The sequence below is a fragment of the Mustelus asterias genome, chromosome 25 (genome assembly GCF_964213995.1).
Source record: "Mustelus asterias chromosome 25, sMusAst1.hap1.1, whole genome shotgun sequence".
NCBI classification, from domain to species: Eukaryota; Metazoa; Chordata; class Chondrichthyes; order Carcharhiniformes; family Triakidae; genus Mustelus; species Mustelus asterias.
In genome coordinates this window covers 21,877,880-21,940,823 of record NC_135825.1, presented here as the reverse complement: position 1 = coordinate 21,940,823, position 62,944 = coordinate 21,877,880, and the positions used below count along the sequence as shown (strand labels likewise).

Here is a 62,944-nt window from a genome sequence, read left to right as displayed (position 1 = left end):
GCATTGAATCTTGTTTTTGCCACCTGCTCACTACATTCTCTGTTGAGAATCAGTGAGGTAAATAGTTAACAATAATTGCTGACCTTTTGTTATTCCATTAAAAACTACATCATAGTCCAATTCTGTGTCTGAGGCCGAAACCAGACTTTTCACATCAACTGTGTTTTCTCTAACCATGAGCTGTGCTTCCGATGCCTTCTCTATCACCTATACTGCCTATCTCAACTTCCTTCATTTAAGATAGCTATCTGCACCTTTTCTGTTCCTACTACCTCGCACACCCCATGATTCATTAGCTCTCTAAGGCCGCTGCTCAACTTTGGTTAGCACTGCTGCCTCACACCACCAGGGATCCGGGTTCAATTCCCAGCTTGACTGTGCGGAGTCTGCATGTTCTCCCCGTGTTTGCGTGGGTTTCCTCTGGGTGCTCCGGTTTCCTCCCACAGTCCAAAGATGTGCTGGTTAGGTGCATCAGCCACGCTAAATTCTCCCTCAGTGTACAGGCTCTGGAGTGTGGCAACTAGGGGATTTTCACAGTAACTTCATTGCAGTGTTAATGTAAGCCTACTTGTGACACTAATAAATAAACTTTAAACTTAGACCTCCTAAGGCCCAACTATCATTTCCTGACAACTGAAACTACAAAAAATTTGCAACTTTGCATCATCCACTAACACGACCATTTGCACCCGGGCAGAAGATCGATATCTTCTGAAAGGGGCAGGAATAAGTTATGGTTTGGTCATTTCTCCTTTTATACATTATAAACCCTTGATCTGCAAATGTATATCAAAACATTGACCTCTGTTTCCTTCACATTCCACAAAGTCAGGACTCCAAGCTGAGGATGCCAAAATTCTGTCAGGATGAAAACTTGGGTGTGAACAAATTCTAAATGACAACACATTCAAAGCGGCTCAATCATTTGGCATCGATAAGCAAGTAAATCACATTTAAAAAAAGTTCAGTGTGGATGAGGAAGACATGACTTACATTCACAGGATGGAACCTCACCATCCCATCCCTCAGTAGTACATTGCCGATAATCTCTACCCACCATTTTGTATCTAGAAAAAGAGAAGTAAACCACCTGTTATCAGAGTCATGAAGGTTAATTAGTAAAGCTTTACAGTTTGCTGACCAGGTAAGAAATAGGACATCCATTGAGGCAAGATCTATTACTCAACAAACTGTGTTAAAATCAAATCAAACATAAGACTAGCTTAGTAGAACAATAAAATAGGAATCAAATATTGTTCTATCACAGCAAGAAACAAGGCTTTGTTCAGACCCCCCAGAAAGTACAGTGCTTGGGAGGAACAATGATGCATCATCCAGTCAGCTTGGAGCCGATTTACAATAATAAGTATTTTGAGATTCCAGCAGACACAGACGTCCAGTGTTAATCAAAGTTTACGGATCTAGTTATTGATAACACATTGCATTAATATTCAGAACATCCCTCATCTTGAAGACTTGTTTTAAAAAATGCCAGTTTAACCCCAAAACTGAAAGCTTCACTCAGAGTTCACATGGGGAGCTGTCATCAGAAGTAAGAAGCATGAGAGATGATCATCTGAGATTGTCTTAACCACACCATGAAAAAAGCTGCGGAGATGAAGTATGGTGGTGAGTAGTTCCGGCGGTGCCTTTCCCGCTGGCCAGAACAGCAGGATCCTGCACCAGATCCTGCATTTGGAACCTCAGTAATTATGCACAGGCGAGTTCCACTCCGAGTCGCTTAGCAGGTTGACAACTGATTCAAGCACCCACCGTCAACTGCAGGTTCGAAGATCCTGGCACCGTATTTAAATACCAGTCCAACACAATGCTATAACTCTCTCCATCTGACCTTTCTTCACCAGACCATGCGAGATGTCAGCAGCCCAGAGGGAAAAGGCTAGTAGCCTTAAGAAGTCTGTTCCTCCCGAGTCCAACAACTGTGAGGCACCCATATCTCACTTGGACTTCTACCCACCACCTCGAGCCTTTGTGCATCCCCTTCCAGTGAACAATATATCCATCCCTTTCACCCTTGACTGTGAATTTTGCTGGAGTCAAGCTTCCCCTTGGTCTTCCCTCTCCTTTCCATGGTTCATCTTCTTCATCCCCCTCCTTGCTCCTCTGCCTGCCTTCCTGAGCCCTCGCCCTTCTCCCCATTCCTTGCACAGCCCCCCTTCCACATTGTCCCCTTGCCTTCATCAGTCCATCCTCCCCCAGTGGCCTCACCTCACCCCGCTTGAAATTTGGACCTATGTTGCAGTGGCTGCATGAGTCCAACATCATAGTCCTGTCCAGATAAACACAGGTGTGTGGTACCGGAGGAAAGGAAATCCATACACTCCCCAGCCCCGGGTGCTGTACTGGACTGAGATGGTGACATAGAGGGTCCATGGGTCCAGCAGCAGGGTGCTGACCATGAATACCAGCCTGGCACTGAAATGCAGGGCAGGAACAAGTCTGCCCTGGCAGAGTGGTGTACAGCGCAATAAGTGCAGATCAGCGGTATAACAATGTTGCACTCACCCCAAAGTCTTATGTGAACTGAGGGCCGCCTTGTGCACGCCATTCATTAGCAATCGGGGTTTAGACAAATGTAATGACTCGCTGGCGTAATGCATGATTGGAAAGCCTGATGGGACGCCAGTGGGCAGCTGTTTTAATGAGTATTCTTAAGATACAAATGAATGCAAATGAGGTGAGGCGATGGCCTTGTGGTATTATCGCTGGATTATTAATCCAGAAACTCAACTAACGTTCTGGGGACCCAGGTTCGAATCCCAGCAAATGGTGGCATTTGAATTCAACAAAAAAAATCTGGAAACAAGAATCTACTGATGATCATGAAACCATTGCCGATTGTCAGAAAAACCCATCTGGTTCACTAATGTCCCTTAGGGAAGGAAATCTGCTGTCCTTACCTGGTCTGGACCACATGTGACTGCAGAGCCACAACAAAGTGGTTGACTCGGAACAAGGGCAACTAGGGATGGGCAATAAATGCTGGCCAACTAGCGACGCCCATGTCCCACAGATGAATAAAAGAAAAGGAATGGAAGAATTCACGCCACCAGCCAGCGGAAACACCGACCCACCATCGGGAGAATTGATAAGCGATTTTACGCTGGCGGGTTTCCAACTTTTTGCTACAACTTCTCTGCTCCCCCCCAACACAAAACCCGCCACAGGGGAATGGGAGAATTCCGCAAACAGTCTTTCAGTGATGTTTGTACTGGATACTCACCCACTTTCACAATAAAAAACAACTTTATTTGCAATTGCTGGATCATGTGCCTTATAATGTCCATTCAGAATCTCCCCAGGGTGACCACAGTTCAATGCTAAACAGAAAATAAAATGAGAAAAGTTAAGAGATTTTACAAAACTTCAACAGCATTTTCATTATCCTTCACAAATATTTAACATGAAGACATTTAATAAGCTCCTACCCGATTGCCCAGAATATCAAGTTACCAAGTTAATTTCAAAATTATGGAATCACAAATGCAATACTTTTTTGGGCAGAATTTTCTGGCCTTTCACATCAGCAGGATTTTCTGGTTCCTTTGTGATGAACAAAGATTTGGCTTAGTGCCAAATTCTTCATCCTCGCTTGCAGCGGCAGCAGGAAGTGAACAGCCGGAAATATCCGGCCATTGTCTCAATCCACATACCTCACAGCAACAGATCCTTGTCTTCACAGCACTGTGCACTGACTCGCTTCACTGGCAAAATCATAATGTCAGGTATCCATCTACTAACTAAGTGGTGCAAGACCTGAAGCCGTGAAGAATCAAAGTAATTAGGTTTTGATGTATCCTAAGTTATTCATAGAATCGTAGAATCCCTACAGTGCAGAAGGAGGCCCTATTCCTGTAACCCCACATATTTACCCTGCTAATCTCCTGACACTAGGGTCAAATTAGCATGTCCAATCAACCTAACCTGCACAGCTTTGAACTCTGGGAGGAAACCAGAGCACCCGCAGGAAACCTACGCAAACACAGGGAGAATGTGCAAACTCCACGCAGACAGTGACCCGAGGCTGGGATGGACCCAGATCCCTGGAGCTGTGAGGCAGCAGTGCTGGCCACCGTGCCGCCACGAGTGCGCAGGTATTAAATATAAATTAGCACCTTTAATGAAACGTTGTGCTTTATTACAAGTGCTCAACCTCAAAAGTGGAGAACTGTCTTTGAAGTCTCTTTTCCATCTCACTACTGCCATAGGATCAGCTGCTCCACCTCAGCACCATCTCCACTGAAGCTTTTTCCATGGTTTTGTCACTTCCTCAATGTTTATTACATTCACTCAGCAAATTAATGCAAGAGTTTCATATGTGCTGCACTAACACAACCAATCGAGTTAGTTAGCAGATATGGGAATGGGGGTTCAGCTCTGAGGCAGGAATGTGAACCATTCGGTGATAATTCATTAAAAGTGGTTCAATCACTTGGCATAGACAAACAAATCACTTCATAAAACAGGGAAAAATAACTTACGTTCACAGGATGGAACATCACCATCCCATCCCTCAGCTGTACATCCCAGATCATCTCTACCCACAATTTTGTATCTAAAAAGAAAACTGTGATCAGTGACTTGAAGATTAATTGAAAAACTGTTACAGTTTGTTGATAAGTTACATATCCTAAAGTCAATGGAGAAAAAATCTTTTAAACTCTCAAAAAACTGTGTTAACAAAAAATCAAACAACCAATAAAATAAAATCAAACATTTACCCAAATTATACTCCATCTGTCAAATGTTTGTCCACACATTTAACCTATCTTGACCACTTTGCAAAACACATTAGCAGAATCACATAGGAACCAAATACCATGGGTAGAATGTTAACAGTAGTGCACTGTACTCAGCAGTAATGTGGAGATGCCGGCGTTGGACTAAGGTGGGCACAGTAAGAAATCTCACAACATCAGGTTAAAGTCCATCAGGGACTTTACAAAAGAAGCACTGCTCCTTCATCAGGACTCACCTGATGGAGGAGCAGCGCTCTGAAAGCTCGTGATACCAAATAAACCGGTTGGACTTTAATCTGTACTCAGCAGTGTAATTGGCCCTGTGCACCACTTCCGCCCTCGAACACTTTTCTATTTCCCATTTATTCCCTGAAGAAAAATGGAAGTAACGGTGGTGTGATTGCGATTCTGAAGTGGGGGAAATTGGTAAAACCAGCCATCAGCTGACAATGCTGCAACTGATGGTGGGCTATGAAAATGCCTCCCGGACAAAAAGGTCAGACCCCAGGTAAAACACAGAACGCAGACAGAGAATTGGTGTATAAAGTTCAGTTTGGAGCAGACTTTTAAAATAACCAAAGCATGTTAAAGAACCAACTGACTTGGACATCCAGTGTTGAGACGGAAAATGGATCTCGTTGTCAACAACATATTTAACATTTCTATCTTTGCATTAATATTCCTATTTCAGCACAATGTCCCTCACCTTAATCAGTATAAAGACTTTGCCTTAAATTTCCAATTGAAAATTAAACTGGAAGCCTTACTCAGAGCTCGCTTAAGAACTTCCATCAGAAATGCAGGGTGGTTACTTCCGCTCACGCCTGAGTTCTGCGGTAGGAGCAGGAAGTCAGAGTGGCTTCCGTTGGTGAATGGGGCAGTAATTATGCACCAAAATGTGCATGGTTTACATCGAGTATTGTGGTGGGGTCAGATTTGGCTACCCTGGCATCTTCTCCGCCTTATTCACCCAGACAACTCTTTATTAATGAGGCCAGAGTGATGTCCAACAGAAGGCGAGATTCTCCATTCACATGATTCAATGATACCTCCCTGGAGAATCACCTCCAGGCTGTCGGGGAAAAGTGAGACATACATTTTTTTAAGGGAAAGCAACAGACGATCCTCTTGTTTGACCATGATGGACTGGGAGGAAGACAGCAGGGTGGTCAGCACCCATGGGGTCCAAAGGAGGACATTCCTGTAGTAAAGGAAATGAGTCAATGATCTAATCTGCCCTGCTGGTAAGTAAACGTCTACTCATTCCAAATGCGCATCACCACAAATTTTGTGATTGTGTCATGGGATGTGGGCTGGCGAGGCCAGCAGTTTTGTTGCCCGTCCCTTAATGCCTTTGAGAAGGTTGTGGAGTGCTGCCCACAGTTCACGTTTATTATGTCCAGCAACTGATTTGCATAGATTTGTTTTAACAGGGTGGAAGATTAGATGAGGCCACAAGATTTGGGTCTATTGGTCTGGTAACGAACATTCATGACATACAAAATGAATTCCCGACGATCTTCAGCGGATAAGTCGACCCACCATTAACCCAACATAAAGGAGGATAACACAATTCCGATCTGATTTCCCGATATTGGGAAACTGTTTTTTGGACTCCCGCCACATGTTCCGGTAGTGCCCACCACAATTCCCACCAATAGCAGGAGGGATGATACCACCCGTGATGACCAAGTGTGGTCATCTGGAATTGTCTTAATCACAACATTACAATAAAATGGTTCCACACCAACATTTTCCAGTGATTTATATACTGACTACTCACCCAATGTCACAATAAAAAGTAACTTTATTTCCAACTGTCCAATTGGGTGCCTTATAATATCCATTTGTGATTGCCCCAGGATTTCCACAAGTTATTGCTACACAGAAAAGAAAATGAGAAAAGGTAGAAATTGGACAAAACTCAAAGACCCCAACAGATTGCCAACCACAGATATTTAACATGACTATGAAATGTTGCTGCACGATTGTCCAGAATATCAGGTCAACTGAAACTTGGAATTTATTTTTCAGAATGATGGCATCATAAATGTAGGATTTTCTCAAAATCCGCAATACTGCACAGTAACTGGTCCCTGTATTCAACAGCACTAATCTTCACAAGCAATCCAAAACATTGGGATTTAGTGCCTCCAATGGTGGTTCCCCCTTGTACCAGTTGCAGAATTGATGGGAACTCAGTGTCACTCACTTGGGTAGGTCTGGTGTAATTTAAGTGCCCTCAGCCACGTCACTGGCCAGCTTGGGGCCTTCCATACATCAAGCCTCCAGGTGGCTGAAAATAACAACCTTGACAGCTTCTGACAAGAGGCCAGCTGTTCTCCATTCCAGAAACGCCACCAAGAGCAGTGGCTGTTGCTGGTAATACTCCGAGACCCAGCCCAAGAATCCCAGCTGGATTCCTGGACACAGCTGAGGGGTGAACAAAGAACAAAACAGCACAGGAACAGGCCCTTCGGCCCTCCAAGCCTGCGCCGCTCATGTGCCCACTAGGTGGTGGTTGCCAGAAGGGGTACATGACAGTGGCCGGAGGGTTAGTGGCAAGAGAGGGGCGTTGGGTTTCAGCTACCCCTTCTCAATGCAGGGCACTTGATCAGACACTGAGTGGGTGACAGGAACAGATGCCCCAAGGTGAGACAACAAGAAAACCTGACAGTGTGTGCTGGTGGCCTTTGGGAGGCACATGAAGGCTATGTGACTCCTCTTAAGCCTGTGAGCCACCTCTAAATCCAGCTGTGTTCACGAATAATTGTTCTCAGGTGGCTTATTAATGAGCCTAAAAGGCATTCTACCACTAGCAGGTGGCATTCCAATGAAAGGCCCATTCTGCGAGCCTCTTCTCCCCGCCCCCCGCCCCACCCCAACCCAACCCCTTCCCCTACTTAATTGGGGATAGCTTTCCCGATGCTGGTCTTCCTGTTCCATTCTTCTGTCACCTACACCGCCCAGATGACTTCATTAAACAGAGGCCAATGTCAAGTATCCATCTACTTTCTTTATGATGGAAGAGTAGGAGTAGTGCAGAAGCATAGGCATTTAGATATCCATGTACATAACATACTAAAAGGAGGAGTGTACAAGGTCCAAAACATAGTCAAAATGCTCCTTATGTTTATGGTGTGGGAATTGAAAAGTGAAGAAATGACCATTTCCAATTGCACAGCATTATCTGCCCCACTTCAGCATTATTCCTATTAGAATCTTCCAGCCTACTTTGTCAGTTCATGAATATCTATAACGTTCATTCAAGTTTGAGCAACAAATTAATGCAATGGTTTCCTGTGGGCTGCATTCACACAATTAAGTCAGTGGGGCACAGACTAGTCTAGTTGCGACTTGGAACAAAAATGGAAGAGGTACAGAGGGGACATGAGCCTGATCGAATTATCAATCATGAACATTGATTGCTTTTTTTCCTTTATTTCCCACATCTACCTCATCGACCTCCCATGGCCCATGGTGCAACTTTCCCTCAGCTACAACTCCACCAAAAGTAGCACCTTCCAGACATCCATCAAAACGCAGCTTTTTACTCCAACATTACCATTTGCATGAGGACAGGTAACTAAATTTGTCTGGAAGGCGCAGGTTCGATTTGATGAATGGTCACTTTTTCATCTCACAATAGGTTCCTTAAATATAAGGCCGGAATTCTCCGACCTCGCCCGTGACTGGGGTTCTCCAGTTCTCCAGTCCCGCTGCAATGAATGGCCAATGAGCACCAAATTTCTCCAATCTCGCTTGCAGTGGTGGCGGGCGAATGAGATCAGAGAATCCCGGCCATAGTGTCAAATAAAAGCAAGAGGAATTTTTTGGGCCCATTCTAAATGAAAACAACAGAACTCTGTGCTCGAGAATGTCAAAATACTGTTGGGGAGGAAAGTTGGTGTGAACCAACATGACATGACAATTGATTGAAAGTGGCTCAGTCATTTGGTACAGACAAGCAAGGCTGTCAGATTGCAAAGCAGGGAAATATAACTTACATTCACAAGATGGAGCCTCACCATCCCATCCCTCAGCTGTACATTGCAGGTAATTTCGACCCACCATTTTGTATCTAAATAAAGAAAATTAAACCACATTAATTGGGAAGTTGGTATAGTTTGCTAAGAAATTACAATATAAATTGAGTATTTTGAAGAAGCAGCAGGTACAGCTGATCGTTATACATGGGTCAAGGCATCAGTGACACATTTAACATTTCCATCTTTCCATTAATATTCCAAACCCACTAACATTCCTGACCACGATCAATATAAAGACTTTTTTTAAAATTGTCAGTTCGATACTGAATTGGAAACCTTACCCAGAGTTCACACTGAGAGCTGCTAACAGAAATATTAAGAGATCCACTTGTATCAATTCTCTTGTGAATAAATATTAAAATAGCACAGTTTTTCACCAACACTGCTCAGTAATTTACATAGTGAAGACTCACCCATCGTCACAATAAAAGATAACTTTATTTCCAACTGTCTTATTTGGCGCGATATAATATCCATTCGGGATCTCCCCTGGATCACCACAGTTTAATGCTGTGCAGAAAATAAAACGGTAGAAACTACAAAATTAAAAATTCCAACATCTCCAACAGTTCTCTCATTGCAATTCAGGTCTTTAACATGAAGATAATAAGCTACAACGTAATTGTAGAGAATCTCAAGTTAGCTTAACTTTGGAAGACAAGTTTCCAAATGGTTAATAGGACGTTGCCCTCTAGTGCGAGGGAGTTAGAACTTGCTCAATATCGAGGTGCTAATCACACAAATCCAACTCTGCTGGACCCGACATGTGATTTGTATGCCTGATACCAGACTCTTGAAGAAACTATTCTCCTCGGAACGCGGTCATAGTAGGATGCTCCCAGGAGGAATACAAACACACTTTAGGGGTTGCCTCAAAACATCCCTGGAGAAGAAGTCAAACATACCCATAGACTTATGGAAGTCTCTGGTCTGTGACCAATCAAAATGAGGAAGGTTCATTTGGGGATACACTGGAGACATTGAGGGACATCATTTGGAGCACAGAGAGGCCAAATCGAGGCTTCATGGAGAATGCACAAACCTCTCAGCAACTCATATTGTTGACCCTCTCTCCCACATGTGGCAGAATCTGCAGATTGTACATTGGATTTATCAGACATCGCACAGCCCATCCAGCCAGTTCCTGATGGACTGCTAAGGAGGAGAAGCCAGAACACAGAAGTGAGGGAGTGATTCCAAGTCTCTCATACATCACAAAGACCACGTATTTCTGCTTCCAAAGCATTATCTCATGAATGATCATTTCTCATTTCATAAATTGTTTTCCTTTACTATGCAATGTTAAATCAAAGCATTGAATGGCTGTTTGCTCGCCCATTCCATGAAGACGAATTCCAAATTAGAAAATGTTGAAATGCAGGGAAGAAGACTTGGATGTGAATTAGAACTCCAAGACAGTACAGTGATAGGGGCATTATCATTTGGCAAGGAAGGCAAGTTGGTCACTTTACAAAAGAGGGAAACCAAACTTACGTTCACAGGATGGAACCTCACCATCCCAACCCTCAGCTGTACATTGGCGATAGTCTCTGCCCAGTATTTTATATCTAGAGAAAGAAAAACAAGACACCATCAGTCATTTTGAAGATTCATTAGAGAACTCAACGTACTGACCCAGTAGGGATGCTAAGACGCACTGAGGAAGAAACATCAAACTACCAAAAAAATAACCAAGGAATCAAAAAATCAAACATTTTCCCAAATTGTACTCCATCTGCAAAATCTCTGTCCAGTCAGTTAAACTAACTAATATCCCTTTGCAAAGTTAAAGTAAGCAGAACAATGAAGGAACCAGGTTCAATTAGATGTTGAAAGATGAGAGCGGGGTAGTCATATCAAATTATCCCAATCACAACATTAAAATAACATACTCCTTCACCAAAATAATTCATTAATTTCCATACTAAATACTCACCCAATGTCACAGTAAAAAATAACTTTGTTCCCAATTTGTTTATTTGGTGCCTTATAATATCCATTCAGAATCTTTCCAGGGTCACCACACATTATTGCTAAACAGAAATAAAATATAAGAGTTAGAATTGTGACCAAATCCTAAATTTTCCAAGAATTTTCCAGTGTTTAGCATGAAAATGAACAGCCACAGCATATTTGAAATTCATTTATCAAAGCTTTATTAACAAAATACAAGACCTTTCTGCATTCCCAAATAAAACAAGTTCCCTCTCTCTCTTCAATTGCACTCTGTATTGATCTGCATCAACCTTCACCTACTTAGTAAATGATGAGAGACTGGGAGCCAGTGAAGGAGTAGAGATAGTTAGCTTTGAATGCAAGTAAGTTACTGAAAACTAATGCAAAGAAACAAAATATAATCAAATTTCTGAATTCAATATTGACCATATTTTCAAGGATGTTGAAACTCAACGTGAACAAGTGTCTTTAAAGTTTCTTAATCCTTCCAGGGCATTATCTGCTATATCTTAGCACTCCACCACTAAAATCTTCCACCATGTTTTTGTCATCTTATCAATATCTATCACTTTCACTGAAGTCTATATTATTGCAACCGTTTTGTATTAGCTGCGCGGACAGAGTTAACTCAGTGGGGCACAGACAAAGTAGGATATTTAGAGGAGAAGGGAAGAGGAAGAGAAGTGAGTATGATCATTAACATCTATTGCACTGTTCCTTTACTTTCCATTTCCTCCTGAATCTCCTGTGGACCAAACTAAAAATGCCTGCAAACTCAAGCTCACTGAAACACCCCATTACCCACCAAAACTCAGCTCCATCTTCCAACACTATTATTGGTGCTAAGGTAGAAGATTAAAATCTTCTGGAGGAGCAAGGCCGATTTGACGATTCCCATTCCAAGAAATTGGAATTCCAAGCTAGAAGATGTCAAAATACCAAAGGGAAGGAAATTTGGATCTCAACCAACACTACAAAACAAATCATTGCTGGTAGCTCAATCATTTGATAAAGAAAAGCAGGTCAGTCACATTGTAAAACAAGGAAATATAACTTACGTTCACAAGATGGAACCTCGCCATCCCATCCCTCAGTTGTACATTGCCGATAATCCCTACCCACCATTTTGTATCTAGAAAAAGAAAAGCAAACCACCTGTATTAGTAACCTGCAAGTTCATTGGGAAAGTGTTAGTGTGCTGACCAGGTTAGAATTCTAAAGGTTCATAGAGAAATAAATCTATCCAAATAGGAATAAACTTAAAAAAATAGAAAGGGTGGGACAAGGTTAGCAGCATCATGAAGGAATCAAATACAGTTGTGTTGTTGTGAAACAAATTAGTGCTGCTGAGACCCTGTATAAAATACATTATACAGTATACATTATACAGTATAAAATACTGGAGAAATATTGCTGCATCCAACTCACCTTCAAACTGATTCTCAATACAGTTTAATCATTCTGAGGAACCAGCAGACACATGGCCAGTGTTGATCTCAGATTATGGGTCTATGGATCATTAACACATTCAGCATTTTCAGCTCTGCATTAATTTTCCAATCCAAGGACTAACAATTCTCACCTTGACCAGTACAAAGATTTTTTTAAAATTGTCAATTCAACACCAAATGGGAATTCTCATTCAGAGCTCACATGTAGTGCTGCTATCAGAAATTAGAAACACGAGAGATGGTCATCTGAAATTATCTTAATCATAACATTAAAATAATCCAATCCTTCACCAGAATTATTTAGTCATTTATATAGTGAATACTCACCCAAGTTCACAATAAAAAGTAACTCTATTTCCAACTGTTTGATTTGGTGCAGTATAATATCCATTCGGAATCTCCCCCGGATGGCCACAGTTTATCGCTACACAGAAAAGATAAGATTATTACAAAATTCCAAAAACACCAACAGGTTTTACATTGCAATATTTAACATGAAGATAAATAGCCACAGCTAAATTCTTCACAATATCAAGTTATCGTGGGAAGAATTTGACGACCTAATTACGGTTGGGGCAGGGCTGGAAAATGTACCGAGCCAATAAAAAGTCGGTGAGCTTCGGTGAGATCACAACATTCCACAGCAGGGCTGCTGGAAATTTCCACCCCAGATATCTGGAATCCATTATTTTTTAAAATGGCAACACAAATGCAAGACTTTTTCTCAATCAGCAACACCTCACACAACACTCTTCACCAGCACTCTGCATTAACCAACATCAAACTTCACCAGCAAACCAAAATCATCGCGACAGATATCCATCTACTTACCAAGTGGCGAGAGACTAGAAGACATGAAGGAGAAAACTATATACGAACATACAAACATACAAATTAGGGCCACTTGGCTCCACAAGTCTGTCCATTATTCAAGTAGAATAGAAACCGTAGAGTCATAGAATCACTATACCGCAGAAGGAGGCCATTTGGCTCATCCAGCCTGCACCGACTTTCTGAAAGAGCATCTTACCCATCCATCCCTGTAACCCCACACATTTACCTCGCTAGTCCTCCTAACCTACACAGCTTTGGATGCTAAGGGGAAATTTATCATGGCCAATTCACCTAACCTGCACATCTTTGGACTGTGGGAGGAAACCAGAGCACCCGGAGGAAACGCATGCAGATACAGGGAGAGCGTGCAAACTCCACACAGTCAGTTGCCCAAGGTCAGAATCGAACTCCGGTCCCTTGCCCTGTGAGGCAAGTGGCATGGTGGATTAGTGCTAACCACCGTACCACCATGCCACCCAAGTAGTGCCACTGTGCCATCTAAGTAGGGCCACTGCTGCCTCGCAGTACCAGGGACCCGGGTTCAATTCCGGTCTTGGCTGACTGTCTGTGTGGTATCTGCATGTTCTCCCTGTGTCTGTATGAGTTCCCTCTGGGTGCTCTGGTTTCCTCCCACAGTCCAAAGCTGTGCCAGTTAGGTTGATTGGCCATGCTAAATTACCCTTTAGTGTCCCAAGATGTGTGGGTTAGATGGATTAGCCATGGTTAATGTGTGGGATTATGGGGATAGGGCAGAGGAGAGGGCCTGGGTAATATACTTGTCAGAGAGTCAGTGCAGACTCAATGTGCTGAATGGCCTCCATCTGCACTGTAGGGATTCTTCTTGTTCTATACCTTCAGCCCAGGTCATTTATATCAATTCTGAGACCCCAGAACTTATCTCTGTGACACACCACTCATCACACCCTGCCAATCAGAAAAAGACCCATTTATGCCAAATCTGTTTTCTGTTAGCTAGCCAATCTTCTATCCATGCCAATATGTTAGCCCCTACCCCATGAGCCTTTATTTTCCACAATAACCTTTGATGTGGTAGCTTATCAAATACCTTCTGAAAAACTAAGTACAGGACATCAGTTTATTCACAGCACATGACTCCTTCAAAGTACTCCAATAAATGTGCCAGAAATGACTTTCCTTGCTCAACGTCATGTCAACTCTGGTTGAATTTTTCTTAGTGCCTTACAATAACATCTTTAATAATGGCTTCTAGCAATTTCCCTACAACAATTGTTAGGCTAGCTGTCCTGTAATTTCCTGCTTTCTGTCTCCCCAGCATTGTGAATAAAAGGGTTACATTTGCTATCTAGCAATCTAATAGAATCTTCCCTGGCCACCCCAACAATTTGCTCAATGACACTTCCCTGGTGATTGTAATTTTCCTCAGTTCCTCATTCTCTTCCATTTCCTGATTTACAGCTCTTTCCGGGGCGTCATGTTTCTCCTCTATATAACAGGTCAATGCAAAATATCTGTTTAATTCACCTGTCAGCTCCTTACTTTCCATTATCAGTTCCTTAATGCACTTTGGTAACGATTTCCTTCTTTAACTCTCTATAAAAACTCTAACTAACCATTTTAATGTTACAGGCTGGCTTTCTTTCCTACTCTAATCCTCCCCCCCTTATTAATCATTTTGGCATTCTTTGATGTTCTTTATATACATTCCAATCGTCTAACCAACTTTGCACAATTAAATGTTTATTCTTGAAGTTTAATAATGTTTTTAACTTTTTTAGTTAACAATGGATGGCGGATCCTTCTTTGGAATTTTTCTTTTTCATTGGAATGTGCCCATTCTGAGTATTCTGAATATCCCTTTAAATGCCTGCTACGGAACTTCTATTGACCTATCCCTTAACAAAATGCCCTTTCATCCCTTCATAACTGCCCTTACGTATGTTTAAAATGCTAGTCTTAGACACACTCACCTCACCCTCAGACAGAATGTAAAATTCAATCATATGATCACTGCTACCTAGGATAGCTTCACGATGAGGATGTTAATTAATCCAATCTCAATGCACAATATCAGCTCAAATGTAGCCTGCACTGTGGTTGGCTCCAGAACATGCTATTCTAAGAAACTATTCCAAAAACATTCTACAAACTCCTGATTTAGACCAACTTTTCCCATCTGACTGTTCAATTCTATATGTAGATTAAAATGCCTCATGATTATTACCATACCTTTCTGACCAGCTCCAATTATTTTTTATACCATGCGGTTACAATTAGGGAATCGATACTCCACTCCCAGCAGTAACTTTGAGACAAAAGGCTATAATTCAAATGGTTAATTAAATATAGTCCATCATTTTAAATTTGTTGGAAATTAAAACTGAGGAAGAGACCTAAAAGTTTCTTATCCATCAAGAAGATCACTTATTTCTGCTTCCATGACATTATCTGCTCTACATCAGCAATCCTGTCACTAAAATCCTCCACAATGTTCTTGTCACCTCATCAACATCTATTACCTTCACTCAAGCGCAAAGTAATACAATAGTTTCCTATTGGCTGCGCTGAAACAACCAATTCAGTGAGGCACGGACATTGTAGGATCTTTAAACAAGAGTGCAAGAGGAAGAAAAGGTAGTATGAGCATGATTTAAGTATGGATCATTCATATCGATTGCATGTTAACTTTACTCGCAACAGCGCTCACACCTCCTCAATCTCCCATGGCCCAAAATGCTTCCTATCAACTAAAACTACGTTAAAATTCGAACCTCCTTTACTTCCCCTTACACATCAAATCTCAGCTCCTTGTTAGTGCTAGTGTAGAAGATCCAAATCTTCTGGTGAAGCAGGATTGATTTGATGAATGACAATCTCTTATTTCACACATTCTAAATCTTTAACATGCAATGTTGAATCAAACCAACAAATTACTGCTTCCTCCCATTTCAAGAAGTTGGAACTCAAAGCTAGAAAATGTCAAAATACCGTTTTGACACTGTTAGGGAGTAATATTGGATGTGAATCAACAATATTAACAATTCATTAATACTGTATCAATCATTTATCAATAAAAATCAAGTTAGTCACTTTACAAAACAGGGAAACAGAAACCTACGTTCACAGGATGGAACCTCGCCATCCCAACCCTCAGCTGTACATTCCCGATAATCCCTGCCCACAATGTTGTATCTAGAAAAAGAAACACAAACCACCTGTTATCAGAGTCAGGAAGGTTTATTAAAAAAGTGTTAGAGTTGCTGACCAGGGAGGAATTCTAAGACTCATAGAGGGAAAATCTATTGAACTATCAACAAACTGTGACAAAAATAACAAACATGGAACTAGGTCAGCAGAACAATGAAATAGGAATCAAATATTGTTGTATTGCTGCTTAAAAATAAACCCAGTAAGAAGTCTCACAACACCATGTTACAGTCCAACAGGTTTATTTGGTAGCAAATACCATAAGCTTTCGGAGCGCTGCCCCTTCGTCAGATGGCGATCCCCAGATCTTCATCTGACGAAGGGGCAGCGCTCCGAAAGCTTATGGTATTTGCTACCAAATAAACCTGTTGGACTTTAACCGGGTGTTGTGAGACTTCTTACTGTGCTTACCCCAGCCGGCATCTCCACATCATAAAAATAAACCTACAGGTCAGACCCCAGATAAAGTACAGAGCATAAAGTTCACTTTCCAAATGACTTTTAATATAATTTTAAAAACCAGCAGACATGGACATCCAACGTCGATCCAGCAAATGGACTTTGTTACTGAAGAGACATTGAATATTTCATTAATATTCCTATTTCAGCACTAACATCCCTCACCTTGATCAGCAAAAAGATTTCGTTCTGAATCACCAGCTGATATTGAAGCCTCACTCAGAGGGTGGAATTTTTCCGTCTTGCCCGGCACGGGAATCGTAGCGAACGGAGGGGGACCATGCAGCGGTCCGCTGACCTTGGATGGGATTTTCTGATTTGGGGCAAGCACGGCCGGAAAATCCCACCCAGCGCGTAACCACCTGGGATTATCTTAATTACAACAATAATATAATCCCTCACCAAAACGATTTAGTGATTTATATACTGACTACTCACCCAATGTCACAATAAAAGGTAACCTTATTTCCAACTGTCCAATTTCGTGCCTTATAATATCCATTCACGATTGCCCCAGGATTTCCACAGGTTATTGCTATACAGAAAATGAAATGAGCAAAAGTAGAAATGGGACAAGTACCTAAAAATTCCTAGCAGAATTTTCATTGCCAATCACAGATATTTATCAAGAATATGAAATGCTAATGCACTATCTGGTTATCTCAAATTTGGAATTCATTTTTCAGAATTATGCTATTATAAACTTCAGGGGCAGAATTTTTCTGTCCCTCCCGCCACAGGAATTGTAGCGGGTGGAACACGGACCATGTAAAGGTCTGTTGACCTCGGTGGGATTTTCCTGTCTTGGGCCATGCGTGGCCAGAAATCCCACCCCAGGTGTCTGAAAATTCTGCCCCTGACAGATGTTGTCTAATCAGAGGTCGACAGCTCTCAATTGCCAGGAACACCACCAAGAACAGTGACTGCTACTGGTAATGCACTAACTGAAGGAGTTCTGTGGGATCTTTGGGTGATTGGGAATCACAGAAATGTTCCCAGGGGATCAGTGGCAAGAGCAGGGCATTATATTTCTCCAGTCCCCCAATCTCACTCCCCCCACCAATCTCCCCTCTTCATCTTGCCAGCACTAAGTGCTTGACAATAATAGAACCCCCATTCCCAGACAGTAGGAAGCAGTGTTTACTGAATGGTCTTTGGGAGGCACAGAAGAACCACGTGACTGACTTTGAATCACTGATTCTTCAAATTCTGGTGAGTTCAGGGATAATCGCTCTTAGGTGACTCATGAATGAGCTAAATAGATGTCACTTCACCGCCAGGCAGGATTCCCGGCTCAGACCATTCCACCACCCACCTCTGAATTGGGGATAGTTTTCCCGATTTTGGTCCTCCTGCCTCATCCTTTTGTCCCGCACTGCACTCACCATCATGTCCATCAATTAGTCCACAAGTTCCAAAACATAATCAAAATGGTTAACGGAATGCTGCCCATTATTTTCAAGGTGTTTGAACTCAAAATTATAGAATCATAGAATCCCTACAGTACAGAAGGAGGCCATTCGGCCCATCGAGTCTATGCCAACCACCAATCTCACCCAGGCCTATTCCTGTAACCCCAAACATTTACCCATCTAATCACCCTGACACTAGGGTCAATTTAGCATGGCCAATCAACCTACCCTGCACATCTTTGGACTGGAGGAAACCGGAGCACCCGGAGGAAATCCACGCAGACACGGGGAGAGCGTGCAGACTCCACACAGACAGTGACAAAGGCTGGAATTGAACCTGGGTCTCTGGCGCTGTGAGGCAGCAGTGCTAACCACTGTGCCACCGTGCCACCCAAAAAGTGAAGAAATTATAATTTCCCCTTCCACAGCATTATCTGCTCTACCTTAGCACCAACCCCAATAAAATCTTCAATCTTGTTTTATTACCTCATGAATATCTAGTACTATCACTCAATTTGAACAGCAAATTAGAGCAGCAGTTTCCTATATACTGTATTAACATAATGATGTTAGTATGAGACAGAGACAGATCTAGTTGGAATTTATGACAAAATGGAAGAGGAACAGGTGGGTGAATGAACCTGATTTAAGTGTGGATCATTAACATTGATTGCGTTTTTCTATTTTCTTCCAATTCCACATGCTTGATCTCCTGTGGCCCAAACTGCTACCTCCTGTCAGCTAAAACTCCACTAAACTTAGCACCTCCTAATCTATCCACCATCCACCAAAACTCCCATTTGCACCAGGACAGAAGATTAAAGTCTTCTGCAAGGAGCAGGATTGATTTGATGCATGGTCATTTCTCACCTCACACATTAGATTCTTTAAATATGTCAGGTTAAATCAAAGCAATGAATTTGTTTGGCCCATTCCAAAAAAAAACCAAAATGCTTGAAGATGTCAAAATTCTGTAGGGAAGAAAACTAGGATGTGAACCAACATTACACGACAATTCATTGAACGTGGCTCAATCATTTGATACTGATAAACAAGACAGTTACTTTGCAAAACAGCAAAACCTAACTTACGTTCACAGGATGGAACCTCACCATCCCAACCCTCAGTTGTACATTGCAGATAATCTTGACCCACCATTTTGTATCTAGAAAAAGAGAAGCAAACCACCGGGATCAATAACCTGAACGTTCATTGGGATTGGTGTAGTTTCAGACCAGGTAAGAAATTATGGTCAATTTCTCAATTAGCAACAAACATTGTTAAATAAAGTCAAGGGTGGGACGAGGTGAATGAAAAAATGAATTGGAACCAAATAGAACTGTAGATCTAATAGAATTGTACTGTTGCTACGAAGATCAATACTGGCCAGACTCCATATAAGGTACAGAAGGAACATTGCTGTGTCCAGCTGACTTTGGAGCTAAATTGCAATGTGCTATTTGGAAGCAGCAGCAGGCGCAGTTATCCAATGTTGGTCTTTGTACATGGGTCAAGGCATCAGTGACACATTTAACATTTCCATCTTTCCATTAATATTCCAAACCCAGCACTAACATCCCTGACCATGATCAGTATAAAGACTTTTTAATAATTGCCAGTTCTACAATGTATTGGAAGCCTCACCCAGAACTCACACTGAGAGCTGTTATCAGAAATATGAAGAACAAGAGAGGCCATCTCAAATAACCTTGTGATTATACATTAAAATAGCACACTCCATCATCAAAATTATTCAATAACTTACATAATGAATACTCACCCAATGTCACAATAAAAGGTAACTTTATTTCCAAATGTCTGATTTAGTGCAATGTAATATCCATTCAGAATCTCTCCAGGATCATTACAGTTTATTGCTACACAGAAAATAGAAACAGGAAAAGTAGAAATATTATGAAATTCCATAATCTCCAACAGCTCTCTCAATGGAATTCAGATTTTAACATGAAGATAATAAGCTATTACACAATTACAGAGAGTATCAATATACGTTAACATTTTCAAAACGGTTAATAAAATGTTGTCCTCTATTGTGAGGGAATTAGAATTTGCCCAGAATCGAGATGCTAATCACACAAATCCAACTCTGCTGGACAGGACATGTGATTTGTATGCTTTATGCCAGACTCTTGAAGAAAGTACTGTACTCGGAACGCAGTCATGACAGGAGACTCCCAGGTGGAGTACAGAAACAATTTAGGGATGGCCTCAGAACATCCCTGAAGAAGTCAAACACAGCCGTCAATTTATGGGACTCTGATTTATGAGCAGCAAAATGAGGAAGCTTCATTGGGGAACCACCAAAGGCTTTGAGAGACCTTGTCTGCAATGTGCAGATGCCAATTCAAGGCGTCAGGAGGAGTGCACAAACCTCCAACCTGTCCCATATGTGGCAGAGTCTGCAGCCTGTACATGGGACTCATCAGCCACCTCCGAACCCATTCACCCAGAGTGGAATTAAGTCATCCTCAATCCTAAAGGACTGTTAAGAAGGAGGAACTGGAACACAGAAGTGAGGGAGTGATTCCAAGTCTCATATACATCACAAAGACCGCTTATTTCTTTTTCCAAAGCATTATCTGCTCTACCCCAGAACACGAACAATAAAATCTTTCTCCATGTTTTTCCATCACCTCTGAAACTATTAATTTCACTGCAGCTTGATCAGCAAATTAAAGCAACGTGTGCTGCACTAACACAGCTCATTCAGTCGGGTACAAATACAGTCCTTGTTGGAGCATAAAATGGGAATGGAAAGGAAGTGAAAGGAATATGAGCAAGATTTAATTCGGGGACATTAAGGTCATTTGCACTTTTCCTGTCACTTTCACTTCCTAGATTTCCCATGGCCAATATTACAATTTCATGTCAGCTTGAACTACACTAAAGTTAGCACCTCCTTAAATGTCAGTTACCCCATCAAAACTCAGCTCCTTGCTTCAACACTTCCTCCCCCATTCCCTGAATACAGAGCTCCAAGCGAGAGGATGTCAAAATGCAGCAGAGCAGAAAACTTGGATGTGAATAAGAACTCCAAGACAATACAATATAACTTAGCAAGGAAGACAAGTTGGTTACTTTAACAAAAAAGAGAAACCTAACTTACATTCACAGGATGGAACCTCACCATTCCAACCCTCAGCTGTACATTCCCGATAGCCTCTACCCAGCATTTTATACCTAGAGAAAGAAAAACAAGACACCATCAGTCATCGGAAGGTTAATCTGGGGAGTGAGTTTACTGACACAATAGGGATTCTAAAATGCAGAGCGGAAAAATCTATCAATCAATCAAAAACATACAGTTGAAAAAAATCAAACAATCAAGTATCAAACATTTTGCGAAATTATACTGCATCTGCCAAATCTTTGCCCAGTAATTTAGGTTATCCATATCTCTTTGCAAAACTGTTAGCAGGACAATGAAGAAATTAGGCTGAATGAGAGCTCAGATGGACAATTGTCATTAGGAATGTGAAGAGTAAGAGTTGAACAGTCATCATAAATTGTCCCAATCACAACACTGAACTAATATGGTATAATATAAAATAATTCAGTCATTTATATACTGAATACTCACCCAGTGTCACAATAAAAAGTAACTTTATTTCCAACTGTTTTATTTGGTGCCCTATAATATCCATTCAGAATCTCTCCAGGGTTACCACAGGTTATCACTACATAGAAAATAAAATGAGAAGAGATAGTAAGATGACAAAATCCCAAATTCTCCAATTTTTTTTTCCACTACAATTCCCAGTGTTTCACACAAAGGTGAATAGCCGCAATGTCATTATCCAAAATGTCAGATTAGCACAACATTGAAATTCATTTATCAAATTCTGCCAACATAAATGCAAGACTTTTGCACATTCCCCAATTCTTCCCAACAACAGTTCCTCCTCTGTCTCCAACTGCACTCTGTATTGGTCTGCATCAATCTTCACCTACTTACTAAAAGGTGAGAGACTACAAGCCATGGAGCAGCAGAGATAATTAGCTTTGAATGTAAGCATGTGACTGAAAACTTGTGCACAGGTACAAAATATAATCATGTTTCCTAATTCAATATTGTCTATCTTTTCAAGGGTTATGGAACTCAAAAGTGAACCAGTGATTTCAAAGATTCTTACCCATCGCAAAGATCATTTATTTACCCTTCAAAGGTATTATCTGCTCTAATTCCTCCATCATGTTTTCATCACCTTATCAACATCTGTTACTTTCACTCAAATGTAAATGAAGGCAAAGGTTTTGTATTAGCTGCAGGGGCAGAATGAGCTCAATGGGGCACAGATAAAGCTGGATCTTTACAGGAGAAGGGAAGCGGAAGAGAAGGGATCATTAGCATCTAATGCACAGTTTCTTTACCTTCCACTTCCTCCTGCTGGATCTCCTATAGACCAAACTACTGCTGGCTGCAAACTCAAGCTCACCAAACTAGCACCGCCTAAACTTCCCATTGCCCATCAAAACTCAACTTCCTCCTGCAACCCTACCATTGGTGCGAAGATAGAAGATTGAAGTCTTTTGGAGAGAGCAGATTGATCTGATGAATGCTCATTTCTAATTTCACACATTGTTATGGATGGGATGAGGTAGCATTGCTTGGGATGGACAGGGTAAGAGCTATGTGTGGGGGAACAAGGGCAGTGAGTGGTGAGCACTGGAGGGATGTCCTTTGTTTTATTGTTTTTTTCAAACTTTGACAATGTGCTGGAGTTCGGAGACAGGTCTTTTGCCCAGCCCATCTCAGCACCAAGCACCCTCGCACTGGCTGTCAAAGCCACAGGCCTGAATCCCATTTCATACTGCGCCCCGGAATGAAAGTTTGAACTTCCAGTTCACTTTTTCCCCAGGTCGTGTTCACGGAGCCAGGAATTGTTCTGACTCTTTGTTTCCCAGATGTGGCAGCATTAAGACAGGCCATTAATTTGCTTTAACGTGCAATGTGAATCAAAACATTGAGTAACCGTTTACTCCCATTTCAAGAATTAGGAATTACAAGCTAGAGATTGTCAACATACCGTAGGGAGGAAAGTCTGGTTGTGAATAAAAACAATGTAACAAATCACTGCTGGTGGCTCAATCATTTGGTAAGGAAAACAGGTCAGTCACATTATAAAACAGGGAAATATAACTTACATTCACAAGATGGAACCTCACCATCCCATCCCTCAGTTGTACATTGTCGATAATCTCTACCCACCATTTTGTATCTAGTAAAAGAGAAACAAACCAACTGTTTCAGTAACCTGCAAGTTCATTGGGAAAGTGTTAGTGCGCTGACCAGGTTAGAATTCTAAAGGTTCATAGAGAAATAAATCTATCCAAATAGGAATAAACTTTTAAAAAATAGTAAAGATGGGACTAGGTTAGCAGAATCATGAAGGAATCAAATACAGTTGTGTTGTTGCAAAATAAATTAGAGCTGCTGAGACCCTGTATAAAGTACATTGCACTGGAGAAATATTGCTGCATCCAACTCACCTTCAAACTGATTCTCAATACAGTTTAAGTATTCTGAGGAACCAGCGGACACATGGCCAGCGTTGATCTCAGATTATGGGTCTATGCATCATTAACACATTCACCATTTTCAGCTCTGCATTGATTTTCCAATCCAAGCACTAACAATTCTCACCTTGATCAGTACAATATTTTTTTAAATTGTCAATTCAACACTAAATTGGAATTCTCATTCAGAGCTCACGTGTGGAGCTTTTATCAGAAATTTGAAACACGAGAGACGGCCATCTGAAAATATCTAAATCACAGCATTAAAATAATCCAGTCCTTCATCAAAATTATTTAGTAATTTCTATACTGAATACTCACCCAATGTCACAATAAAAAGTAACTTTATTTCCAACTGTGTTATTTGGTGCAGTATAATATCCATTCAGAATCTCCCCTGGATTACCACAATATATTGCTACATAGAAAATAAAATAAGAACAGATAAGATTAATACAAAATTCCAAAATCTCCAACAGTTTTTTCATTGCATTATTTAACAAGGCGATACATAGCTGGAGCCAATTTGTCCACAATATCAAGATGGGAGGAATGTGATGGCCCTGTTGCATTGGGGGGGCAAGGCCATTCAAAGGTCCATTGGTTTTGGTGCGACCAGAACATTCCGCCAGTAGGTCATGCAGAAAGTTATGTACCATATGTCAAGAAAATGGCCACGCAAATGCAACACTTTCTCTCAATCTGCAACAACTTCAAACATTGTCTTCAACAAGATTTCCCTTTCACAAAACTATGTCAAATCTGCTTGTGTTGAATTTCTCTAAGTGTCCTGCTGCAACATCTTTAATAATGGCCCTTCACATTTCCCCGATGGCAGATGTTAGGCTAACTGGATTGTATTTAAGCTTTCTGTCTCCCTTCTGTTTTGAATAAAGGAGTTACTTTTGCTATTTTCCAATCTAATGGAACGTTCGCTAAATCAAGGGAATTTTGGAAAATTAAAATCAATGCTTCAACTATCTCATTTACCATTTCTTTCAAGACCTGAGGGTGAAGTCAATCCAGAGCCAGCGATTTGGCAGCCCGCAAACCCAACAATTTTCTCAATACCACTTCCCTGATGAGTGTAATTTTCCCGAGTTCCTGCTTCCCTTCCATTTCCCGATTTGCAGTTGTTTCTAGGATATGTGTGTCCTCTATAACGAAGACCAATGCAAAATACCTGCTTAATTCATCCACCATCACCCTACTTTCTATTATCAATTCCCCAGATGCAGTTTCTATGGGACCAGTGCTCAGTTTGCTTACTTTTTTCTTCTTCAATTCTACAATTCTTTAGAATATCTAAAATACCATCTTAATATTACATTTTAGCTTGTATTTATACTCTGATCCTTCCCTGTTATTAATCTTTTTGTCATTCTTTGATGTCTTTCGTATACTTTCCAATCTGCTGACCTGCCACCCTTTTTGCAGAATTCTACACTTTTTCGCTAAGTTTAAAACTGTCTTTAACTTTTTTAGTTAACCACAGATGATGCACCCTCCCGTTGGCATTTCTTTCTCTCATTGGTACGTGTCCATTCTGAAATATTCCTTTAAATGCCTGCCACTGAACCTCTACTGATCTATTCCTTGTGTATATTCACCACATTCATCTAGCTCTGCTTTCATGCTCTCATAATTGCCTTTATTTAAATTTAAAATTTGGAAGCACTTTTCTCTCCCTCGAACTGAAGGTAAAATCAAATGATATTATGATCGCTACTATCTAGGGATGCATTTGCTATGAGATCATCAGTTCATCCCATCTCACTGAACAATTAAATATCTAGTATAGCCTGCCCTCTGGTTGGCTCCAGGACCTGTAATTCTAAGAAACTATCCTGAAAACATTCTATGAGCTCTTCATTGATGCTGCCTTTTCCCAACAGATATTTCCAAAGTATATGTGGAATAAAATCCCCCATAATTATTGCCATATCCTTCTGACAAGCTCGCATTATCTTTTTATGTAAAACCAAATTACTGCGGAGATTGGAATCTGAAACAAAAACATACAATGCTGGAAAATCTCAGCAGGTCTGACAGCATCAGTGGAGAGAGAATAGAGCCAACGTTTTGCGTCTGGATGACCCTTCGCCAGAGCTCTTTATCTTTTTATCTTATCTTTAAATACCATGTTACTGTCCTACCATGTGGTTGCAATTAGGGGAGCTGTGCTCCACTCCCTTAAGTTACTTAAAAACAAAAGACATTTAGGAGCAGGTACAAAATATTATTAAAATGGTTAATTAAATATAGTCCATCTTGTCAAGATTGTGGGAAATAAGAACTGAAGAAGTAACCTAAAAGTATCTTATCCATCACAAAGATTGCGTATTTCTGCTTCCTTGACATTATCTCTACCTCAGCAATCCTGCCACTAAAATTTTCCACCATGTTCTTGTCACCTCATCAATATCTATTACCTCCACTCAAGCACAAACTAACAAAATAGTTTCCTATTGGCTGCACTAAAACAACCAATTCAGTGAGGCGCAGACACTGTAGGATCTTTAGAGAAGATTGCAAGAGGAAGAAAAGGTAGTGTTAGCATGATTTAAGTATAGATCATTCACATCGATTACACTTGAACTTTACTCGCAACACCACTCACACGTCCCAGATCTCCCATGGCCCAAAATGCTTCCTATTGAAGAAGGGAACGGGTTAATTAACTTTGTAACACTTAAGATTTGTGCAAAGCATTGAAACCCGAACTTTGTAATACTTTGGGATTTGTAAGAAGCATCGTAGAACTTGTTTTCGTGTCTGTAGAACTTGTTTTCATGTATCCAAACCAGATAAGAGAGACAGCTGTCCTTGCTGTTGTACACCGTGTGATTTTCCCAGCTAATTGTGTTCAGGAATGTGGCTAGTTTAAGCTAGAATCCATTTTGTATTCTTTTATATTATGTACTGCTGTTTAACACGATGGAGCTTACATGCATACCTTCTGTGATCGTATAATAATAGATACATATATATTCATTATATACTATTCATCCTTATCGATATAAATTGTTATAAAGGCCCCTGTACATCAGTTAACTTGTTTATGCAAACTTATAATCTTGTATGCTGGACATAGAGGTGACAGAACAGATAGTCGCAGCCTTGAGATGACCACGATTACACAGACTACGCAGAGGCGCTGAGGCAGCAATAATCGTGAGAAAATGCGGACGTGACCAGAGGCGAAAATATATGTATAAATATTTGTCCTTAACTTGTATTCGGCGAGAAGTCTGGAGACCGTGTTAAGGATCAGACTTCTCCCACAAGCTTGTGAAAATAAACCACTGTACTTTGACTCATGACTGGTCTCAGAGGTATTATTTACCTACAACACTATCAACTAAAAATACTTTAAACTTAGTGCCTCCTAAACTAACCATTACACAAGAAAACTTGGTTCCTTGCTTCAACTCTACTGTTGATGGTAGATTCAAATCTTCTGGTGAGAACAGGCAAAAGTAAAGTGATGACCATAGGCTACTCTCCCTTTGAGGGGAAGAGCTGACCGGTTGTGATTTAATCTGAGGACCATCACACCTTAGGCGAGGGGCAAGTTTGAGAAGGCGGGGCCTTCATGAATAACCTCAGCCAGTATGGGAATTGAACCCACATTAATGGTGTCACTCTGCATCACTAACCAGCTGTCCAGCCAACTGAGCTAAACCAACTCCCCCCCAGGATTGGTTTGACGAATGACAATTTCTCATTTCACACATTCTAAATCTTTAATATGCAATGTTGAATGAAAGCATCGATTTACTGTTTCCTCCTATTTCCAAGAAGTTAGTTTCAACTCAAAGCTTGAAAATGTCAAAATACTGTAAGAAAAAGTATTGGATGTGAATCAACAATATTAATAATTCATTGGAAGTGGATCAATCATTTGTTGCTAAAAAGCCAGTTCGTCATTTTAAAACAGGGAAACATAAACCTACGTTCACAGGATGGAACCTCGCCATCCCAACCCTCAGCTGTACATTCCCGATAATCCCTGCCCACAATGTTGTATCTAGAAAAAGAAACACAAACCACCTGTTATCAGAGTCAGGAAGGTACATTGGAAAAGTGTTAGGCTTTGCTGACCAGGTAGGAATTCTGAGATCCGTGGAGAGAAAATCTGTCAAACTATCAACTGTGACAAAAAATAACAAACTTGGAACTAGGTTAGCAGAACAACGAAATAGGAATCAAATATTGTTGTATTGCTGCTTAAAAATAAAAGTGCAGGTCAGACCCCAGATAAAATACAGAGCACAGGCAGAACATTGGTGCATAAAGCTCACTTTCCAAATGACTTTTAATATAATTCATGCATTTTAAAGAACCAGCAGACATGGACATCCAGTGTCGATCCAGCAAATGAATCTGATTAGCGATAACATATTTAATATTTCTATCTCTGCATTGATATTCCTATTTCAGCACTAACATCCCTCACTTTGATCAGTATAAAAAGAATTCACTAGTTAAACACTGAAATGGAAGACTCAGTCAGAGCTTGCATGTTGTGATGTTTGAGTGCGGTCACCTGAAATTATCCTATTCAGAGTGTTAAAATAATATAATCCCCCACCAAAATTATTCAGTGATTTATACACTAGCTACTCACCCAATGTCACAATAAAAAGTAACTTTATTTCCAACTGTCCAATTGGATGCCTTATAATATCCATTCGCAATTGCCCCAGGATTTCCACAGGTTATTGCTATACAGAAAATAAAACAAGAAAAGGTAGAAATGACATAAAAACCCAAAATCACCAATAGATTTTTCATTGCCAATAACAGATATTTATTATGAATAAGAAATGCTATGACATGATTACTCAGAATATCAAGTTGTCCTAACTGGAATTCATTTTTTCAGAATTATGGTATTGTAAATGCAGGATTTTCTCTTAATTCACAAAACCTCACAGCAACTGATCTCTGTATTCAACAGCATTAATCATCACCTGCTGGCCAGCAAATGTCTCCCATACCTCCAACCACCAAGTGGCTGGAAAACCATTCCCTGACAGCTCTTGGCCAATCAGAGGCCGACAGCTCTCCAAGGTTGGCGATTAAGCCACCAATAGTGACAGCTGCCGCTGGTAATGACTCGAGGGCCAACCCAAGGATCTATGTTGGATCCCTGGACACTGATGTTAGGGGCGGGATGTGGGTCATAATGTGGTGGTCTACTGGTCAGTGATGATGGTACTGCATTGGATTTCAGCAGCACCCATCCCCCTACCAATTCTAAGTCTCTCAATCAAGGACAGAGTGTCAGATCCCATTACAAGACATAGGCAAACCCAACAGTGTTTGTTGGGCACAGGAGAATCATGTAACTCCCCTTAAATCCCTGAGCCACCTCTAATTTCTGGTTGATTCAGGGATATATATTCTCACGTGGATCAATAGACATCCTACCACCAGCAGTTGGGAGTCCCACGTCAGACCCTTCTGCACGTCCTCCCACAGACCAAAGGCATGCTGGTGAGATGCATTGACCATACTAAATTCTCCCTCAGTGTACCCGAACAGGCACCAGAGTGTGGTGAGTAGGAGATTTTCACAGTAACTTCATTGCAGTGTTAATGTGAGCCGACTTGTGACACTAATAAATAAACTTTAAAACGATCTCGCATGGCATAAAGTACCACTTCCTGTCAGCTACAACTCCACTAAAATTAATGCCACCTAAACTTTCCTCATAATCATCCAACAAAACTCGTTTGTTTACCCCAACACGACCATTTCAACCAGGACAGAAGATTAAAGTCTTCTGCAAGCAGCAGGACTGATTTAATGAACGGATGAATTGAACTATATCTCATTTCACAGGTTATGTTCCATAAAAATGTCATGTTGAATGAAAGAAAATAATTTTTTTGACCTGTTCCTAAAACCAGCATTCCATACCTGTGGATGTCAAAATATTGGACGAAGGAAAACCAGGATGTGAACCAATACTACGTGACAATTCAATGAAAGTGGCTCAATTATTTGGTGCAGACAAGCAAGACTTCACAAAACAGGGAAACATAACTTACATTCACAAGATGGAACCTTGCCATCCCATCCCTCAGCTGTACATTGCAGATAATCTCGACCCACCATTTTGTATCTAAAAAAAAAGAAACAACCCACCTGCATTAGTAAGCTGAAAGTTAATTGGATGCTGACAAGGCTAGAAATCTAAATGTCCATAGAAAAATAATTCCATCAAAATAACAAACTTTAAAAAATTGAAAAGGAGGGAGCGGTTAGCAGAAGACTGAAGGAATCAAATACAGTTGCGTTGTTGCAAAACAAAGTAATGCTGGTGAGACGCTGGAGTGATCTAATCATTGCGCCCCCCCGGCTGACAGGCAGGACGAGACGGTAAGATTGCGAGAGAGCCAAAAAATCAGTCTCGTGCCTGATTTCACATCTCTCACGATCCTACCGGACCAGATATCCGGTGCGATCAGCCTTGCGTCCATTTCTGGCATAATAAATTCTGGCTGAATAAATTGTTTAAATTGATTTTAAGTCTAAATTTACATGGAATCCGCGAGCCCGGGTCAGAATCGACAAGATGTGGTGGCCTTGCTGTTAGAACCAGAGGCCATTGAGGCCTCCCAGGAAGTTGGGGGCAAGGGGGGCGCCCCTTGGGCTATGCCAAACTGGCACTGCCAGCCTGGCATCCTAGCAATACACACTGTGCATCCTGGCACTGTCCACCAAGCACCGGGGAGTGCAAAAGGGAAAGGGTCTGAGGGAGCAGGGACAGATTGGGGGGGGGAAGGTCGATCATGGGGAGGGAGGGGGATATCACTGCCGTTCTGCACAGCGATCAGTGGGGGAGGGGGGCGGCCGGGGGAATGATCATTCTGGTCGTGGGGGCAGAGTGGGGGGGTAGTGATATTTCCAGTCGGGGGGGGGGGGGGGGTGGTGATCGTTCTGGTCAGGGGCTCATGCTTCGCGGTAGCGTTGGGGGGGGGGGTTAGGCCGTGGAGGTCTGCCTGAAAGCTGCAGAGACAGTGAGTGGTTGCTTTTAGAGCAGAGACTTGCACTCTGCCACTATCAACCAGCTTACGGGCGATTTAGACCCCACCCACGCCCCCTACAGGCAGCAATCAGATCTAGTGATTTTTTTTTTGCACAGAGTGCCTAAGATTCAACTGGTGGCCTTGTCAAAAAAATAGATCTGAAACTCTCCCGTTTTCCTGCCCGTTCTGGACTTAGAATTTCTTTGATAAGACTGCCTCCCTCCCCCTTCACCCCCCCCATATAAAGTACAGTGCACAAGTAAAACATTGATGCACCCAGTACCCTTCAAGCTGTTTTTCAATATACTTTAGGCATTTGGAAGAAACAGCAAACAGATGACAGAACTTTAAAAGTAAATGTCAATTCAACATTAAATGGGATGCCTCACTCAGTGCTCACACCTAGTGCTGCCATCAGAAATGTGAAGCAGGAAGGATGCTTATCTGAAATGACCTGAGTCACAATATTAAGATTCTACAGGGTGGACACAGGGTGGTGTTTGCCCTGCCCCAGCTGCCAGTGAGAACAGAGAACTTGGCGCTCAACCGAAACCCCATTCACTGCAGCGATATTGGCGAATCCCAGCCACAGGTAAGGTGATTCTCTTTCACTAAAGTTAGTTCATAATGTCTATATTGACTACTCACCCAATGTCACAATAAAAAGTAACCTTATTTCCAACCGCCTGATTTGGTGCAGTATAATATCCATTCAAAATCTCCCCTGGGTAATCACAGTTTATCGCTACACAGAAAAAAAATGAGAAAAGATAGGATTGTTACAAAACTCCAAAGTCCTCAACAGGTTTTTCTTTGCAATATTTAACATGAGGATGAATAGCCACAGCCAAACTGTCCACAAAGTCAAGTTACTCATGTTCAAAATTCATTTTTCCAAATTATGGCAACAGAGATGCAAGATTTTTTTCTCAATCTGCAATATTTCACAACAGAGCTCTCGGTCTTCAACAACATTTTGCATCGACCATTCCTTTGCAGTCGCTGGGTCAAAATCCTGGAATTCCCTCCCTAACTGCATTGTGGGTCAACTCACAGCACGTGGACTGCAGCGATTCAAGAGGGCAGCTCACCAACACCTTCTCAAGGGCAACTAGGGGTGGGCAATAAATACTGGGTAGCCAGTGACGCCACGTCCCACAAATGAATAAAAAAATCTTCATCAGCCAACTAAAATCATAATGTCAGGCGTCTCCTTACTTAATAAATGGTGAGGGAGCAGAAGCCAGGAAGGAGCAATAATATTTAGCTGTCCATGTACAGATACAAAAAATAATCAAAGTAGTTAATTAAATATAGTTCATCATTTCAAGAGTGTTGGAACTCAAATCTGAGAAAGTGACTTCAAAGTCCTATCAACCTCAAGGATTACTAATATCTGCTGGAAGAGCAGAGTCTGCTCTACCCAGCACTCCGCCACTAAAATCTTACACCATGTTTTATGTCACCTCATCATTTTCTATTACTTTCAGACAAGTGTAAATTAATGCAACAGTGTCCTACTGGCTGCCCTAAAATAACCAATTCAGTGGGGCACATATACAGTTGAATCTTGCAACAAGAATGGCAAGGAAGAAAATATGATCCTGATTAAGTATGGATCATTCACATCGATTGTATTTTACCTGCCACACTGCTGGCACCTCCTAAATTTCTCATGGCCCAAACATCCACTTCCTGACAGCTAAAACAACGTTAAAATTAGAAGCTCCTGAACTTCACATTACACACCAAAACTCAGCTCCATGTTCCAACATTCCTCACAGTGCCAGAGTAGAAGATTTGAACAATTTGAAGAGTGGCCGTTTATCATTTTACACATTCTAAATCTTTAACATGCAATGTTGTATCAGAGCACTGAATACTGTTCCCTCCCATTCCGAGATACAGGGTGAGATTATCCTCCCCATCTATGGAATGTTTTGCGGGGACAGTAGGTGGTGTGCCACTTGCTGGTGGTGGGATCTTATGGTCCCACCAGTGTCAACGTGTTTCCTGTTGCACCGAAATATCTGCGGCAGGGGCGCGCCTTCAGTGGGACCATAAGATCCCAAAACCAAGATTTCAGCGGTTAGAAATACTGTAGTATTATGACAAAGATGGAAGGAGTGTTCAGTTTATGCACTACTGCACAGAGTTCCTCTAGCTGCACGACTCCAGAGTTTCTCCAGCTGCACTACTGCACAGAGGGAGCGATTTTACCATTTTCATTCAAAGTGCTGAATCTGGGCGCAATTCAGATCCGACTTAGAAACCTGTTCTCAGGCGCCCCCATACGCCCTTAGCCTGAAAATAAATCGTGAATCGGAATCATGCTGTGGACGGGGTTTATCGCACCCGAAATGCTGCTGCTCCGATCGGAGCCTTCAACTGTGCATGCGCAGTGAAAACAAATTTGAAAAATGCTCCCCTGTCACATCGCTCCCGGGAGCAAAAAGCGGGAGTGATGGCCCCCACAGATATCGCCCCACCCCCACAACATAACTGTCCCCTTATCCACCCACACCCCCCCCCCCCACTACCCAGACCGATTGTGACCCCCTGCCCCCTTTCCCCCCCACCGATTGCCTGCAGAGTGGCATCAGACCCCTCCCCTGCCTCTGGCCCCTCCCCCCCCCACCAGAGATCCATCTGGCCCGATTCCCTCCTCCTCCTCCCCTCCCCCCCACTAGAGAGTGATCTGGCACTCCCCCACCCCACACCAGGGAATGATCGGGCCTCCTCCCACCCCCCCCCACCAGAGAACCATCTGGCTTCCCTCCACCCCCCCCAATCCCCACCAGAGAGAGATCTGTCCCTCCTCCTTCTCCCCACCAGAGAATAATCGGGCCTCCCCTCCCCGCTCCCCCCCCCCCAACAAGAAATACATCTGACCCGACTCCTCTTCCTTCCTCCCCCCACCAGAGAATGATCTGACACCCCCCACCCCCCGATCTGAATCAGAGAGCTGTTGGAAGCTCTGAACTTACCTCTTCAGAAGCTGGAGCGCCCGAAACAGACCTTTGCCGAGCATGTCTGTTTCACGCCGAATCTGGACGGGCGAACGCGATGGTAAAGGGGGAAATGCAGGTAAGATTGGGCAGACAACTCATTAAGTCAATTTAAATGCATGCCAATGCGTTTAAATTGACATCGCATCCGTTTCAGGCGTGGTTCGGATCGCGGCCATTTTTGGGCCTTAGTAAAGTGGGCATCTGCATGGACATGGGCACGGATCGCGCTAATCGCCTCATGCCCGACTTTACCAAGTTTCCGCACCCGGCAATAGCAAAATCGGGCTCAGACTTTCTCTAGCTGTACAACTGCACAGAGTTTCTCTGGATGCATTACTGCACAGAGTTTCTCTAGATGCATTACTGCACAGAGTTTCTCTAGATGCATTACTGCACAGAGTTTCTCTAGATGCATTACTGCACAGAGTTTCTCTAGATGCATTACTGCACAGAGTTTCTCTAGATGCATTACTGCACAGAGTTTCTCTAGATGCATTACTGCACAGAGTTTCTCTAGATGCACTACTGCACAGAGTTTCTCTAGATGCATTACTGCACAGAGTTTCTCTAGATGCATTACTGCACAGAGTTTCTCTAGATGCATTACTGCACAGAGTTTCTCTAGATGCATTACTGCACAGAGTTTCTCTAGCCCCACAACTCCACAGGACTCACTATTAATTTGAAAGTTCAGTTCACTCAAGAAAATGTCCAATTAATTCCATTCACTGCTATTGGACCCAGTATCAAAGAAACTTTAAGCAGACTACTTTCATTAAACTCAGAATGATTGATTTATTATAAAATAAAACTCTGTTTAAAACAAGTTGCAAGAACTGGAACACACACACTTGTACTCTGGAATAGTAAGGATGTAACCTTTCATAAAAATACTCCAACATTCACATGTCAATATCAAAGAGGTAAAGTGGAATTTTCTCATTTATTTGTAGAGTGGTGCAGTGGGCAGAAAATCAGCACGGAAGCTGCCCTTGGGGGCGTTGGCTTCCTCCACCATATTTTTAGGGATATTAAAAGGAAGGGCGGGTTCCACAATGTCACGCTAATGGGGCAGGCTCTAGCAACTTAGTTTTTTAAATGGTTGCACCCTGATACAATTAAAAATAACCCCCACCAAGGAACCCCAAGAAAACACCATGCCCCTTGATTGATTCCCCCCCCCACCCCCACTCCCCCCGTGCAACACCCCCTTAACTCAACAACCATCGGCACTGTTACCTGGTTCTGCCAGGACAGTGCTGTGGGGCTTTCCCAGACATGATTCTCCCCTCCCTGGGGGTTGTACTCACCTGTGTGTCTCAGGTTCTGCTCAACAGGTACAGACTTGGGGGATCTGTCATGATTCATGTCTGCATGCCCTCATGCTAACATGAACGGTCAATCTAATGGAGGGGAGTTATCAGGTGTACACCTGATAATGACATTTAAACATATTCAAGTGGGGATCCAGAACGGGAGACAGGAACAATTGGAATGAAAAATCCCACCGGCGTAAACAACGCTTTGGGACTCCCAAGGGATTTCCCACGCCTGCCTCCAATCCCACTCCCCTGCAAATACCCCCCCCCCCCCCCCTCGAGTTGCTGCAGAGATTGGCTTTGAAGGACATGCTTTAAAACATCAAGGATAAAGCTTTCATGGGTTTGATGATGTCTATCTAAAGCTCCCTCATATCAAGACAGTCTGCCAGACCCGGTAGATCACTAATGGAGCTTTGGCGTGGAGAACAGCGAGCTGGATCAATTCATCTCATCCTTTCAGGATTCCAAATGCAGGCAAGTTATATTCTGATGAGGATTCGCTGGCTGCAGGTCGATAACTGCAGATGAAATTTCAGAAAATGGGCAGGGAGAAGGCGAGCTAGGGCAGCTCATTCCCCAAAGCACTGATTTCAAAAACAACAGCTCAATAAACTTAAAGTGTGTCTCTGTCATGTGATGTCCAGTAAATCACCAATCTTTTGTCAGCTTTTTACCCAATCAATTAATGTGATTGCAATTCAAAACAAATAAACAGCCCATTCCCTTTCAAGGACCAGGCTGGTCAGGTGATTTATTGGTAAAAGGTAAGCTTGTTCCCAGCCCAAAGATGAACTTGTGACCCTTCTTTTACAAAACAAATCTCCAGGTCAATCTCCAAGTGTCAAGATGATGCAATATCTTTCCATGTGTTAAAACCAAAGCCTAGTTTAGAAAGAGTCCAGCAGTGAAGAACGAATAATCTACGTTGATCAACATTACAGAACAATTCATTGGAAGTGGATCAATCATTTATCACTAAAAAGCAAGTTAGTCACTTTACAAAACAGGGAAACGTAAACCTACGTTCACAGGATGGAACCTCGCCATCCCAACCCTCAGCTGTACATTGCCGATAATCCCTGCCCGCAATGTTGTATCTAGAAAAAGAAACACAGACTACCTGTTAACAGAGTCAGGAAGGTACATTGGAAAAGTGTTACAGTTGGCTGACCAGGTAGAAATTCTAAGATGCATAGAGGGAAAGTCTATTGCTTGTTCTCCCCGCGTCTGCGTGGGTTTCCTCCGGGTGCTCTGGTTTCCTTCCACAGTCCAAAGATGTGTGGATTAGGATTGATTGGCCATGGTAAACTGCCCCATGGTGTCCGGGGCAGGGTAAACATGTGGAGTTAGGGGGATAGGGCCTGAGTGGATTATGGTTGGTGCAGACACGATGGGCTGAATGGCCTCCTTCTGCACTGTAGGGATTCTATGATAAACAAACTGTGACCAAAAAAACAAACATGGAACTAGATTAGCAGAACAGTGACTTAGGAATCAAATACTGTTGTATTGCTGCTAAAAAATAAAAGCTCAGGTCGGACCCCAGACAAAGTACAGAGCACAGGCAGAACATTGGTGCATAAAGTTCACTTTCTAAATGACTTTTAATATAATTCACGCATTTTAAAGAACCAGCAGACATGGACACCCAGTGTTGATCCATCAAATGGACTTGGTTACCGATAAAGACATTTCACATTTCTGTCTTTGCAATGAAATTCCTATTTCAGCAATAACATCCCCCACCTTAAGAAGTCTTACAACACCAGGTTAAAGTCCAACAGGTTTATTTGGTATCGCGAGCTTTCGGAGCACTGCTCCTTCATTAGGTGAGTGACTCACCTGATGAAGGAGCAGCACTCCAAAAGCTCGTGATACCAAATAAACCTGTTGGACTTTAACCTGGTGTTGTGAGACTTCTTACTGTGCCCACCCCGGTCCAATGCCAGCATCTCCACATTACCCCCCACCTTGATCAGTATAAAGGTTTTGTTTTAATTCACTCATTAGACACTGAGATAGAAGACTCAGTCAGAGCTTGCATGTTGTGAAAACAGAGTGTGGCCAACAGAAATGATCTTAATTGCAGTAATAAAATAATATAATCCCTCACCAAAATTATTCAGTGATTTATACACAGGCTACTCACCCAATGTCACAATAAAAAGTAACATTATTTCCAACTGTCCAGTTGAGTGCCTTATAATATCCATTCGCAATTACCCCAGGATTTCCACAGGTTATTGCTATACAGGAAATGAAACAAGAAAAGGTAAAAAAGGGGCAAAAACCCATAATCACCAACAGTTCTTTCATTGCCAATCACACATATTTAATACAACTACACGATCGCACAGAATATCTGGTTATCTTAAATTTGGAATTTAATTTTCAGAATTATATTAGAAATGAAGGATGTTCTCTAAATCTATAGCATCTCACAGCAATTAGTCCCTATATTGAACAGTATTACACATCACAAGCAATCTAAAACATAACAGCTGGAGTTCAATGCTGGCACTGGGGGAGAACTGATGGGAACCACCTGTCATTTCAGTGGAGAGGACCCAATGTGAATTTGACCAGCAGAATCCTCCAGGTGTTTGGAATTCCTGCCCCTGACAGATGTTGTCCAGAGATTGGCAGCTTTCCATTGCCAGCAGCAGCACCACTAAGAGCAGTGACTGCTGTTGGCAATGCATTAACCCGAGGATCCCAGCACACGGAAGACCTCAGACCTCAGGGATAGTCCTAGGAGATCAGTGGCAAGGGAAGGGCAGTGCGTTGAATTTCTGCAGAATGACCATTTCAACATCTACAGCATTATCTGCTCTACCTCAGCACCAACCTCGCTAAAATCTTCAACAATATTTCTGTCACCTCATGAATATCGATTACTTTCACTCAATCTTGAACAGCGAATTAGAGCAATGGTTTCCTTTGGACTTTATTAATGGCACAGTGGTTAGCACTGCTGCCTCATAGTGCCAGGCACCTGGGTTTGATTCCCAGCTTGGGTCACTGTCTGTGCAGGGTCTGCACATTCTCCCCGTATCTGCATGGGTTTCCTCCGGGTGCTCCGGTTTCCTCCCACAGTCCAAAGATGTGCAGGTAAGGTTGATTGGCCATGCTAAATTGATCCTAGAGACAGGGGGATTAGCAGGGTAAATGTGTGGGGTGACGGGAATAGGGCCTGGGCGGGATGTGGTCGGTAAAGACTTAATGGGCCAAATGGCCTCCTTCTGCACTGTAGGGATTCTATGATAACAATGTCAATATGGCGCATAGACAGATCTAGTTGGAGTTTATAACAAAAATGGAAGAGGAACAGGAGAGTGAATGAACCTGATTGAAGTATGGATCATTAACATTGATTGCTTTTTCCCATTATCTTCCAATTCTACATGTTTGATATCGCATGACCCAAACCACACCTTTGTGTCAGTTAAAATTCCCAATAAAATTAGCACCTTCTACACTTTCCAACATCCACCTAAATGCGACTCATTACTCCAACAATACCATTTCCACCAGACGGAAGATTAAATTCTTCTGCAAGGAGCAGGATTGATTTTATGAATAATCATTTCTCACCTCACACATTAGATTCTTTAAATATGTCATGTTAAATCAAAGCAAAAAAAAAACTCTACCCTTGAAGATGTCAAAATACTGCAGGAAAGAAAATTTAGATGTGAACACTACATGACAAATCATTGAATGTGGTTCAATCATTTGGGACAGACAAACAAGACAGTTACTTCACAAACAGAAAAACATAACTTACGTTCACAGGATGGAACCTCACCATCCCAACCCTCAGTTGTACATTGCAGATAATCGCGACCCACCATTTTGTATCTAGCAAAAGAAAGACAAACCACCGCGATCAGTAACCTGAAGGTTCATTGGAGGACTGATGTAGTTTGCAGACTGGGGACTGATGTAGTTTGCAGACCATGTGAGAAATTATGGTCAATAAAGGAAAGATTTTCTCAACTAGCAACAAACATTGTTAAATAAAGTCAAGGGTGGAACTAGGATGGCAGAAAACTGAATTGGAACCAAATAGAATTGTAGATCTAACAGAATTGTAGCTCTACTAGAATTGTACTGTTGCTAAATAGAACAATGCTGGTCAGACTCCATATAAAGAACAATATCCCAGAGGAACATTGCAATGTTCAGCTGACCTTGGAGCCAAAATACATTGTAATATTTTGACGAAGCAGCAGATACGGTTATCCAATGTTGATCTTTGTACATGGGTCAAGGCATCAGTGACATATTTAACATTTCCATCTTTCCATTATGATTCCAGCACTAACATTTCTGACCATGATCAGTATAAAGACTTTTTAAAAATCAACACCGAGTTGGAAGCCTCACTCAGAGCTCACACTAAGAGCTGTCATCCAAAATATGAAGAACAAGAGATGGCTATCTCACATTGTCTTGTGATGAGACACTAAAATAGCACAGTCCATCAAAATTATTCAGTAATTTTCAAAATTATTCAGTAATTTACATGGTGAATACCCACCCAACGTCACAATAAAAGGTAACTTTCTTTCCAAATGTCTTATTTGATGCGATGTAATATCCATTCAGAAGCTCCACAGGATCACCACAGTTTATTGCTACACAGAAAATAAAAACAGGAAAAGTAGAAATGTTACAAAATTCCATAATCTCCAACAGCTCTCTGAATGGAATTCAGATCTTTAACTTAAAGATAATAAGCTATTACACAATTACAGAGAATATCAATGTACGTTAACATTTTCAAAATGGTTAATAAAATATTGCGAGGGACTTAGAACTTGCCCAGCATTGAGATGCTAATCACACAAATCAAATTCTCCTGGATATGACATGTGATTTGTACACCTGATACCAGACTCTTGGAGCAACTACTCTACTTGGAATGCTGTCATGACAGGAGGCTCCCAGGAAGAATATAAAATCACTTTAGTGATGGCCTCAAAGCATCCCTGAAGAAGTCAAACACACCCATCAATTTATGGGACTTTGTGATTTGTGACCAATCAAAATGAGGAAGCTTCTTTCGGGGACATTGAGAGACTTTGTCTGGAATGCGCAAAGGCCAAGTCGAGACATCAGGGAGAGCGCACAAACATCCCGACAACTCATTTACCTGACCCTCTAACACCCGCCTGCCCACACGTGACAGTCTGCAGATTGTGCATTGGACTTACCAGCCAACTCAGAACCCATCCAGTCAGAATAGAAGTAAGTCATCCTAAATCCTGAGGGACTGTTAAAACAAAGCAGCTGGAACACAGTGAGGGTATTCCACACGTCAGGGTATGAATCAGAAACCCCAAAGTATGTTATGAAGCAGGACTAGACCCCAAAAGGTTATATATTTTGGCATTAGTGTGAGCATAGGGTGTTTCACACCAGGTATGATTCTATTGACGCATTAGGAAGCTTTTATCAAAATAAACTCTATTTAACAATACTGGTTAACTATAACAAATTAGTTAATTCAACTTTCACTAATTGAAATACTTAAACCTGACAAGATACAATTCTTAACTGCTAACATATCTCTATTAGCTCCAATTCCAGGAATATTCTTCTTACAGACTTAGACTCCTCTTCAAAATCAGTTAGCAAACACCCAGGCTTATGTGATTGTACTTGTTAAAAGTTCTAGAGCCATTGAACACCTCTGGAGAGAGAGAGAAATAGTGAGACAGCCACAAAACAGCTGCCCTCTGAGAGAGAGAAAAGCAGGAAGACACATCTAGCTTCTTTCAGAACCAGGCAGAAACTGACTGTATGAAAATAAAAGAGAACTGTGTGTTCTCCCTGCAAGCTTACCTCTGTCCATTGACTCTATCTCTGTCAATGAACCCAATCAAAACCCCACTCTGAAACCCAAGGGGAAAAACCAAAATAAACAAAAAATGCATTAACGCATTTTAAAACAAACACATTCCTAGCTAAAATTAATCATTAACCTGCATTCTGAGCATGTGAGCTGCCTAGTGTAGACAAATTGGCATCATGTAAAACATGAATTTTAAACATACCCCTTACAAGAAAAATGATTTAAAAATTCTTAAAGGCACAGTATCATCACATATCTCATATACATCACAAAAGTCCACTTATTTCTGTTCCCAAAGCATTATCTGCACTATCTTAGCACCACAAACAATAAAATTTTTCATCATGTTTTTCATCTCCTCTAAAATGATTAATTTCACTGCAGCTTGATCAGCAAATTAATGCAACGTGTGCTGCACTAACACAACTCATTCAGTCGGGCACAAATACAATCTTTGTTGGAGCATAAAATGAGAATGGAAAAAGAAGTGAAGAGAGTATGAGCTAGATTTAATTATGGATGATTAATATCACTTGCAATTTTCCTTCATATTAAGGCAAAATACTGCGGGTGCTGGAATCTGAAACAAAAACAGCAATGCTGGAAAATCTCAACGGTCTGACAGCATCTGTGGAGAGAGAATAGAGCCAATGTTTTGAATCTGGATGACCTTTCGTCAGTGTTCAAACTTCCAGCTCTGAGGAAGGTCTTTCAGACTCGAAACGTTGGTTCTATTCTCTCTCCACAGATGCTGTCAGACCTGCTGAGTTTCTCCATCATTTGCTGTTTTTGCACTTTTCCTTTCCCTATCACTTTCACTTTCTCAATATCTCATGGCCAAAACTACCATTTCATGTCAGCTGAAACTCGACTAAAGTAAGCGCCTGTCAATTACCCATCAAAACTCAGCTCCTGAGTTAGTGTCAACACTAACATTTGGAGTTGGGCAGAAGATTAAAGTCTTCTCTAATGAGCAGGAGTAACTTGGTGAGTGGCCATTTCTCATTTCATAAATTATTTTCCTTTACTATGCAATGTTGAATCAAAGCACCGAATGACTGTTTCCTCCCTCATCCCATGAAGATAGAGCTCCAAACTAGAGAATGTTAAAATGCTGCAGAAAAAGAAAACTCAGTTACAAATCAAAACTCCAAGACAATACACTGAAAAGGGACATTGCCATTTGGCAAGGAAGTTAAGTCGGTCACTTTGCAAAAGAGGGAAATCTAACTTACGTTCACAGGATGGAACCTTGCCATTCCAACCCTCAGCTGTACATTCCCGATAGTCTTTACCCAGCATTTTGTATCTAGAGAAAGGCAAACAAGGCATCATCAGTCACAAAATGGTTAATCAGAGGAGTCAGTTTACTGACACAATAGGCATTCTAAGATGCCGAACAGAAAAATCTATCAAACAATCAAAATCAAACGGTTGGAAAAAAATTCTAACAATCAATCAAATTTTCCCGAATTAAACTGCACCTGACAAGTCTTTGCCCAGTCACTTAAGTTATCCAAAACTCTTTGTGAAACTAAAGTTAGCAGAAGAATGAAGGAATCCGGCTCAATTAAAGCTCAGATGGACAACTGCCATTAGGAATGTGAAGAATGAGAGTTGGACAGCTATCTTAAATTGTTCCAATCACAACATTAAAATAATGTTCAGTGTTGTGCAACATTAAAATAATGTTGTTCTTCACCAAAATTATTCATTACTTTATATACTGAATACTTACCCAAAGTCACAATAGAAAGTTACTCTATTTCCAACTGTTTTATTTGGTGCATTATAATATCCATTCAGAATCTCTCCAGCGTTACCACACGTTATTGCTGCACAGAAAGTAAAAAGGAAGAGTTAGAATTGTGACAAAATCCCATATCCACGCAACTCAGACATAGTCTCTTCCGCCTTCTTCCGTCAGGAAAAAGATACAAAGGTCTGAGGTCACGTGCCAACCGTCTCAAGAACAGCTTTTTCCCTGCTGCCATCAGACTTTTGAATGGACCTACCTCGCACTAAGTTGACCTTTCTCTACACCCTAGCTATAACTGCAACACTTCATTCTGCACTCTCTCGTTTCCTTCTCTATGAACGGTATGCTTTGTCTGTATAGCGCGCAGGAAACAATGCTTTTCACTGTATGCTAATACATGAGACAATAATAAATCAAATCAAATATACTCCGAGAGTGTTTTTGACTGCAATTCCCAGTGTTTCACACGAAGCTGATTACTCACAATGTCAGATCAGCACAACACTGAAATTAATTTATCAAATTTTGCCAACATAAATGCAAGGTTTTTTCACAATCCTCAGTACTTCACAACAACAGTTCCCTCTCTGTTTTCAAATGCTCTCTGTACTGGTCTGCATCGATTTTCACCTGGAAGGCATATGGCATGCTTGCCTTCATCAGCAATTGAGTTTAAAAATTGGCAAGTCATGTTGCAGCTTTGAACCTTAGTTAGACTTACCATTAACTGAGTAAGTCCTGCCCTGGTTCAATCTACCAAAATGCATCACCTCGCATTTATCTAAATTAAACACTTGGAATATAGTGTTCAATTCTGGTCGCCACACTACCAGAAGGATGTGGAGGCTTTGGAGATGGTACAGAAAAGATTTATCAGGATGTTGCCTGGTATGGAGGGCATTAGCTATGAGGAGAGGGTGGAGAAACTTTGTTTGTTCTCACTGGAGCGACGGAGGTTGAGGGGAGACCTGCTAGAAGTCTGCAAGATTATGAGAGGCATGGACAGAGTGGATAGTCAGAAGCTTTTTCCCAGGGTGGAAGAGTCAATTACTAGGGGGCATAGGTTTAAGGCGCTAGGGGCAGGTTTAAAGGGGATATACGAGGCAGATTTTTTACACAGAGAGTAGTGGGTGCCTGGAACTCATTGCTGGGGGAGGTAGTGGAAGCGGATATGGTAATGACTTTTAAGGGGCGTCTTGACAAGTACATGAATAGGATGGGAATAGAGGGATATAGTCCCCGGAAGGGTAGAGGATTTTAGTTAGGTCAGGCAGCATGGTCGGTGCAGGCTTGGAGGGCTGAAGGGCCTGTTCCTGTGCTCTAGTTTTCTTTGTTCTTTATATGGTGATTCTCGGGCGGGATTCTCGGGCCTCCAGACACATGTTTGTCGCGGTGGGAGGGGGTGCGCCATTTGCTGGTGGTGCGATCTTCTAGTCCCATCACAGTCAATGAGATTTCCCATTCACTGCACACTACGCCACCAGGAAACCCGTGACTGGGGTGCGCCAATGGTGGGACGAGACGATCCCACCAGCGTGAACAGCCATCAAGTTCAGGTCTAGGAACTATGGAAGAGCAGAAATAATTAGTGTCTACTCTCGTCACAATTGGTCCCTCAAGCAGATGACCCTCTTCTGCTGCGCTACGCTTAAAGGGACAATCACCACAGCGCCATTAAAATCTTCCATGTTTCCATCACCTCAGCAATATCTGTCACTTTCACTCAAATGTAAATGAATGCAATCATTCCGTATTAGCTGCACGGGTGTAATGGATTCAGTGGTGCATAAAGCAGCACCTTTAGAGGAGAAGGGAAGAGGAAGGGAAGGGAGTATGGATCATTAACATCCACTGCACGGTTCCTTTACTTCCCACTTCCTCCTGGATCTCCTATGGGACAAACTATCGCTGCCTGGAAACTCAAGCTCACCAAAACATCCCATCACCCACCAAAACTGAGCTTCATTCTCCAACATTATTATTGGTGCTGAGGTAGAAGATTAAAGTCTTCTGTAAGAAGCAGGGCGGATTTGACGATTCCTATTCCAAGAAATTGAAATTCCAAATTAGATGTCGTCAAAATACAGGAGGGAAGAAAATTTGGGTCCGAACCAACAGTACACAACAAATCATTGCTGGTAGCTCAATCATTGGGTAAAGAAAAGCAAACCAGTCACATTATAAAACAGGGAAATATAACTTACGTTCACAAGATGGAACCTCACCAACCCATCCCTCAGTTGTGCATTGCCGATAATCTTGACCCACCATTTTGTATCTAGAAAAACAGAAGCAAACCATCTGTATTAGTAACCTGCTATTTAATTGGGAAAGTGTTAGTGTGCTGACCAGGTTAGAATTCTAGAGGTCCTGAGAGAAATAAATCTATCAAAATAGCAATAAACTTTAAAACATAGAAAAGATGGGACAAGGTTACTAGCATCATGAAGGAATCAAATACAGTTGTGTTGTTGTGAAATAAATTAGTGCTGCTGAGACCCTGTATAAAGTACATTACACAGGAGAAGTATTGCTGCATTCAGTTCACCTTCAAACTGATTCTCAATACAGTTTAATCATTCTGAGGAACCAGCAGACACATGGCCAGTGTTGATCTCAGATTATGGGTCTTTGGATCATTAACATATTCAGCATTTTCAGCTTTGCATTAATATTCCAATCCAAGGACTAACAATTCTCAAATTGATCAATACAAACATTTTGTAAATTGTCAATTCAACACTAAATTGAACTCTCATTCAGAATTCACACGTGGTGCTTTTATCAGAAATTTGAAACACGAGAAACAGCTATCTGAAATTATCTAAATCACACTAAAATAATCTCGGCCCTTGCCAAAAATTATTTATTAATTTATATGGTGAATACTCACCCAGTGTCACAATAAAAAGTAACTTTATTTCCAACTGTGTTATTTGGTGCAGTATAATACCCATTCAGAATCTCCCCTGGGTGATCACAGTTTATCGCTACACAGCAAGTAAAAAAGAAAAGATACGATTATTGCAAAACTCCAGAATCTCCAACAGGTTTTACATTGCAATATTTAACAAGATGATGAATAGCCACACCCAAATTCTTCACACTGTCAAGTTACGATGGGTGGAATTTGACAGCGCTGGTGCAGGGCTGGAACATCCATCGAGCCATTCAAATGTCCATTGGCTTCGATAGGACCAGAACATTCCTCCAGCAGGACTGTTGTAAAATTCCGCCCTAAATGTTTGGAATTCATTATTCTACAAAATGGCAATACAAGACATTCTCTCAACTTGCAACACCTCCCAACACTGCCTTCAACAAGTTTACACTTTTATAAAACCATATTGTCTCTGTCTGACTGCCTTGAACTTTTCTAATTGTCCTCCTATAACACCTTTAATAAAGACTTCTAAGATTTTCCCTATGACAGTTGTTAGGCTAACTGGTCTGCAGTTTCCTGCTTCTGTCGTCCTATGCAATGTTGAGTCAAAATGTCAGAGTGAATTCATAGGTTTAGTACAAGGGAGAATAAATTCAACACCCTTGCATTAGAGTTTTTGTTTATTCATTTGTGGGACATCGGCATCACTGGCTGCTTGGCATTTGTTGTCCGTCCCTAGTTGCCCTTGAATTGAATGGTTTGCCATGCCATTTCAGAAGGTTGTTGAGAGTCAACCACATTATCGTGGCTCTGGAGTCACATGTAGGCCAGACCAGGTAAGGACAGCAGACTTCCTTCCCTAAAGGACATTAATGTACCAGATGTTTTTTTTCGACAATCAACAATGGTTTTACGGTCATCAGTAGATTCTTAATTCCAGATATTTTTATTGAATTTAAATTCCGCCATCTGCTGTGGCAGGATTCAAACCCAAGTTCCCAGAACATTAGTTAAGTTTCTGGATTAATAGTCTAGTGATAATACCACTAGGCCATCACCTCCCCCTAAGAGTAAAAGCACATGTTCGTCAAATGCTTTATCTCAAGGACTTGAGATCTGCAGAACTCACCAGCAAGGTTGTTTATATTTTATAAGAATGGACAATTTTCTAGCGAGATTACAAATAAGCTTTGGGGTGAAGTTTTAATAATAAACCTACATAGGCAAGATCAGAATTTCAAAACAATGTACTGACAAACTGAATAAGCAGTCTGTATCTGTGATTTAGAGCAGAGAGTGGTATGAGAGTCCTCTCCCTGTGATTGCTGTATTAGAACAACATGACAGGAAAGTACAACTCCAGAGGTGTCTCTGGATAGTTCCCTCCAAGCTTGAATCTGGAATAAACTATTATAGTCAGTCCCTGAGTCTCCTGAGATTATATAGAAGTGCACCACAAAACATCAAATTACTGTTTCATCCCATTCCAAGAAGTTTGTAACTCAAAGCTAGAAAATGTCCAAATACCATAGGAAGAAATCTTGGCTGAGAATCAGCATTATATAACAACTCATTGGAAGTGGATCAAGTATTTGTCACTAAAAAGTCAGTTAGTTACTTTACAAAACAGGGAAACAGAAACTTACGTTCACAGGATGGAACGTTGCCATCCCAACCCTCAGCTGTACATTGCCGATAATCCCTGCCCACAATGTTGTATCTAGGAAAAGAAACACAAGCCATCATAAGCATCAAGAAAGTTTATTGGAAAAGTGTTATGGTTTACTGGCCAGGTAGGAATTCATTCTGAGATTCATAGAGGGAAAATCTATTGAACGATAAACAAACTGTGGCAAAAAATAACAAATCATAGAAATCCTACAGAAAGAGGCCATTCGGCCCATCGAGTCTGCACCGACCACAATCCCACCCAAGCCCTACCCCCATGTACCTACATATTTTACCTGCTAATCCCTCTAATCTACGCATCCAAGGACACTAAGTGGCAATTTTAGCATGGCCAATCAACCTAACCCGCACATCTTTGGACTGTGGGAGGAAATCAGAGCACCCGGAGGAAACCCATGCAGACACGAGGAGAATGTGCAAACTCCACACAGACAGTGACCCAAGCCGGGAATCAAACCCAGGTCCCTGGAGCTGTGAAGCAGCAGTGCTAACCACTGTGCTACCGTGCCGCCTAGGTTAGCAGAACAGCAAAATAGGAATCAAATATTGTTGTATTGCTGCTTAAAAATAAAAGTCATGATGTGGAGATGCCGGCGTTGGACTGGGGTAAACACAGTAAGAACCTGGTGTTGTTAAACTTCTTACTAAAAATAAAAGCTCAGGTCAAACCCCAGATAAAGTACAGAGCAGAGGCGGAGGAGCATTGGTGCATAAAGCTCACAGTCCAAATGACTTTTAATGTAATTTAAACATTTCAAAGCACCAGCGGACATGGATGCCTAATGTTGATCCAGCAAATAGACATTGTTATCAACAATATATTTAACATTTCCATCTTTGCATTTATATTCCTTTTTGAGCACTAACATCCCTCACCTTGATCAGTATAAAGATTTAATTTTAATTCGGTATTCAGTAAAATTGAAGATTCAGTCAGAGTTGAAGTGTATCCCAGGACGTTGTGGGAGGCTAGGGAGGAAATTGTGGGTCCCGTACCAGAGATATTTGAATCAACTTCAGTCACAGGTGAGGTGCCTGAAAATTGGAGGGTGGCAAATGTTGTGCCTTTGTTTAAGAAGGGCCACCAGGGAACTACAGGCCGGTGAGCCTAATGTCTGTAGTAGGTAAGTTGTTAGAAGGTAATTCTGAGAGACAGGATCTACAGGCATTTAGAGTCGCAAGGACTGATTAGGGACAGTCAGCAAGGCTTTGTGAGTGGAAATTCACGAATTTGATTGAGTTTTTTGAAGGGGTAACCAAGAAGATAGATGAGGGCAGTGCAGTCAACGTTGACTGCATGGACTTTAGCAAGACATTTGACAAGGTACGGCATAGTAGGTTGTTGCATAAAGGTTAAATCTCACGGGATCCAGGGTGAGGTAGCCAATTGGATACAAAATTGGCTTGATGACAGAACTCAGAGGGTGTTTGTAGAGGGTTGTTTTTCAAACTCGAGGCCTGTGACCAGCGGTGTGCCTCTGGGATCAATGCTGGGTCTACTGTTATTTGTCATTTATATTAATGATTTGGATGAGAATATAGGGGGCATGGTTAGTAAGTTTGCAGATGACACCAAGATTGGTGGCAGAGTAGACAGTGGTAACTCTGGTGATCTAGGATTGCAATAGGATCTTGATCAATTGTGCCAGTGGACTGATGAATGGCAGATGGAGTTTAATTTAGATAAATGCGAGGTGATGCATTTTGGTAGATCGAACCAGGGCAGGACTTCCTCAGTTAATGGTAGGGCATTGGGGAGAGTTATGGAACAAAGAGATCTTGGGGTACAGGTTTATAGTTCCTTGAAAGTGGAATCACAGGTGGACAGGCAGGTGAAGAAGGCATTCAGCATGCTTGGTTTTATTGGGCAAAACACTGAATACAGGAGTTGGGACTTCTTGTTGAAGTTGTAAAAGATATTGGTAAGGCCACACTTGGAATATGGTGTACAGCCTATTATTGAAAGGATATTGTTAAACTAGAAAGAATGCAGAAAAGATTTACTAGGATGCTACCGGGACTTGGTGATTTGAGATACAAGGAGAGGCTGAATAGACTGGGACTTTTTCCCTGGTGCGTAGGAGGCTTAGGGGTGATCTTATAGAGGTCTATAAAATAATGAGGGACATAGATCAGGTAGATAGTCAACATCTTTTCCCAAAGATAGGGGAATCTAAAACTAGAGGGCATAGGTTTAAGGCGAGAGGGGAGAGGTACGAAAGTGTCCAGAGGTCCAGTTTTTACCCACAGAGGGTGGTGTCTAGAATGACCTGCCAGAGGTAGTAGCAGTAGAGGTGGGTACAATGTTGTCTTTTAAAAAGCATTTAGACAGTTTCATGGATAAGATTGGTATGGAGGGATATGGGGCAAATGTGGGCAATTGGGACTAGCTAAATGGTAAAAACTGTGAGGCATGGACAAGTTGGGCCGAAGGGCCTGTTTTCATGCTGTAAACCTTTAAGACTCTATAAGCAGGGTTTTACGACCTCGCTCAGGTAAGGTTCATAAAATCCTGCCCGAGGCCAACAGAGAATTCCGATTCCAGGGCAGGCGAGGCGGGAAAATTCCGGCCCATGACTCTATGAGGTCACATGTTGTGATGGCTGAATATGGTCACCTGAAAGTCAGAGAGTTAAAATAATATAGTTCCTCGCCAAAATTGTTCACTAATTTATACACTGGCTACTTACCCAATGTCACAATGAAAAGTAACATTATTTCCAACTGTCCAATTGGGTGCCTTATAATATCCATTCGCGATTGCCCCAGGATTTCCACAGGTTATTGCTATACAGAAAATAAAACAAGAGAATATTGAAATTATATAAAAACCCATAATCACCAATAATGTTTTCATTCCCAATCATAGATATTTAATACGAATATGAAATGTTACTGCACAATTGTCCAGAATATAATTTGGAATTCATTTTTCAGAATTCAGGATTTTCTCAACATACATAGTAACAGCAATTGGTCTCTGTATTCGACAGTATCAATCTTCATTAGTGATCCAAAACATAATAGCATGGGTGCCATGTGGGCTTTACCGCAAGTTGCAGAACTGGTGGGAACCCCACATCACTTTCGTGGTGAGAACCCGATGTGATTTAATTGTCCTCAGGCACTTAATGGGCCAGCATTTGGTCTTCTATCCCTCTGGAAAACCCACCCCCAGCAGCTATTGGCCAGAGGCTGGCAGTTCTTAATTGCTGGCAATGCTACCAAGAGCAATGGGTGCCGTTGGTAATGAACCAAGGCCCAAAACAAGAATCACTACAAGATCCGTGGACACAATTGATACCCACGGGATTTGAGTCTTGAGGTAATAAATATGACATCAGAGACAAGAACAGGGCATTGAGTTTCAGCAGCACAACCCCCTCTTTCCAAAGCTGGTCTCAACATCAAGGACTGACTGCTTGACCCCACTACAAGACAGCAGGAAAACCTAGCAGTGTTTGCTAAGCAGATGAGAATCATGCGACTCCCCTTAAATCACTGAGCCACCTCTAACATCTGGTTAGTTCAGGGATAGTTATTCTCAGGTGGCTCATTAAAAAGCCCAATAGACATCTCACCGGCAGCCGGTGGGATTCCCACATGAGGTCCTTCCTGCTCCCCCTTGCCCATTTAATGGAAATAGTTTTCCTGACACGCCTCTTCTTGCCCTATTCTACTGTTCCAGCCCTTCCCCACCACATGTCACTCTGGCTGACTTTTAGCCCGACTAAATCTTCCTACTTTTGAATGGTGGTGCAGTAGGAGCCTTGGTGAAGCTAAGTTATCCAGACGTTGATAGCTACTGAAAAATACTGCACAAGGTCCAAAATGTAATCAAAATGTCTAATGAAATGTTGTCCCTTATTTTTAGGTTGATGGAACTGAAAAGTGAAGAAATGGCCATTTCCTCCTCCATGGCATTATCAGTTCTACCTCAGCACCAACCCGACTAAAATCTTCACCATGATTTTGTCACCTCATGAATATCTATTACTTTCACGCAGGCTTGAGCAGAAAATTAATGCAACACTTTCCTATGGATTGTATTAAGATAACTGGGTCATTGGGGCACAGACACAGATGTGGCTGGATCTTAAAATAAAAATGGAAGAGGAACAGAAGGGAGTCTGAATATGATTTAAGTATCAATCATGAACATCAACTGCATTTTTCCAATTTCTTCCAATTCCACCTCCTCGATCTCCCATGGCCCAAATTACTGCTTCCTGTCAGCTACAACTCCACTGGAATTAGCACTTCCTGAGCCTCCCATCATCCACCAAAATACAGCTCTTTACTCCAACACCGCCATTTGCACCAGGACAGAAGATTAAAGTCTTCTGCAAGGAGCAGAATTTATTTGATGAATGGTCATTTCTCATTCCACAGGTTATGTCCCTTACATATGTAATGTTGAATCAAATGTGAATCTTTTGGCCCATTCCTAAAAAAAAAACAGAATTCCACACTTGGATGTCAAAATACTGGAAGAAGGAAAACTTGGATGTGACCCAACACTACATGACAATTCCTTGAAAGTGGTTCAATCATTTTGGTACAGATAAGCAAGGTAGTTAATTCACAAAACAGGGAATCATAACTTACGTTCACAAGATGGAATCTCACCATCCCAACCCTCAGCTGTACATTGCAGATAATCTCGACCCACCATTTTGTATCTGGAGAAAGAGAAACAAACATGCTGTATGAGTAACGTCATCCTCAAAAGGCAGTGGAATCAGAGGACGGAATCTTACCACCATTCACGCTGGCGAGATTTTCCATCCCGCCGCAGAGAACGTAGATTTGGCTGGCCACCAAATTCTCCGACCTCGCTGCAGCGGGAGCATGACATGAACAGTCGGTAAGATCGCGCCCAGAGTCTTTCATTATTTTTAAGGTAGAGCTAGATAGATTAATTGGATGATGACCAAGTTAGAATTCTAAGCAACATCTATTGAGAAAGAAATCTATCAAAATAGCAATAAACTTTTTAAAAATTGAAAAGGTGGAAGTGATTAGCAGAGGAATGAAGGAATCAAATACAGTTTTGTTGCAAAAATAATGCTGGTGAGACCCCATAGTACAGTGCAGAAATATTGATACACCCAGTTTCACCTTTGAGCTGTTTTTCAATATAGTTTAAGCATTTAGAGCAAACAGACAACAGATACTGATCTCAGATTGTGGATCCAGGGATCATTAACACATTCAGCATTTCTATCTTAATCCAAGCACCAACATCCCGAGCCTTGATCAGTGTAAAGAATTTTAAAAATAAATTTCAGTTCAAAACTAAATTGGATGCCTCACTCATCCCGCACATAGTGTGCTGTCATCAGAAACATGAAGTACCAGAGGTGGCTATCCAAAATCACCTTAATATCATTTAAATTTTATAGTCTTTCACTAAAATTATTCTGTAATTTCCATACTGAATACTCACCCAATGTCACAATAAAAAGTAACTTTATTTCCAATCGCCTGATTTGGTGCAGTGTAATATCCATTCAAAATCTCCCCAGGGTCACCGCAATTTATCGCTACACAGAAAACAAAATGAGAAAAATTAGGATTGTTGCAAAACTCTAAAATCTCCAACTTGTTTTTCATTGCAATACTTAACACAAAAGGTGACCAGCCACAATCAAAATATCACGACATCAAGTTACTCGATGTTCAGAATTCATTTTTCCAAATTGTGGCAACATGAAATGCGAGACTTATTCTCAGTCTGCAATATCTCACAACAGTTCTCTCTGTCTTCAACAACACAATGCACTGACCAACATCAATCTTCACCAGCCAATCAAAATCCTAATATCAGGTACCCATCTACTTAATAAATTTTGAAAGACCAAAGACAGAGAGCAGAAAAGAACCTATGAACATACAAATATATAAATTAAGACAACTCAGCTGCTCGAGAATGCTACATCATTCAAGTAGATCATGCTGATCTGATTGCAACTTCAACTTTATTCCTGACTACCCGTTGTTAATCAAGAATCTATCAAAGTCTGTCTTAAAAATAATCAAAATCTTTGCTTCCACTGCCTTTTGAGGAAGAGAGTTCCAAAGGTTCCGGATGCACCGAGAGAAAAAATAATGCCTCATCTCTGAGGGAAGCAGTGGCCTGGTATTGTCACTAGACTAGTAATCCAGAGAACCTCTTGGGATTGGAGTCCGAATTGCACCATGACAAATTATAATGTTATATTAGCTTTCCTAATTACTTGCTGGGACAATCAGATCCCTCTGAAATCTGACCTCTGCAATCTCTCAACAGATAGTAGAATCATAGAATCCCTACAGTGCAGAAGGAGGCCATTCGGCCGATTAAGCCTGCACCGACAACAGTCCCACCCAGACCCTATCCCCATAACCCCAAGATATAATTTATCTTGCTAATCCCCTGACACCAAGGAACAATTTAACATAGCCAACCAACCTAACCCGCACATCTTTGGAGTGTGGGAGGAAACTGGAGCATCCAGAGTAAACCCACAGAGACACGAAAGAAAGTGTAAACTCCACACAGGCTTGAGGCCAGAATTGAATTTAGGTCCCGAGCGCTGAGGCAGCAGCGCTAACCACTCTGCCACCGTGCTGCCCTTGTGTTTGTTTTCTTCCTGTCAAAATGGACAACTTCACATTTGCTCACAAATTTGCTCCATTTTCCAGATACTTGCCCCTTCACTTAACCTATCTATGTCCCTTTGTAGCCTCCTTGCATACAGTTCGCAATTTACTTTCCTACATATCTTGCTGTCATCAGCAAATTTACTAATCATACCGTCAGTACATGTCCTTTATATGAATTCTAAGAAGTTGAGGCTCCAGCACTGATCCCAGTTACCATCACTTGTCACATCTTGCCAACTGAAAAAAGACCCATTCATGCCAGCTATACCATGGGCTTTTGTTCCTCGCAATACCCTTTGACGTGACACCTTATCAAATGTATCCTGGAAATCCAAGTACAGGATCTAATCTGGTTTCCCTTGATCCACAGCACATATGACTCCTCCAGAAACTCCAATGAACTGGTTAAACATGATTTCCCTTGCACATGCTGACTCTGCCAGATTGTCCTTAATTTTTCCAAATGCCCTACTATAACATCTTTAATAATGGCTTCTGAAGTTTTCCCTTTGACAAACGTTAGGCTAACTGGCCTGCAGTTTCCTGCTATCTGTCTCCTTCAATTTTTGAAATAAAGGAGTTACATTTGTTATTTTCCCATCTAATGGAACCTTCCCTGAATCCAGGGAGTCTTGGAAAATTAACACCAATGCATCAACTATTTATCTGACCACTTCTTTCAGGACCATAAGATGAAGTCCATCTGGACCTGGAGATTAGTCACCCCCCTCCCCACCCAAAGCCCCAACAATTTGCTCAGTACCACTTCCCTGGTGATTGTAATTTTCTGGACATCCTCCTTCCCATTTCCTGATTTATAATTTTTTCTGGGATGTTACCTATGTCTTCGTGAATGAGGATTGGTGCAAAATACCAGTTCAATTCACCTGCCATCTCCTTACTTTCCATAACCAATTCCTCAGATGCACTTTCCACAGAATCAAAGCTCACTTTGATAACTCTTTCCTTCTTTAAATATCTGGAGAAACGCTAACTAGCCATTTTAATATTACAAGCTGGCTTTCTTTTGTACTCTAATCTTTCACTCTTTATTAATCATTTTGTCATTTTTTGCTAATCTTCATATTATTTCCAATCCTCTGACTTGCCACCCATCTTTCCACAATTATATGCTTTTTAATTAAGTTTAATACTGTTGTTAATCTATTTCATTAACCACAGATGGTGGGTCCTCTCCTTGGAATTTTTCTCTCCCATTGGACTGCATCGTTTCTGTCAATTCGGAAATATCCCTTAAAAGGCCTGCCACTGAAACTTTATTGATTTATCCCTTAACAACATGCCCTTTCATGCCTTCATAATTATTCCTATTTCAGTTTAAAATACTAGTTTTGAATGCATTCTTGTCTCCCTCAAACTGAATGTAAAATTCAATCATATTATAATCACTGCTACCCAAGGGTGCCTTCGCAATGAGGTTATCAATTAATCCTATCTCATTGCACAATACCAGATCTAGTATAGCCTGCCCTCTAGTTGGCTCCAGAATGAGATTTTCCAGAAACTATCCAGAAAGTATTCTATGAGTTCATCCTTTATGCTACCTTTTCCCATCTGATTTTTCAAATCTTCTGTAGATTCAGATACCCCATGAGCATCATCATATATGTCTGACGAGCTCCAGTTATCTTTTCTTTTATACTCTGTCCTATCATGTGGTTGCAATTAAGACAGCTGTACTCCATTCCTTCCAGAGACTTCTGAACAAAAGACATTTAGGTGTCCGTGTACAGGTACAAAATATAATTAAAATGGTTAATTAAATACAGTCCATCTCGTCAAGGCTTTTGGAAATGAAAACTGAGGAAGTGATTTCAAAGTCTCTTATCCATCACAAAGATCACTTATTTCCACTTCTTGACATTTTCTGCTCTACCTCAGCAATCCTGCCACTAAAATCCTCCACCATGTTCTTGTCACCTCATCAATATCTATTACCTTCACTCAAGCATAAACTAATACAACAGTTTCCAATGGCTGCACTAAAACAATCAATTCAGTGAGGTGCAGACACAGAAGGGTCTTTAAACAAGAATGCAAGAGGAAGAAAAGGTCGTATGAGCATGATTTACGTATGAATCATTCGCATTGATTGCACTTTAACTGTACTTGCAACACCGCTCACACCTCCTAGATCTTCCATGGCCCAAAAAATGCCATCAACTAAAACTACTTCAAAATTAGCACCTCCTAAAGTTCCCAATTACATATCAAACCTCGACCCCTTGTTATAAGGCTATTGGTGATGCTGGTGTAGAAGATTCAAATCTTCTGGAGGAAGCAGGATTGAGTTCATGAATAACAATTTCTCATTCACACATTCTCAGGAGGCGCTCTTAGTGGCTCATCACCCCGCCACTGGGACCAGAGGTGATGGCCTCACTGGTGGGACTGGAGGCAATTGAGGCCGCCAGGTGGTCGGAGCCGGGGGGGGAGCAGTGCCTACTTGGCACTGCCAGCCTGGGACCATGACAGTGCCAGTCTGGCAGCTAGCACTGCCCACTGGGCAGGGCCTAAGGGGAGGGGCGGGGCCTGAAGGGGTGGAAGTGGTTGGGGAGCTGTGCACTCTGGAATCGGGGATCATCAGGGTGGCACTCAACTTGGGGGGTAGATGAATGGGGCAGTAATCAACTGGCAGGGGTGAATGGGGTCAGCAATCGGCAGGGGGCGAATCGGGGGGAGAGGGGTGCAATCAGAGGGGTGGGTGAGGCGATATCCGGAGAGTGACAATCTCCCAGTGCACTATATATTATTGTACATTGTATATCGGAAGATCAGGCGCATGCACATTAGTGCCATCTAGCTGTCATCAGCTGGCTTCCCAGCCACAGGCGAGAATTATACATTGCCTCTTTTTTTTCCAAAGTGTCATAAGATTTGAGTTTTACTCTTGCTGAAAAAACAGGTCTAAAACTTCCTTGTTTTCACGTTCATTCGGCACTTAAACTTTGGTAAGATCGCCCCCTAAATCTTTAACATGCAATCTTGAATCAAAGCATCAAAATGCTCTTTTCTCCCATTTCATGATGTTGAAACTCAAAGCTAGAAAATGTCAATATACCAGAGGAAGAAATCTTGGTTGTGAATTACATAACAATTCATTGGAAATGGATCAATCATTTATCACTAAAAATCAAATTAGTCACTTTACAAAACAGGGAAACATAAACCTACGTTCACAGGATGGAACCTCGCCATCCCAACCCTCAGTTGTACATTCCCGATAATCCCTGCCCACAATGTTGTATCTAGAAAAAGAAACACAAGCCACCTGTTAACAGAGTCATGAAGGTTGATTGGAAAGTGTTAAGAGTTTGCTGACCAGCTAGGCATTCTAAGCTATATAGAGGGAAAATCTATCGAACTATAAACAAACAGTGACAACATATAACAATCGTGGAAAAAGATTAGCAGAACAATGAAATAGGAATCAAATACTGTTGTATTGCTGCTTAAAAATAAAAGCTCAGGTCAGACCCCAGGTAAAGTACAGAGCACAGGCGGAGCATTGGTGCATAAAGTTCACTGTCAAAATAACTTTTAATATAATTCACACATTTTAAAGAACCAGCTGACATGGACATCCAGCGCTGATCCAGCAAATGGACTTTGTTACCTAAAAAACATTTATCATTTCTATATTTGCAATGAAATTCCTACTTCAGCACTCATATCCCCCACCTTGATCAGTATAAAGGTTTTGTTTTAATTCACTAGTTGAACATTGAAATGGAAGCCCCAGTCAGGTTTTGATGACTGATTGTGTTCATCTGAAAGTCAGAGCGTTAAAATAATATAATAAAATTATTCAGTGATTTATACACTCGCTACTCACCCAACGTCACAATAAAAAGTAACATTATTTCCAGCTGTCCAATTGGGTGCCTTATAATATCCATTCATGATTGCCCCAGGATTTCCACAGGTTATTGCTATAGAGAAAATAAAACAAGAAAAGATAGAAATGGGACAAAAATCCAAAATCACCAACAATCATTTCATTGCCAATCGCAGGTATCTAGCATAAGTCTGAAATATTACAACAGAATTGCCCAGAATATCACGTTACCCTAAATTTGGAATTCATTTTACAGAAAGATGGTAATATAAATGTAGGATTTTTCCTAAATTCACAAAACCTCATAGCAACTGGTCTCTGGATTCAACAGCATCAATCTTCACCAGCAATCCAAAACACAATAGCTGGGATTTAGTGCCTGCCATGGGGGTTTTTACCACAAGTTGGAGAATTGGGGGGTGGGTGGGGGGTGGGGGGGACCCAGCGTCACTTCCGTGCTGAGGGCACAATGTTACTTAAGTGCCCTCCGGCACTTAACTGGCCAGCAATAGGCCTTCCATTACACCAACCTCCAGCTGGCTGGAAAACCCGCCCCCGGCAACTGGTGCCCAATCAGAGGCTGGCAGTTCCTAACTGCCAGCAAAACTACCAAGAGTAGTAGGTGCCACTGGTAATGAACCAAGGCCTGCTCTACCTCAGCACCAACCCCATGTAAATATTCCAGCGTGTTTTGTCACCTCATGAATATCTATTACTTTCACACAAGTTTGAGCAGCAAATTAAAGCAACAGTTTCCTAATGGCTGCACGGATGTCACTAAGTCAGTGAGGCACAGTCACAGATCCAGTTGGAATTTCAAACAAAAATGGAAGAGGAACAGAAGGAAGCATGGGGCTGATTTAAATATCAATGTTTAACATTGATTCATCTTCCAATTCCATATCCTTCGTCTCCCATGGTGCAGACACATTCTAAATTTCCATTATCCACAAAAACAAGGGTGTTTGCTCCAATACCACAATTTGTAATGGGAAGACAATCAAATTCTTCTGGAAGCAGAACAACTGATTTCATTTCACAACTTGGATGTGAACCAACACTGCAGGACAATTCATTGAAGGGGCTTTAATCATTTGATACAGACAGTGGGCAGAACTTTCTCAAAAATAGGCAGAGTGAGCCACCCCACAAGTAATTTCGGGTTTAAAACTCTTCCCCCAAAACTCCTCCCACATGGAGCATCATGATCCCACACCACGGAACAAACCTCTCCCCATGGAAAAACCATCTACACAACACCGTCCCAAGAGAAAGCCCCGGCAATGCATGCCAACGTGAATGGACAATCTAATAGTCTATTTACAGTCTATCAGGTGTAAAAGTCTGATAATTATATTGAAAGGTATTCAGCTGGCAATCCCAATGTTGGGCTTCTTGTTACATCTTGGGTGGGGGATGGGGTCAATGCCGCCAGAGTAAATAACGCTTCAGGACTCACGCTCAATTCATGGCTCCCGCCGACAAGACCACCCCCCCCCCCAAAATAGAAATGGAAAATCCCCCCCGTCCGTTCAGAAAACAACAAAACATAACTTACGTTCACAAGATGGAAGCTCACCATCCCATCCCTCAGTTGTACATTGCAGATAATCTCGACCAACCATTTTGTGTCTAGAAAAAGTTAAGTAAACCACCGGTATTAGTAACCTGCAAGTTAATTGGTAAACCAATGGTTTTTGCTGACCAGATAAGAAATTAAAGTCCACAGGGGAAAAATTCATAGAAGTAGCAACAAACATTGTTAAATAAAATCAAAGTTTGGACTAGGTTAACAAAAATATAAATGCTGGTCAGACTTCATAGAAAGAAGAATGTACAAGAGGAACATTGCTGTGTCCAGCTGACCTTGGAGCTAAATTACAATATAAATTAATTATTTGAAGAAGCGGCAGGTACAGTTATCCAATGTTGATCTTTATACATGGGTCAAGACATCAGTGACACATTTAACATTCCCATCTTTTCATTAATATTCCAAACCCAGCACTAACATCTCTGACCATGATCAGTATAAAGACTTTTTAATAATTGCCAGTTCAACACTGAATTGGAAGCTTCATCCAGAGCTCACACTGAGAGCTGTAATCAGAAATATGAAAATCAAGAGATGTCGATCTCAAATAATCTTGTGATTAAACATTAAAATAGCACAATCCATAGTCAAACTTATTCAATAATTTACACTGTGAAGACTCACCCAATGTCACAATAAAAGGTTACTTTATTTCCAAATGTCTTATTTGGTGCAATGTAATATCCATTCAGAATCTCCCCAGGATCACTACAGTTTAACACTACACAGAAAATAAAAACAGGAAAGGTAGAAATGTTACATAATATTATCTCGAAAATTCAGTTCTTTAACATGAAGATAATAAGCTGCTAAACAATTGCAGAGAATATCAAGTTAGCTTAACTTTAGAATTCAAGTTTTAAAATGATTAATAGAATGTGGTCCCCTATTGCGAGGGACTTAGAACTTGCCCAACATCGAGCTGCTAATCACACAAATCCAACTCTGCTGGACAGGACATGTGATTTGTGCGCCTGATACCAGACTCTTGAAGTAACCACTCAACTCGGAATGCTGTCGTGGCAGGAGACTCCCAGGAGAATAACAGAAACTCTTTAGGAATGACCTCGAAGCATCCTGAAGAAGTCAAACATACTCACAGATTTATGGATGACCCTGGTCTGTGACCAATCAGAATGTGGAAGGTTCATTCAGGGATGCAATGACAACATTGAGAGAAACAGAGGCCAGGTTGAGGCATCAGAGAGAGCGCACAAATCTCCCAATAACTCATTCCCTCCAAGGACCACCTGCCCCACATGCGGCAGAGTCTTCAGACTATACATTGGATTTATCAGCCAACTCAGAACCCAGACCATAGAACCACAGACAGATAGATCCTGAGACTGTTAAGGCAAAGGAGCGATTCCACATCTCAGATACATCACAAAATCCACTTCCAAAGCATTATCTGCTCTACCTCAGCACTGCAAACAATAAAATCTTTCTCCATGTTTTTTCACCTCCTCTAAAACTATTAATTTCACTGCAGCTTGATCAGCAAATTAATGCAACATGTGCTGCACTAACACAGCTCATTCAGTCAGGCACAAAGACAGTCTTGTTGGAACATAAAATGAGAATGGAAAGGAGGTGAGGGGAGTATGAGCAAGATTTAATTATGGATCATTAATTTCACTTGCACTTTCCCTCCCTCAGTGGCCCATGGACAAAACTACAATTTGCAATCAGTTAGAGGTCCACTTAAGTTAGCACCTCCTAAACTGTTATTTACCCATCAAAACTCAACTCCTTGTTTCAACTCTAACACTTGTTGTTGGGCAGAAGATTAAAGTCTTCTCTAACAAACAGGAGTGGTTTGGTGAATGTCCATTTTCCTTTTCATGAATTATTTCCCTTTACTATGCAATGTTGAATTAAAGCATTGGATGACTGTTTCCTTCCCCATTCCATGAAGACAGAGCTCCAAGTTAGAGGATGTCAAAACACTGCAGGGAAGAAAACGTGGATGTGAATCAAAGCTCCTAGACAATACACTGAAAGGGACATTACCATTTGGCAAGGAAGATAAGTCTGACACATTACAAAAGAGGGAAATTTAACTTACGTTTGCAAGATGGAACCTCACCATTCCAACCCTCAGCTGTACATTCCCGATAGTCTCTACCCAGCATTTTGTATCTAGAAAAAGACAAACAAGACTCCAGTCATCTGATGATTCATTAGTGGTAAAAACTATCAAACTTCAAAAGACATTTTGTTAAAATAATCTGATAAACTACCAAAGACATATAGGTAAAAGACACAAACAATCATAATTCAAACACTATATCAAATTATACTCTATTTGTAAAATCTATGTTCAGACACTCAACCTAGCTACATCCCTTTGCAAAATTAAAGTTAGCAGAACAACAAATCAATTAGGATCAATTAAGCTCACATGGAGAATTGTCATCAGAAATGTGCAGAATGAGAGATCCAGAGTTATCTCAACTTGCCTCAGTCATAACATTGAAAAAATATAGTCCTTCATCATAATTATTCTTTAATTTATATATTGAATACTTACCCAAAGTCACAATAGAAAGTTACTTTATTTCCAATTGTTTTATTTGGTGCCCTATAATATCCATTCAGAATCTCTCCAGGGTTACCACATGTTATTGCTACACAAAAAAATCAAATGAGAAGAGAAGGAATTGTGACAAAATTCAACATTTTCCAAGAGTTTTTCAGTGTTTCACATGAAGATGAAAAGATACAACATAACTGTCTTCATTATCAGATCAGCCCAATGGTGAAATTCAATATAAATGCATGATTTTTTCGCAGTCCCCAATACTTCACAACAACAGTTCCCCCTCTGTCTCCAACTGCTCTCTATATTGGTCTGCATCAATCTTCACCTACTGACTAAATGGTGACAGACTAGGAGCCATGGAGGAGCAGAGATAATTAGATTTGATTGCAAAACAAGTGCAAAGAGACAAATTATAATCAAGATTCTGAATTCAATATTGTCCATTACTTCAAGGATGTTGGAACTCAAAATGAACAGTATCTTCAAAGATCCTTATCCATCTCAAACTTAATTTATTCACCCATCTAGGGCATTATCTGGCCTTCCTCAGCATGACTGCCACTAAAAACTATGTCTTTGCCACCTCATCGATATCTGTTATTTTCACTCAAGTGTAAACTAATGCAACAGTTTTGTATTAGCTGCACAGACAGAATGAACTCAGTGGGGCACAGGCAAAGTAGGATCTTTAGAGGAGAAGGGAAGAGGAAGAGAAGGGAGTATGGATCATTAACATCCATTGCACAGTTCCTTTACTTTCCACTTCCTCTTGGATCTCCTATGGGACCAACTATCGCTACCTGGAAACTCAAGCTCACCAAAACATCCCATCACCCACCAAAACTCAGCTCCATCCTCCAACATTATTATTGGTGCTAAGGTAGAAAATTAAAGTTATTTGGAGGAAGCCAGGCAGATTTGATGACTCCCATTCTAAGAAGTCAGGATTCCAAACTGGAGGATGTCAAAGTACAGGAGGGAAGAAAATTTAGGTCTGAAACAGCACTGCAAAACAAATCATTGCTGGTAACTCAATCATTTGGTAAAGAAAAGCAGATCAGTCACATTATAAAACAGGGAAATATAAC

At 41.4% G+C, this 62,944-nt stretch overlaps 1 protein-coding gene and 1 long non-coding RNA gene across 2 annotated transcripts in view; both read right to left on the bottom strand.

Moving 5' to 3' along the window:
- The window catches only part of LOC144479262 (uncharacterized), a 10,083-nt gene extending 9,022 nt beyond the window's left edge, over positions 1 to 1,061 (bottom strand). Inside the window, exon 1 of the long non-coding RNA XR_013495487.1 lies at positions 994 to 1,061. This is a non-coding gene — a long non-coding RNA (uncharacterized LOC144479262). The remainder of the gene's footprint in view (positions 1 to 993) is intronic.
- Positions 1,062 to 3,240: 2,179 nt separating this feature from the next.
- LOC144511736 (sushi, von Willebrand factor type A, EGF and pentraxin domain-containing protein 1-like) lies at positions 3,241 to 61,905 on the bottom strand. Its single transcript, XM_078241961.1, has 33 exons — positions 61,845 to 61,905; positions 61,380 to 61,453; positions 59,936 to 60,032; positions 59,276 to 59,349; positions 57,715 to 57,811; positions 57,054 to 57,127; positions 52,660 to 52,756; positions 51,819 to 51,892; positions 49,901 to 49,997; positions 47,168 to 47,241; positions 45,531 to 45,627; positions 44,842 to 44,915; positions 42,617 to 42,713; positions 42,114 to 42,187; positions 39,562 to 39,658; positions 36,042 to 36,115; positions 31,334 to 31,430; positions 27,602 to 27,675; positions 23,967 to 24,063; positions 21,235 to 21,308; positions 19,888 to 19,984; positions 19,199 to 19,272; positions 17,134 to 17,230; positions 16,148 to 16,221; positions 12,544 to 12,640; positions 11,824 to 11,897; positions 10,746 to 10,842; positions 10,304 to 10,377; positions 9,223 to 9,319; positions 8,768 to 8,841; positions 6,544 to 6,640; positions 4,503 to 4,576; positions 3,241 to 3,341 (listed from the first exon to the last, which is right to left on the bottom strand). Exons 2-33 carry the CDS (start codon positions 61,444 to 61,446, stop codon positions 3,241 to 3,243), a joined length of 2,733 nt encoding a protein of 910 aa, XP_078098087.1. The 5' UTR covers positions 61,447 to 61,453; positions 61,845 to 61,905.
- Between the last annotated feature and the right edge of the window lie 1,039 nt (positions 61,906 to 62,944).

Excerpts from the sequence above, each read along its gene's own strand:
- LOC144511736 (XM_078241961.1), bottom strand. The coding sequence starts at position 61,446 with ATGCTGGGTAGAGACTATCGGGAATGTACAGCTGAGGGTTGGAATGGT. Across the intron at positions 57,128-57,714 it reads ACTTTTTATTGTGACGTTGG|ATACAACATTGTGGGCAGGG; the intron begins GTGAGTAGCGAG and ends TTCTTTTTCTAG. Across the intron at positions 12,641-16,147 it reads CGAGGTTCCATCCTGTGAAC|CGATAAACTGTGGCCATCCG; the intron begins GTAGGTTTCTGT and ends TTTTCTGTGTAG.